Raw genomic sequence first — 72,089 nt, 5'->3', positions numbered from 1 at the left:
CACGTACGGTCCCCGTTGCACGGGAAATTGGCTATGATGGATGTAGCGAACGTGATCAGAATGAGTAACTAAACGAGCCGAGCTTCAGTGTAGGGCATTCGAGCTGAGGGACGGCATGCGCTGTGCAATGTCTGTAGGCGGCGACTTAACAGGAGGAAACGGAATGCACAGACACGAGAAAAATTCTCCTTCGATTTGCAGGGATTTGCAAGGAAATGTAATAAGGCCTAGCACGTTTGCAGCAAGACTTCATGAGCGAGATAGCGTTAGTTTTGTTACCGGGCTACGTCCGCGGGACAATGCCGGAAGTAACATGTACAAATGAGGACTGCGTGCCAGCGGAAATTGGGAATATATCTGCACGCATTCTGCTTGTGTGTGAGTAGGCTTGACACTTACTGCAAGTGATAGAACTACTTTTCCAAAATGAAATAATAATAAAAAAACATGATTAGGCGTTACGCTATCCTTGTTCCATACTAGATATTCTTGAGCCCGTATATATTATCTTACGCCATATAGTAGTATTTGAATGGCTCTTTTTCTCTGCAGTTCTAACCAGGATAATAAAAACTTTTTAAAGGATTCACGCTTATCATTTTCATACTCGTTGCACAAGCGCGTTTAGGTATAGTACCACGCACTCCAAAAGCAATAGTGCGTGAAATACTGCAGAAAGCTGGAGTGTCGTTTAGTAATGCCCGACATTCCCTGTGAAATCGATATGCTTCTTTCTCACAGGTAAAAAAGAACTTGCGACACGAAGATGCAAAAAAAATAATTGAAGCAAATTTATTCAATATGCAACTTAGCTCACGCTCAGGAATAAATTACCAGAAAATGAGAGCAAAACGTGTTAAATACAAAAAAAAACCGTGAGAAAAAAAAGCAGAGGTACATGAACGATGTATCTGATATTTCCACAGCACACTTTCTGTAGAGCAACGCTGCTTTGTTTCAAACTCTGCGACTCTGCTTTACTCAGAAACCCGGTGAGTGAGGCTAATGTAATTAACGTGTGGTGATGAAAAGGTCCTGTGCTGGGAACAGTCGCGCCCCTGCGTGCGGTGCGCGTTTAATTTTAATGGGATCAAGCAGCACCGCGTAGAGAGGCGTGGCCCGTGTCAGGGTTCCCGGACAGAGAAGCGCGAGAGAGCGTGGAAAGCGAAAGAAGAGAATGCCACGAACACACAATCCAGCCACCGCCGTTGCAAACAGAAGGCTGTAAGAAACAGGAATATTGAGGTGCCGTGGGAAGAGCAGGATTCGGAATCTGTGGCGAGGTGACGTACGTACGCTATTAACATTAACTAGAGCACTAAATACACAGCTTGTGGTTATAAATAATAAACCTAGATGTGTGTTTAGTGAAAAGTATAAAAACAACGCAGTCAGTATAAACTGAAATTTATCGAGCAGTAAACTTCTCATTGCAGTGATTGCGTTGGTCAGTATAATTATCTATGTTCGTTCAAGCACACACACACATTTGCCGTCACCGTCCTACGTTATCTTTTGATTTTACGCCGTCAGTAACAAACAAGACGTGCGAATAACTATCGTGCCAAATGTGTACACAAACATCTTCCAAACTACAAAGCAGGCACTGTGGCCTAATTTTATGATTCACAAGACACGTAATTTTAGTTCAAAAAATATCTGTCGCAGAATGAATTTGCCACGTGAAACGATTGAAACAACTGGAAAATTTTGGGCAAGCTTGTAATTCCCAACTTGAATAATCACTGGGCGTGTGTTCTTCTTTCTTGTCCATGTCTTTTTATTGCGCAGTCGTATGCTGAAGTAATGCAAACAAGACTTAGATCGCATGAAACTCGCCATTCCGCGAGCTTCACTTTTTAACTGTCATTTCCTACTACTAACCAGTCGAAGAAGGTTTTAGTCAAGCCATTGTTGTTAGCAATATAATACCGTAGCAAAAAATTGATTCGGCGAGCATTGGGCAAGATGAAATGAGACAGTGAGAGATGGTTTCGTATGAGTGATAAGAAAACATGGTTGATCTCTCCATCATAAGAATCCGCATAATTCGAAAGTAAGAGGCGTACCCACAGAAGTAGCGTATTGTTTACTGTAGGTTGATATGATACCGGTGTGACATGGGTATTTTCAATCGCGATCAGGGCCGGTCCAGATTAATCACGATCTGGAATAGGTGCTGATACATGGTCACACCTAATAGCAAGAATTGATATTCACGATGAGGCCTGATTGGGATCAAGACTATCGCGATCTGTGAATCGCTATCTGGCTGAGAGATCACGATATCGTGTCGTCTGCACCCTATGGCCGAGCTTATTGAAAGAAAAAAAAAACCAAAAATATCAAGCATAGTTCTGTAAAAACAGATTTACAAAGCTAGATATTTATTTATAGAAGCAATTTCAAAATTTTTTGTTGGGAAAATATCTGGAATATTGCATAGTTTAAGATTCGTATTGACCACATGTAGTTATGCGAGAAGCAGACGATAAGCAGACGACACGTTCAACTCTCGCACCGTCGCAGTTGTTGGAGCACCTTGAAGCAAATTGATTAAGGGTGTCGCTAGCTTGTCGACTACGTCAGAGCGCACTCGCACTTCGTGGTTGAATAAAGGCACCTTTACAGTAATTGACCACTGGCAAGAGCAACTGGGAGACCTGAGGCGCCATAAGTGAAACTCTGGCGTATACAACAAGATTGCCATTTCGCTGTGACTGAATGTCTACGAGCAGGGACCATCAGAAATAAAAGTGAAGATTAAAATTCTCGCACAGAAATACAGCTAAGTGCAGAGAAAACTCTACAGAATTATGGATTTATGAAAAACTTTTATAGTGGCACGTAAAGTTTTCGACGTTCGAGCGGTTCTTGCAAGAGTAACATATTGCTGATAAAAGACTCTATTGAAATATCGTACGCTGAGTTTTTTCTATGACATGTTTTACGGCCCGCATTTTATCTGACCCAAGCTCGAATAAGATTAGCTTGGGCCGTGTAGCAGTGGCCATAAAGTTTATCGCGATCAATGCTGTGTTCCAATACTCACCGTAGACGGCTAAATAGACAGCTAAATGGACGGCGGCCATCTTAAGTCCTATTTCAATTCTCCCGTAGCCGGCAAAATAGACAGCTCCGAGAAGACCGCATCGTAGACAAATACGATGCAGGGTACTTTGCTGTCTAAACAAGATGGCGGCTCATTGACTCGCTCAGATAGACCGAATCTCGCCGGAATGGTCGTCTGCACACAAGCAGACGCTTCTCCAGAAGCTCAATGTCAGTAAAGTTTATTTGTTTTTGATTTCAACACGAAATAGGCCAGAAAATACAACTGTTACGTTTGCTTTTTTTGCTTTTTCTCTTTGACGCGAGGTGGCGCATTATTGCGTAAAAGCAGTATAAATGTGGTCCATTTCTCGGACAGCATGGGCTCGATGCTGTCTTCTAAGCAGTCTTCGTAGACTGTCTACGTACTGTCTAAGAATTGGAATACAGCCTAAGAAAACCGATCTGGATCAGACTGATCGTGAGTGAAAGTGACCGTGTGAAGCCGGTACAAGAGAGCTTACAGAAGCACTGACACCAAATTTACTCATGTAAAGATTTTGGTGTCAACGAGTAGCTGTGGACCCCCTAGTAGCGATTCGCGACCTATAACGCATCTGAGAGACGAATTAGTATCTGTAACATTTAATAATATAGTCGCTATTAAACGCGGTTCAAAATGTGTGGAAAGCCTACCAAATAATAGTGCTGGCAGCGGTACCTCAAAGTCACGTCAAGGCCGCTGCACAGCTGATGCCACTTCCACAAAAATGGTGATGTCACACTGGCGTTTCGTCTGCTAGGAGTGCAAGTATACAGTCAGTCCAGCTGCGTCTCTGAAGGTGTAGACATGCCTCTGTCGCCAACATCGTCGCCCTCGCCGTTCCTGGGTCAACACCGGCAAGTGATGATGACGGTGACCTGGAATTGGGTATCGCCGCGATTCGCGACGATCCTTGCTTGACAAGCTCCGCGGTAATTGCAATGAATTGATCAGTCCTCACCGTGCTGTCGGAGCTCAGGAACACCAACTACGCACCTCACGTCGCGGACGTTTGGCGAGTAAATCGCTTCTTTTAGCTGCAGCAGGGCACACTGTAGGAATAGCCCCGGCCTCAAGAAGAGGCCTTGTACTGCCAGTGAAACTCAACTGGTTCGCCAACACAGAATTTACCCTGTAGCAGCTCGTTGCAAAGTGAAGGGAGCAAATGCAGCTTTTCTTCACAGGCGTCCAGTCCCTCTGTCCTACGGCGCGTACGAAGTCAACCCATTGGCTGCGTTGAGGTTCGTGGCTTAGAAAGGCATGAAACACCACGCACTTTCCGCTTTTTCCGCGCCTCGACGTGCAGGTTCCTCACTACGCAGCGGTTCCCCGACATTCAGGCGCGTATTGTCGCTCTGAATGATCGTACTCACACGCAGTGGAGCACAACGCAAATAGGTGGATGCAACATGATGAATCGCACGCACGCTTCAACTCAGGAAGGATAGCCGCTAGTGTGAGCATGGCTGGGAGTCAGCTCCAAACACACTCAGAGATCGTCGAATGTCATTGTTACTAGCGTGTCGTCACTCAGGATGGTATTTGTGGAATCTGTCACTCCGAACACGTATAGAACTAGTGTCGATATCACAGGGAAGTCTTTTTCTCGTTTTTTCCTTAGCTTTTCCACGCTGTTTGACGTTGAAATGAAATAAATTCGATGTGACGGACGCCATTCAAGTTCGGCCAAGACCTATGCATACCAAGTGATCAAATGATGGGCACATCTTGATCTTAAAATTTGATGTTAGAGCTCCTTTAAACACTAACTTTTGGTATTTGACAGATAGAACATCGTTAAACGTGAATTCACCCAGGTTGACGCTTAGTGGAACTTCTCCCTCCCGACGACTAACGTGCCTGATCAATGATTACAATGATTAAACAGCTCTGGTGGTAGCAGTGGTAGTCACAAGCGCGTGGCTGATCGGACGCAGAGCTTGGGATAAGGTCGCCATCCTTCGGTATGTTCAAGAGTTGTTGACCACCATGGCCGGACTAGCGAGAAACCCGACGCGCGTCGTGTCACCCCAGTAGCCCGGTCGCGATTTTTCTCGATGTGAGCGTGAGCGGGGAACGTGGTGTTACGGCCAGGTCACAGACGTCACAGAGTTTAATATAAGTGCACCAGAGGGGACTCTGATCTGACATTTGGTAGGCGCCGGGGTCTATGGAAGCTGCAACGCACAGCGCTTCAGCCAGAATGGGAATGACGTATTTGTATAAAATCTCGAATTCTTTCGGCAACCTTTGAGGGAGGGCGCGCTGGTCGCCGAAGAGAGCGGACGCGCATCACATCGGCTCCGTCTTCCGAGAACTATTTGCCAGTGATTTTCGGTCATTCAGCCATAAATTTTACAACAACGCGTGCGGAAAGCGACCAGGATTCCACTGACACCAAAATTCAAGGTGGGAAAGGACTTTTTGCCGGATTTGAGAGGTTTTCAACCCACGCCCCTTTGGCCCGACGTTCACGAAAGCCGGCCACCCGACGAGACGCGCTGAGCGTCTCTTCTGACACGGGCGCTTTCTTCGCCCAACAACGATGGAAGTCCAAGTGAACGGGGAGGATATCTCCCCCGAAGAGTTTCTGGAGGGCACGGATTGGTGCAGCATCGGATCTAAGACCCAAGTTAACCGCGAAAACGCGCAGAGCAACACCCAGAACGGAGCCCCCTCCTGCACCGGCGAGGGAGTGGACTTCAACCGACAGCGTTCGTGTCGACAACCGCGTAACATCAAGCAGCAAGTCACTAGAAAGAGCAAAATGCCACTACTCCCACGGAGCGATTTCAGGATCGTGATACGACCACGAGGAGGCCTCGACGTGGCCACCACTGGAACCGTGCGCCTCGCATCGGCGATTTACCGCGCGGCCAACGTACCGGCTCATGAAGCAGGGGAGGACACGGTGTGTTGCAAGAACCATCAAAACATCATCGTCGTGAGCACACCCCATGCCTTACACGCCGATAAGTACAGACAGCTTCAAGCCATCACCATTGGCGACCACCACCACGAGGTTAGTGCAGGGCCAACAAGGACGCAGGGCCAACAAGGAGGCAGAGGCCACTGCCACCAACTATTCCAGCAGCAAGCCCCGCTCAAGATCCAGGACACCCAGTCGAAGCCACTCCCGATCTCGTAGCCGCACACCGGGACCCCGAAAGCAGCAGCAACGCCGAGCTCGCAGCCGAACACCTGGATGGACCCCAACGGGGGACAGAAAGGCAACTGATTCGGTGAGCTTTGCAGATGCGGTCAAAGGGAAACGCACAACAAACGCGGGGGCTGGCGGCTAAACACACACTAAGATAGAGGCGGAGATAGCTCAGTTAACACAGACGATACAAACTATGCAAAAACGAATTGAATGCATGCAGGTACAGATTCACGCAAAGGACGAATTCATGCAAAAGCTCCAGTCTGCCGCTCACAGCGAGACTGATCAACAGGCAATGCAGGAAACACAAGAAGAACTTGTAGAAGACGGTGAGGTCGAAGGCCCTGATACTAAACGCGGGCCGGCTGTCTCCCTTCAAAAGTCAGTACGTTCCAAGCGTACGCGCGCAGCAACAGGCGACACCCGAGTGAAGGCACTCGAGGCTCGCGTGAGCAGTCTCGAGGAAACTATCACCGCGACTATCACGCGTACGATTTAACAGAGCTTGGAGAGCATTTATCTCAGATTGTCCAGATTAGAAGCTGCCAACAGCGCGCTGGTGACGTCGCATAGCGAAGCGGCGCCACACATGTAGTACCACACAACCATGGCAAGACACCCTTCGAAACAAAAACATACAATATGGCAGTGGAACTGCAGAAGTTACAAAAACAAACGAGCGCACCTACAACAATACCTGAAAACGATCTCCGAACGCCCAGACGTCATCATACTGCAGGAAACAAACGGCCCCGCCAAACTTTCAGGGTACCAGTCTATAACAGGCAAGGAGGAAATTCCAAACGTCACCACACTGGTCAAGCGAGAGCTCACGGTCATCGAACATGACACTCATGTCAAGGATATTGAAAACGTCCTCGTAGAGCTAATTCCACTGCGTAAGACGCCCGACAGCATCTTCGTACTCAACGTCTATAGCAGTCCGAGATGCCGCAAACACCGCTTTCACGTCCTCTTCAAATGAGCACTCGACATCGCCCAGGGGCAACAACTCTTCATTGGAGGCGACTTCAACGCGGTGCATACGGCGTGGGGTTACAAACACGATCAGCCGAAAGGCAGGCATTTGTGGGAAACGGCGCAACTCGCCGGCCTCGAGCTGGTCACTGACTTAGCGGCGCCAACTAGGCAGGGCAACAGCGTCAGCACTGACACCACGCCTGACCTTACCTTTACGTGCAATACACGAAAGGTGACTTGGAGAAACACCATGCAAGACTTGGGCAGTGACCATTACATTATCTCTATAGAAGCAGAAGGCGGCCCACAGGAACACAATGCCGGTCGCCAAATGAAGATCACCAATTGGGAACTACTACGAAAAAATCGAGACAAGCAACAGATTGAAGACATCAAAGACATTGAGCGATGGACCGAGCAACTTCGGCGCGACATCGAGAGGGCGACGCAAATGATGCTGTCAACAGCTGGGCTTGATAGAATAGACACCCGGTTACTGCACATGTGGCAAGCCAAGACCCAACTGCATCGCCGTTGGAAACGACAACGACATAATAGGAGACTGCGAAAACGAATAGCACAGCTCAACAAAGAAATAGAAAAGCACGCACTTAACCTGCAACAACAGCAATGGGAAGAGAAATGCGCGCAGACGGATGGTCAGCTCACTTCGAGTCGCACATGGCAGATACTGCGGTACCTCATAGATCCCGCGAACACCAAGACCTCACAGAGGCAAGGCATATGCAAAATCATACACGCTTACGGAGGAACGGAGCAAGATTTCCTACAGGAAGCAGAACTCCATTACATATCCCAAACGCCCTCGCAAGTATATCCCGACTACTGGGGAGAAGGCAACGCCATCCTAGACGCAGAATTCTCAATTTCCGAAATCGAGGCGGCCCTCGCCAAACTCAATACCAAGTAAGCCCCAGGCCTAGATCGAATATCGAACAGGACACTGCGCAACCTCGATTACAGATCGCTAGAGAAACTGAAAGATTATATTAACGAGTGTTGGGTGCGTGGAAAGTTACCCCAGCCATGGAAAGAAGCGCAGATCATACTTATACCGAAACCCGGCAAGAAATTGCAGCTGCAGAACCTGCGCCCTATCTCCCTAACATCATGTGTAGGTAAACTGATGGAACATACGTTCCTCAATAGACTAACAGATTACCTCGAGGACAACAACCTATTACCACACACAATGATTGGGTTCAGAAGACATCTCTCCACACAGGATGCTCTTCTGCAACTAAAACATCAAATCATAGAAAATACTGGGTGCTCAATGAGAGCCATTCTTGGCCTGGACCTGAAGAAGGCCTTCGATAACGTTCGTCACGACGCCATATGGCGACAAATAGACAGATTGAACCTCGGAATGCGAGTGTACAACTACGTCCGAGACTTCCTCATGGGAAGAACCGCACGCATGCGAGTGGGACAGCTAGAATCAAATCAAATAAACATTGGAAGCTCGGGTACACCGCAGGGCTCGGTGATCTCGCCGATGCTCTTCAACCTCGTCCTGCTGGGGTTACCCGAGCGATTACATCAAATTGATGGACTGCAGCACACGCTATACGCGGATGATATTACGATCTGGACGACAACTGGCAGTGACGGAGAGATCGAGGATCGCTTACAGGCGGCCATAGAATGCGTGGAACATTACCTCGTAGGCACGGGACTCACCTGCTCAGCCGAAAAATCTGAATTACTGCTATATAGACCAGTGAAAAAGGGACGCCCGCCCAAAAACTACGTAGCTTCAGAAAAACAAGAAATCAAACTAACATCATCAAATGGCTCACCAATACCTATGGTAAAGAAGATTCGGGTACTGGGGATGATGATTGAGCAGAACGGCGGCAATGGTGAAGCACTGCGCAAGATAATGGCAAAGGCCACCAGTACGATGCAGCTCATCCGACGCATCACGAACAAACATGCGGGCAGGCGTCAAGGCAGCGTCAGACGACTCATACAAGCCTTTGTTATTTCACAACTAATGTACATGGCCCCGTTTCACAAATGGGCAGTTGCGGAAAAGGCAAGCTTAACTCCTTGATACGCAAGACGTACAAGTTCGCGTTGGGACTGGCGCCCGGAGTTAGCACCAGCAAACTCCTAGAGCTAGGGTTGCATAACACCCTCGAGGAACTCGTGGAGGCGCAACAAGTTTCCCAGCTCGAGCGCCTATCCAAGACTCGCCCAGGCCGACACCTACTCGAAAAACTTGGCATCACGTACCAAACGCAGCACGGCATCAAAGTCGAAATTCCAAGATCGGTACGCGAGCAAGTATACGTACCCCCATTGCCTCGAAACATGCACCCCCAACACCATACGGGACGGCGTAAAGCCAGGGCACAACGCATTACTCAAAGCTACTCCAACGACACTGAAGCGGTTTTCACTGATGCTGTGCGTTATACCAATAAAAAGAGTTTCGTGGCGGTAGTTACCGGCCATCGTGGCAAGTACATTACAAGCCTCACTGTGAACACGGCACACGCTGAAGTGGCAGATGAAGCGGCTATAGCACTGGCCCTCAAACAGACCAATGCCACATACGTGATTAGTGATTCGCAAACAGCAATTCGCAATTTCGCCAACGGACGCATCTCGCAAGAGACGTTTAACATACTCCAACGACATCCCATACATCCAGGAGAGGTCGACTTCGATAACCGGAGGCACCTGTTATGGATCTCGGCACATACCGAACTGAGCACCCCCAACGAAGCGGCTCACCGCGTTGCTCGAGGCCTCACTCACCGAGCATCGCCGGAGGACGACGAGCCCCCGCGGGGAACTGCAGACATCTGGGCATGGGAGGATCGTATGACCAGGTTTCACGACATCACCACACATTACCAGTTACAAAGACGCATATACCCATCTCCTCACGAAAGGCTAAACAGAACGCAAGCGGTACACTTCAGACAATTACAAACAGATTCATACAGAAACCCTAGACTCATGCACGCCATGTATCCAGACATATACACTACAAACAGATGCACGTCATGTGGCGAGGTTGCCACCCTTAGTCACATGCTGTGGGAGTGTCAGGGCCTAATAAACAATTCGAACAGTGCCGATTCATCTCACTCTTCCACCGCCAGCCTCCGCTCGCGTTGGAAGGCCGCACTGCTCAGCTCGAACCTGACAGCACAACTCTGGGCCGTCCAGCGTGCCGAGGAAGCCGCTTCGAGACAAGGTCTCGGAACCGCATCCGCGGTGGGTGCCCAGGCCCACTAAAAAACGCCGGACTCGAATCGTGTGGATTCGACAAATAAAGTTTATGTTCTTCTTCTTCGGCTCCCTTTGGTTTCATGAGGCTTGAATCTTTTTTTTTTTTTGCGCAGGACGAAGTTCAGGTAAGGCCACGCTTAACTGAAAAAATGCGAGAACAATGCTGCAGTACTGTTGCCCTTTTCGCACCTCGATGTGATGAAAATCTACATATCGTTCTTAGAGTAAGGCATTACGACAAATGCTGACGAACATGGGAATGCGATACCATTTTCTGGTAGTTCCCAATTGGGATCCTAATTGTGTGTACCCTTGTTTTTGTAATATGGCGCAGACAGTTGATTCTACAGTACTTGCACTCTTTTTATCTGTGTGACTTTTCTTGATTCTAGATATTCCCCTTCCTCAGTGTATGCAACCTTACAAATAAAAGCGTTGAGACCTTGGGCTCTCGCTTCAGTGACGCTATCTGTAAATGGTAGGCGTTTCAGCGTAATGCTATACTATGGCACAAAGAGGTGTATTACGGACTGAAGGCTCGTCCCACACCGCCAGGGCCGAAAGGTTTAAGAAGATTTCACCCTCACGTAGCGCAATAAATGCATTCTCCCCCATCTTTTTTTGTGTGCAGTGACCGTAGCCTGCGCACCTGCAAGTTCATAAGCATTTACAAGAACAAGAGATATTGCGGAAGCAAAAAAAAAAAAAATCTCGATCACCTTCAATGAGAGTGACTACAAGCCCTTGGCGACAAAATTTTAAAGCAAAACACCTGCAACAGAGAAAAATAATGCTATAACTACAGCAACTATCACCAAATCTCGCGAGCAAACGCAGAGATTATGCCCCGCTCCTGTGCATAAGTCACGGAGTCAGAACACGCTGATGATAAGTGTGCGCTGCTCTTCAAAAGAGAAAAAAAAATGTTATCAGGATGTCAGCAAGGTATGTTTTAGCTTCTCATTGTTTCTTAGTCTGCGCTTTGATACGGTAAAGATGAAAATAGCATTATGAGCTACGATGCAAAGCGAACCATATGCGCGCAAGCTTCACGTTGTGGCAACTCGAAAAAAGTGCACCTGGACAAGTGGATTCTAAGGAACACTTTGGTCGGTCTTGTAATTTGTATACCTACGGAGTCATCATCCAAGAAAGTCTACTTTTGTGCATTGTGAAACTATATGTGATGCATCAAATGAGTACAGTACTGAAGAAATAAAACTCTACATCTAAATTTCAGTACAACGGCTGATAAGCCAAAATTTTCAAAATAACCATGTCATGTCGCAATGAATCTAGCATTTAAATATACCACTGGCATTGTAGATCCACGCCAACTGTATATTTAGAGCGTTCAAAATAGAATTACGCTAATGTGACCTGAACTGAAGATGGCGGAAACAAATGTATGAGTATTATTTAGCCTTAAATGTTAACCTTTATATCTTTGAGTAGCGTACAAGTGTATCATTGAGAAGACATTACTTCAGAAATCTTATTTTAAAGCTGTTTTCACTGCAGCATGGGCTATGTGTTTATTCTAGATCATGTAATGTGTAGTTCGTAGCTTTCTATTGGAAAGCGATATTGTGAGTACTAACTTTCCGTAAAGCGAAAACACAACCTCGTTATACTGAATGAGCGAAGCGAAAAAACTATGCAGAAAACGAAGAAAAAGAAACAAAAAAGAAAGCAGCAAAGCTCATTGCCTGAGTGGTGTAAACTCCAAGTTGGATGCCTTTGCTCAGCAGTCCAGATAGTGCGACATGTTTCAAGTGGCAACGTGCTGTGATGATTCAATGTCTTGTTGGCCGCGTTGGGCAAATGGACATTTTCCTTACTCTAGCAGAACCTGCCATAAGGTTGAAGTCCCTAATTTCTCTTAACAATGATTTAATATGTAAACTAGCCTCCCATAAATTCGAGAGTGCATTATGTCTTGTGCTAATAATTTCATGCCTTTGCCTACTGCTCTAAAGCAAACAAATTCACACCGCTTTGCGCGTTAGATTGTGAAATAGACTGCCCAGATTGCGCAGGGCCCGAACATTCTTTGTATCCAGCAGCAAATTTATGCATGCTGCTGTACACCTGTTCACGTGTGCTCGTCTTGAAAATAATGCAAACAAGATATAAGCCGTTCTTTCAACTTATAAAGCATCAAACACCTCACATTAGAGTAGAGTAAATGCAGTGATTTTGAAGTGAAGCAGAGCATGCCATTTTCTTATGTCGGTGCTTAATAAACCCCTGCTGAAGCTGAGAAACGATGAAGGTAAGATGACCTAATTTGGCTGACAATCAAAAAAGCATGTTGCGCTGTGATCATACGTGAAAGCTACAGGTAATTTCGGTGCTTGGCATATTATTTATTCCTTCTTGCTGGTCATAGTAATCATTAACGCCTGAATGTTCATCAGATGTAAAGTGTCCAGTAAGACTTGTCAATAGCATCAAATCCAGCATTACCGGTATCTACAGATCAATATAGGATTCAATGTTTGACGATGCAAAACCAGATGAGTGAGGCTACCTCATATACAAAATAGTTCAATTAAAATAGTATCAGTCTGCTCTCATGTGTGCGTATTTGCACGTCTACCTTCCTTTAAAGAGATTGGACCGACATTCTGTACATGTAGTGTAGGGAACAACGTGCTGTACACCAAGTTGTTCAACCAATCTCCGAATGAGTGAAAATACCACGACCTTGTCATATACGCCCAGTCTTTCCTTAGAAGTCTCCTCTCGTATACCAGCTAATGTTTCTGCCCCGCTTATGTGAAACGGGGGTGCGCCTGCTTCAACAGGTATAGGTCTTTTTCTTTTTTTCATTGCTTTCATCTAGGTGGCACCTCACGGCCACATATTCAGCAAATAAAGTAAACATTTTCCTACCTAATTTAAGGCTCGCCGAAAATGGGCGCTTCCCTAAAGACGTCTCCTCTCGGCCACATTCTCGCGGTTAAATTGCTTCCAATCTTCGCGTACTGAAGAGTGTCGCCAAATTTCACTCTATCTCTTCGTATTATTTTTAGTCTTTCAAACTGTGGTATGTGCTAGAATTCGGTCATGGGGACTATCTGCGCCTTCAGCGCCACGCTGCTTTTTGCGCGCAGTTGCTGATGATCGTCTGTAAAGGCGGCTTAATTGCGTCAATGGACGAGCGGACGTCGTTCCGAGGGCCAATAAGCGCTCCACGAGTGGAGAAAGCCAAAGGGCACAGCATTTCTTATCGCCGCCGTCTTTGGGCGCTCCCCGGTAACTGCCAAGGATTTCGGTCACCCCCGCTCGCACCACGCACGAGGGTGGCGACATTTGTTCGTAACGAGCCGGCCATTACGCGGTCGCGTGCGTTTCCACTAAACGTGCCGCCACTGCGAGTTCTATAGCACAGTGCGCCGAGGATTCGCTTTAGGCGCCCCAAATAGGTGCAGAAATGAAGGCGATTTTCGGCAGAAAGTAAGAAACCCGCATAGTGTCAAAACTTTTGAGCGTGTCTGCACCACCAAAAGAAGAGACTGTGAGAATAGGCGAGCGATGTTTTTATGGAAGCCGTGTTCATGAAAATCATTGCCGGGAGAAAGCAGCAGCCGCCAATAATGAGTGCTATATCGCTATGCTGGCCTCATTTACGCAATGAATTCGTTAATGAAAAGGAGCAGAATGAGGAGCTGCATTTCCATTCATGGCGCCAGTAACCAGGTGTGCCCGATGCCTTTAGACTCCAATAAGGGCTCATTACTGCAGCATGCACGGCTGGGCACATATAGGTGCCCATGCTCAGCGCTTCGCTTTCTCTACGGGAGATCTCGACTACATCGAGCCACGCTGTACGATATCGCCGAACGTTGAATTACGAAGTAATAATTGCACGTTAGCCCATGTTCCAAAGGTGGAAGGCGCAGTGCCTTATACTCTTACTATAGATTAGGCTGGAATGGGATGGTTGCCATGGTTTGCTTTTTTTTTACTTTTGCTAGCAAATGTTGCAGTGAGGCAGAATGTCGGAGTGGTCATATATCTGTGCAATAGACTGAGCTTTAGGTGTACAAGGTTTTTTCTCAACCTCACCCGGTTACCTTTGAATAAATCTTAGATTAAGGACTGATTCATTTGATACGCGCTTTTAAGTTGCCGTAAAACCGAAAATGTACATAAATTGAGAAGACACGTAGCGTTACAAGCAAGTTCTACTAAGCCTAAGACGACGTTGTTAAGTGAAGAACACCATTTCAGCGGCCACCGGAGGCAGTCGCCGAAGCATCTCCAAAAATGATCGTTGTCACAACAAGTAAAGTTAAAATTGTCTCACAAGTAAAGTGCCAACGAACATATCACTGAAAACGTTGTTCACGCCCTGTTCCAGCACATCATTGGAAGCACTGCTCACGCTTCGCCCGCTTACAGAATCTAGTTCATAAATGGGTGCCTTCTGTACTCGATGGCCAGTGCTCAAAGTGAGTTCGCGATCATAATGGCTTGTGGACGCGTCACGCACGACTAATATTCGTTTCGCATTCGAACTGTGCGTGTTCAAGCACCCTCCAAGGCGCTTCATCGGTGCTCGATCAGAGCTATGGGGCGCAACGTTTTGATTGACTCCCGTATAGACAACGGTGCTGACTTGAAGGCGCCGGCCTTCACCGCGGCTGACTCTGATGTGCACTCTTAATGACGCGCATTAGACTAGCAGTCTGCATGACTGCGTCGTTCTGGCTTAGAGATGCATTATGGGAACGAGCCAAGCGTTTGGCTGTCTACATTTATCAGTATGAACGATTCACAGAAAGGAAGAAACGTTATGGCTGCCTGAGTGCGAGTTTCTCTTTCGTTCTGGTTCCCGTGGAAGAAATATACGCACTACCTTCTGTGTAAGTGGGCTGTCACTCACTCACTCACTCACTCAACTAGATCAATCAATCAATCAATCAATCAATCAATCAATCAATCAATCAATCAATCAATCAATTAATTAATCAATCAATCAATCAATCAAATGCAAAATTTACAGTGCGCCTTCTCCTACATCAGTCGTGATGCATTTTTTGTAGACTTCTCAGCCTGGCAGAGGTTGAAAGGCACTGCACGCTCCATGTATACGTTCTTTCTTCAGCACTAAACATGGACGTCATCAAGAGTAGACTCCTGCGAGAGAGCCTACGTGGGCGTCTCTCTAAGATGGTGGCTGCAATGAGGAGCCTCGGAGTAGGCGCCGGCCGGTGGCATCGAGCGGAGGCGCGCAGCTGTCATCGATCCTGCACACTCGCTGTCAGCGTGCGTCGTACTTGCCCGGCTGGCAACCCGCCAGTCAGTCGGGCCGCTTGATCGAATAACCCCCCGCTTGACCTGCTACAGTGCGTGCGGCGAGACGACATTGCGGCCAGAAACGCGTATGGACCGCAGGGACCGGTCCAAGCACTCAAACTGTATTGAGTCACGCGCAGTAGCTGGAGGAATCGAGTACTGGTTTGCGTAAGGGCTTGTCTGAGCTGCGGGAGCCATCGGCAGTGATTGCAAAATTATTAGCCTCAGTGGTTAACGAGATAGGTGGCATTCCGCTTAACCTGAAACACTGTATTTGGGCATATATCATATAGCTGTGACCATATATACTTGTTTATGCCGAGCTTCACCGACACACATATGCCGGTTACATACACCTAATTATTAAGACACCTTCGTTTACATGATAGTGTTCTGCATAAATTGTAGCAATATTGAGAAAGTTTTTTTTTGGGGGGGGGGGGGGGGGGGAGTGGTGATGGTGGAAAAGAGGGAAGAATGAAAGCAGAGAGTGTTTAGTGCTCCCTGTGATTCAGAAAAAGATGCCAAACGTCTTCCTAAAAAAATTTGGCAGATGCGACGTACCTTGGGAATTGACGTCATGCGAGGCATACAGAGCGAAGGTGACCAGGTTGGAATTTTTCAATTGAGTAACACGTCATAAAATGACGCTAAAGATATATATATATATATATATATATATATATATATATATTGCATGCACACACATATGTTGAAGATTTGTAGTTCTTATTATAACTAATTATTTGCACTTGCGAAACAATGCCAACAGAAATATGTAAATTAGACCACCAAAAGAATAAGCTGATATAAAGCGCCGGTGCTCGCGAGGATGGCAGCCCTGGACACTGCTACATAAATCCACTTCAGAGCACGGTACCCAAATATAATTAGCGTTAACCCGACAAGACGGCTGTATCATCGTAGGAGTACTTAACTAACGTTTTTGAAATTGGATGGTCAGAACTTCAACCACAATTGATGTTTCACGAATATTAGGGTCTACTTGAAAAGTACTTCCAAGAGCTGACGTGGAACTGTGGTAAAATGCCTAATTGCCACGCACAATGCTTGGGTTCGATTCCTGCTGGTACTCCGATATTCATTCTTTGCATTCGTTGGGTCAACGCTGGAAATGTCAGTTTTTTCTTAACGCTCAGGCGTTAAAATTGATCATGCGCCTTTTCGTCATTACTGGGTACATACTAAGTGTCAATCACCTGTGGCACATACCCGTATACCAGTGCCTCATACCCACCCGAAGGTTTGTGCTACTGTCTGATGTAAGCGGCTAGATAGCCGCTTACGTCAGTTTTTGTTTCTCGAGTTTAGACATTCTTGTCGCCTCTATAACTGTCTGTGATTCAAATTGAACATCTCTGCGCTGAGAATCAACGTAATAGCACCGTAGTATTACTTCACCGAAGCATCACAACACCCTAGAAAGAACCTGAATCACCTATAGCTATGGCTAAAAACTCTCCAGAAGTAGTAATCATCAGAATAATTCAGTTTTGCTATTTCATGACTTGTGTGCTTTATTGCAAGCTTCACTATGTTTAGTTAATGTTTATCAGGTGTACTTACATGTTCGCTGCTCTGGCATATCTCGTGTGTTTCCGAAAATAGGCCATTCGCTGGTGGATACCACTGTACGTGTAGGTCTGTCGAGTCCAAATTTCTGAGGAATAGAAATGCATTATGCTTTTACTACTACTACTACTACTACTACTACTACTACTACTACTACTACTACTACTAGTACTACTAGTAATTATATAACAATAACGTTAATAAAATTGGCAGATTTCGCGTACTGTGGGAACCGATAATTTGCGAAGCACGAATGAGGAAGGCTGATATGTCACTTTAAAAAAAGCACAACGTTACGAGGTGGACGTAAATTATGCCGTACATGACTTCCATGCCATGATTATCATGTTTGGGTGCGTCATTTACATTCGTCGTCTATTAACGTCACCTAATACCAAATTTCGTATGTGTGGAGCTAGCGAAACGGCCGCGAGCAAGCTATGAGCGTAACATGTAGTCATGTTTTACATGACCGCATCTACTGATTATCATGTTTGGACGTGTCGTTTACCTTCGTCATCTATTTAAGTCACCTGATACCACATTCGGTATATGTTTAGGTAACGAAACAGCCGTGAGCACGCTATGAGCGTAGCATGTAATCATATTTCACTTGACATACATATCATGATTATGATGTTTAGACGTGTCATCTACCTTCGTCGTCTATTGACGTTAGGTGATATCAAATTTGGTATAAGTGGAGCTACAGGAACGGCTGCGAGCGTGCCATGAGCGTAGCATGTAGTCATGTTTTACATGGCACGCATGTTATGATTATCATGTTTGGACGTGTCATTTACATTCGGTGCCCACTCACGCCACGTAATACCAAATTTTGCATATGTGAAGCTAGCGAAATGACCGCAAGCGCACCATGAGCATGGCGTGTAGTCATGACTAGTCGTAACATGAAAATCATGACATGCATGTCGTGATTCTCACATAAGGGTCTGCCACTTATGTTCTCTGTGCAGTCATGCCATACCGTACAAGTTTTGCAAAATGTCATGTGAACAAAACCACCGCAACAGCAGCAAGACTATGAAATGTAAATTATAACATTATGACACACATGCCACGCTGTTCATGTTATGACTAGTCAGTTATGCTTGTCATACAGTCATATTATGCCGTACCATTTTTGGTGTTGATATTATTATCGAGACGGCCAGGAGAGCTAAAGGTCGTAGGCGGATAGATAGATAGATAGATAGATAGATAGATAGATAGATAGATAGATAGATAGATACGCTCAAAGTCGCTAAAGTTCGCTAAGAAATGCTTCGCATTTAATAATAGAGAGGTTTAGTACTGCGTACGCTGCGTACGTGGTGGCGTTGCGTACGTAAGGACGCCACGTTCTGCGTAGTGCGCATGCGCAGACCGCAACGCGCACGTATCGCATTACGTACGCGGCCGCTACTTACGCACGCATGAGATGCGTGCATGCGTACGTATGAGGTGATTGCGCCGCTCTCGAAGAAGTTCGCGACAGCGCGAGACTTCGTTTTGCAAAATGGCGGCATCGAAGGCAAGCACCGATCGGCTCTGTGGCTTAAAATATGGTCATAATCAGGCTATAACTCTTGGATTGGCTCACATTGGCTGTCAACAACACGTGCTTCTATTTTGATCTACCAGATGACGCAAACACGCTTCAGGCTCGTTACGTACGTGGGTACTACGGCGTACTAAAAGCCGATTAGTGGCAAACGACGCCACGTAATGCAAGGCACTTGCGTGGTGCGTACGTAGCACCATTCCACAATGCTAAAACTCTCTAATCATAACATAAACTTGGAGCATCTCCTCGAAGAGAACCCTGATGGGATTCAAAGCAGCAGCGCTGTGCACGGCGTTGATCTGGTTGAAACGGGCGTCGACGCGGATGCTGGAAGAACGCTTTGAAGCGAAACTCGGTGTAGCGCTTACTCGAGTAAGCGACGCCGCCATTCGCGAACGCGCTCGGCTTCACTTACCCTCGCAAGGCCGACGACGGTCGGGTTAGGCGTAATTGCATCGGTGGAAGTTTCAGCGGGTGAAGGAGCGTCGTCTTCAGGTGTCCTCTCCATCGCAGGTACAAACGAGCCGAAGTAGTGTTACCATAGGATAAAGAACCAATCTTGAGAAGGGAAACTGCAGCATTGACAACAGAACGCAAGAAAAGCAGCGGTAGCGCACGGAACTGCTGAGAGCTCCCAAGAGATGGCGCTGCGTAAACAGAGATAGGAAAACGAGATTTGTTGTTTTCGTTGTTCTTTCGGTAGCAATAAGTCAAGCAAACAAATAACCACCCTTTTTATTCCGTGCCTGGTGCGTATGCGCCTCCACGGTTGCCTTGGCTGATTCTTTCTCTCTATGGCTATCCTTTTTAAACAGAAGTGTATGAAAGAGACCGGGATTCATGCAGGGCTACGGGTGTCTCGTATCTTTCGCCCTCTTAATTTAAGCGCGTTGATTCGCCCAGCAGCCCACAAAAGCGCCCTTTGGAGTGCAGTACCTGAGCGTACAAAGGTTACAAGATCCGAAAGGCATTCATTGGCAGCTGGCATCAGTAAAAACAATTCACGAGAGAGTACGGAAACCATATTATTTGTTTACAGCAAACCAGCAATCGTGTTTTAACGCGAAAAATAAACCTGTGATGTTGAAATCACTATCGAGAGTTCGCAAATGGCACGTCTTCGTTTTGAGAGGCAAAACGAACAAAAAAAAAACGTGTCTGGTTTGCAGGAACTATCATTACAAAACAGCCGTAAAAATGAGCATGAAGTGCTTCAGTGAGAGCTTCGAATTACAGCTTCTGCTTTCGTCGAGCACGGCTTAACACCCCAACTTTTTATTGAATTACGACAAATAGTGCGGTCAAGGTGAGGACACAAAGAGGCGGGGGTTTTTTGCAAGGAAATCGTGGTGATGCAAAAGTCGAGAGGAGTGCTAGCATTCGAAAACATACAAGATCAGTGCAAACGTTCGTAGCACACAAACACACAACCCTGACAGTGGCAACAATGTCTCAGAGTCAAATTACCGACAAAAAATAACAAATATGCCCGCAACGGCATAAAGAATCTACTTGTCATCGCCGTGTAACTTGCACAAGTTTACGCCTTCGCCATTAAGACAGTTCCTGCGCCACCATGCAGCACATGCAGCAGTTAGTTCAGCGACTATACGGACAGCAACTGCAGTGACTTACCGAAGTGAATAAAAAAAAATGCTAGAAAGAAAACGGAACGCCGAGGACCAGGCCAACCATCAGATGAAAACTTACTGTGCATATGCGCATCGGCTGCCCCCGTCGAACAGCGGCAGCGCATGCTTTCCGCTTTGCCACTCTCACCGATAAAAAAAATCCACAGTATAACTCACATGCTACCGCGATCGCTAAACAAATTTAGTGCTCAGAACTACTACACACAGTGCGGAATTGAAGTGTTACCCTTCATTTCTGTAGTAAATGGCACTCTTCTTTTGCGAAAATTGTGGCTCTCCTCGCTTTAAATTTTGAGCTTAGTATGGTGCCTCTAGCGGATTTTTTGGCGTTCCCGAGGGCAGATTTGGAAGGAGGCACTATGGTTCGTCTTTAGCAGTAGATTTCTTCACCCTCGCTTGGCGATGAGTGGAAATTAAAACTTTCAGAGGCCTGGTGTTACCACTCTATGTTCGATCAAGCGTTGCGACCGGCGGAGAGGGTGAAGCGAAAAAGAGGTGACACGTACAGACATGTTTCAACGCGTACCTTAGGCACGCATCAAGTTTATTGCACTCAAACCGACGAGTCGGTAGTGTAGCGAGCGGCGCTCTTCGCGGTTAGCGGAGCGAGCACGTGGCAGGCGAGGGACAGAGCAACGTCAGCGCGCACTACGAGTGTAGCGTGACGTCACTCGTTCGGAGGGACGGCGTCACACAGGCTAGTCAAAGAGCTGCTTCGAATCTAATAGTAATAATGATATAACAGCAGCTTCTATCTCGCTAGGACATCTGAACTGCCGTACATCTTTTAGATTTGTCATGTTCTAAAGCCTTGCATCAATTTCTTTTTGGTCGAAACCGTTTGTTTTATGGCAATTCTCAATGTTAATTTAAGGTGAAATGATGGTCTTAGGAAGCGCGACACATTCACTAGCAAGGTAATAAAAAATAGCGTAGCATATAAGTCTCAGAAGAAGTTTTTTATTTATTTGAACATACTAGCTGCAGGCTTTTCATAGCCCATGCAAGAATGGAAACAAGAAAATACATACTAAACGTTGAAAGAAAATACATAACAGAATAACAAGAAAAAATACAGCGTCAACAGCTCATGATTCAAATGGGACACACTGTAGTATGTTCATAAATGATTTATTGGTGTTACAGCACACAATATTGTTATCTAGTCTATTCCAATGGTGGATACCAGACGGGAGAAGGGAATATTTAGAGCCCCACACAGTAGGGCTCGAAACCCGGGTCAGCTGGGTGCCAGCCCAGTATTCCACCACTGAGCTACGCCGATGCTTGTGACTTCTTGGCAAACCTAGCACCAAAGACACAGTAGGGCTTGAACCTGGGTCCGCTGGGGCCACGCCCTGTATTCTACCACTGAGCTCGAAATCATTATATTTTATGAGGGCGAAGCTTGTTATGGTCTAGGACTATCTCGCGTCTTTCCGCCAACGTAGCCAGCCCAACATATCCACAGACAGACAGACAGACAGACAGACAGACAGACAGACAGACAGACAGACAGACAGACAGACAGACAGACAGACAGACAGACAGACAGACAGACAGACAGACAGACAGACAGACAGACAGACAGACAGACAGAGACAGACAGACAGACAGACAGACAGACAGACAGACAGACAGACAGACAGACAGACAGACAGACAGACGGCCGCTTCGCCCCACCCATCATCGCTCACTCTGTGAATATGCTGTGATTTTTTTTTCAAGACTTTCATTGCTTTTCATAGCAGACCTTGTTTATAGTTCTAGATACTGATATGTAACGTTTGACTATTCTGAGTGCACCAACACATCAAAAGCTTGTGCAAAAACGTCGCGGATAAAAGCCCAGTAACCATGCATACTTGAACAACGTTTCCAGCAGTAAAACAAATATAAATTAAAGAGGGAACAACGCAAAAAGAAACGTGAACCATTGCAGAAAACACACATAAATATAAAAGAAACCATTATATAAACTTGAGTCCCACTTTCAACAAACCTATAAGCAACCAAAGAAGAAAACATAGAGAGGTGAAGAGCGTTTTTCGGTTTGTGTCCCGTCTTGGAGCGCTGTTTCATGCTCAACCCTTGCTCCTCTCGGTCGATGGAAGAGTGAAAACATCATTTGAAATCCTTCAGTGCACCGCCCTTCGTATTGGATCAGACAGAAAAGTGGGTCGTCTTTAAGGTTGCACATTTCACGACTTCCAATATGTATGTAAAGCAAGAGGGCGGACTTCTTGCTTCAGCCGGAGTTGATGCACTAGTCGCAAGGGCATGTTTACTTTGAAGGCTTTCCGTTCAGTGATCGCAGCATATCTGACTGGTTTATGGGACAGCAAAATATTTTGATTGAACTCATTGAAACTCTGCGCTCAGTCTATACGCCAGCTAGTTTAATTATTATGTATGACACTGCCTATATGCCTGTCCATCAGTCTATCAGTTGATATGCACGAATAGAATACTAGTTATACAGCGCAAAGTTATGAAAGCATTCTTTTCCAACTGAGAGTGACCTGCGTTCCATGAAAAATTGTCATCGCTTCCTTAATGTATTTAGGAACGCTGCTAACGAGCACACGAACAGACTTCGCACGTGTGGCCAATACACAATCATTATTCAGAAAAAGCCTGTCGACTTTTTTTTTAATCGCTGTGTTGTGTGTTCTCTACGAAGACGCATCTAATCACGCTTTCTTTCTTTTAGATATCAATGCCACCATTCTGATTTAGAGTACTAGCAAGCGTCGACGCATGCGACGGACGCGAGTGAAGTTATCGAAGCAGCGAGAGGCGAGCACCGGAAACTCGGCGCTAGTTTCGGTATCAGGGAAGATGTGCGCTCGTAGCCGTTGCCAGACACACTAAAAATTGTCTGAACGAAGTGAGGCCAACATGAATGTTCGCATTTATTGCCTTTCACCACTTTTTATAAAAAATAAATTTGATTGAATTGTAAAGAAATTATCTTTTGTTTATTCGTTTTTTACTTCTTATTTTGTGAATTTCGAATTGGACCAAGCGTGGCAAGACTTGTGCTTAGCGCTTGCCTGCACTCCCCCTTGCCGCTTACTGAGCGATATCACATGTTGGATCACACTCGGTTGTCTCGCTAGGTTAGCATGGAAGGTATGAACACGGCAAAGATTAGGCACATGATGTGACTTGTAGCGAAAGGAAGCCGCATGTAGTATAGGCATGCTGAACCATGTCAACCATGCATTAGAAGAAGATGGCGGAATCGAGGCATCACATGTTTTGCGTCGCTCTGCAGTGTGTTAACATAGAAGATTCCACTACTGCGAAGGTCTTCGAGGTTTCCGAGCAACAACGGGTGAGCTAAAGTGTTTAGGTCCGTTATTTGAGCAAGCATTCAATTGCATGAGTGCATGAGAAAACCCCGTTCTCTGTAAGCCTGACTGAACTCGCATGAGCGCAGAGATACTTGACTAATTTGTGATTACGAGAGCCTACCTTGTGCCCAAAAAATGTTTCATGAAAGGCTAGAAGGCTTGTTGACACGGCTACAGAGTTGTTTATCCTCCCCTCTTGACACGTAGCCGAAAGTATGTGAAGAAATTATAACCTTCTTCTTGTTCAAAGAAATGTACATGGGCAATCGGGAATTTCTTGGGTATTTCCTTTTGATACTGCCAATGAAATATGCGTGATAGACTCAATGATATTTTGAGAAACGTTTAACAAGGAATCTCACAAAGGTCAACGTTTTAAAAAGTCGACAGTTTTTTCTCAAGCCAATGCCTTGACGAAAACATGTAAACTAGCCGAAACATTTCCTCCAGCAGCATTCGCTGTTCTACACTTTTTTACCACGCCTCCATCTTCCCCTGAACTTTGATCTTGTTTGGTACTCAAGATCTGAAAGAAGATATGTTAGCTGTCGTAAAAGACGTGATTGAGTCAAGTATGACGTGACCTACCCGTGACGCTAACTTTTCTCACATAGTTTCGAATATTAGTGAATTATTGTTTTCTCATTATGTACTTATTTCAGTTGGAAAATAAAGCTGCTTTTACAAATCGACTCTTCGCACTACGAGCATGCATCTGTTTTTAGCATGACACGTTTGATTAGAAAAAGAACAATTTCACTTGTGCTCATCGAGTTTTGCCTCATTGAGAAATCGGCCAGCTTTGGCTTGTCCACGTCACAACACTTAAAAAAATGTTAACGAATGACAGCATTGCCTGAGCGGCGAACGTGCAAGAGAGCACCAACACATTCGACTTGCAAGTGAACCGATAATAGAGAGCGGTTCACACACTTTCCCTCCGTTTACTGCCCTCACCAGTTACATCATGAAAGAAATGTGTTTTTTTTGTGAAATAATTCTAGAAGGATACCCCATAGGGCCGCGAGTGGTGAGGGCGGCGCTGCCACGGCGTATCGAGAGAGTGTACCATGAAATGTATAGCAAGTTCTCGCCCCCTGGTAGCGACGCGACGTTGTTTCGTGGAAAAGAGCAGGACAACAGGCATAATCAATCTTACCCTGTTAGAGCGTCGGTTCTGTATTACACAGAAAGCTGTTGAGAGGTCACAACTCGGGTCACGCGCAGTTGTCCGCCGCCGACGGCGTCCATAACTACATCGCGCGAAATTAGAACAAAAATAGCACCAAAGACACAGTGGGGCTCGAAACCCGGGTCTTCTGGGTGCCAGCCCAGTTTTCTACTACTGAGGTACGCTGGTGCTTGTGACTTGTTGGCAAACTTGCCTTAGGCATGCTTGATTTCGGAAAAGCAATCTCGTTCATACGACTTATGAAGCGTTTTAAAACAGCGAAAGAGCAACCAGTCGTCGCACAATGGGAATAGCGTAACGAGTGCGACGTCCAATGCTCCAACTAGAGTGTACTAGAACAGGGGAGTGCTCTGAATGGCCGTAGCATCAATCATTAAAAGAGAAGCCCAAACAGGGCCAATCTGCTCGTGGTGCTGCGATCGGTGGTCTGAAATGTGTCATATCTTAAAGAGCTGCGCACGGCTCCGTAGAAGTGGTCGAGGTGTAGAATTCTCGCTTCCCACTGAAAGACCCAGGTTCGAATCGCAGACGTGGACGGTAAACTTTCTTTATTCTTAATTTCAATTGAACAGCTGTATTTATAGGCTTTATCTTTTAATGCAGCTTCAGTTTCTACATGCGGTTACAAAAAGTCACGCGAAATATAAAGTAAAGAAAAAGAAATTTGACAGCGCGCGCACTTGGGAGCCACCTGTCAAGTCACAGTACGCTCGCTGTCAAGCTTCTTCTTCATACTTTGCGTCGCTTTTCGTAACAGCATGTAGCAACTGAAGCTACAATAAAAAATGAAGCTTAGCAATACAGCTTTGCAAGCGATATTAAAAATAAAAGAAGTTTATCGTCCAGATCTGTGATTGGAACCTGGGTCTTTTGAGTAGGAAGCGAGCATTCTACTCTTCGACCACTTCTACGGAGCACGGCGCAGCTCTTGAAAAGACGACACATTGCAGACTACCGATCGCAGCGCCACAAGCGGATTGACCTTGCTTGGACTTCACTTTTCAGAGTTCGGTTCGGGCACTCCTTTGTTCTAGTACCCTCTAGCTCCAACCTGTTAAAAAAGCTTGTTCTTGTTCCCCTATTACCTGTGGCGCATGCCCACTTCTGCCATGATTTCTCATCGTCATCAGCACTGCATCAACAATTGGCACGATATTCCTTGCAAGTGTTTAGCGGATATCACGTTTCTCAGAAGAATGAGAAATATAGCATAGAGTATGACGGCCTACTACCTAAAAGTTCATTATTAATGCCTTAGTGGGTATTCCGCAAGTTTGCTTGCAGCAGTTTTTCAATGAGTGTTTAGAAAAGGCTCTGAATACTCAGCACGATACTCAGCTCTGGCGTTTTCCTGCTGAGCTGCTTGACAACATTAGCTTTCATAAGCAAGGTGCACGAAAGCTTGTCGAACAGCGCCCAGTCAGCAACGTTGCAACAACCACACAGAAACGGTTTTGATTTCAAACGTTCCTGCACACTGCGGCAATATTTTCAAAGAGATAACCCTAGAGTTTATTCCTGGTTTCTTCTGTTACTGCTGGTCTTTTTTTTTTAATTCGGGACAACCCTTTGCAAAATACTAACAGGAAAACATTATAATGAGGTAGCCCTTTGTATCCCCGGACGTCGGTGAAGTTAATAGAAGCCATCACGGTAGTACAGCCTTTACGATGCTCGGCTACTGAAACGAAGAACGCGGGTTCCATCCCACCGTGGTGCTTTAAGGTAGACCTTGAAGGATTAGAGGTCCCGGTATATTGTGCCATGTCAGTGAACATTGGAGAACCTCCTCCGTCAAGTTTTAAGAAACCCTCCAATACAGCATGCTCCATAAAGATGTGCAGCGAAAGGAAGCCGCATGCAGTAGGCATGCTGAACTAGGTCAACCATGCATTAAACGAAGATGGCGACATCGAGGCATCACATGTTTCGCGTGGCTCTGCAGTGTGTTAACACAGAGGTTTCCAGTTCCGCGAAGGTCTCTGAGGTTTCTTAGCGACAACGGGCAAGCAAACTGTAGATTTTAGTATTATTAAGGACCTTACGTTACTTCAACAGCGTTGCGATTCCTTAGCAAACTAGACACATAGAATGTGTACGTTAACTTAGAAATAGAACATATAGTGAGTTCAACACGAAGGAGAGAATATGCATATTTGGACTTGAACATGTTCACATTCAATTCAAACATTCATAGCGTATGGCATTGCAAAGCGCAGAATATGGGTCAACAGACGAAAAAGTATGCACAGAGACTCCCCAATTAGAACATGCTCTATCATTTACGTAGCTTCCTCTCAGCAACTACATTCGTCTTCGTTACTTGTTTGTCTTTGTAACTACGCGTTCTCAGGGAAATGGACCTCGCTTCGAACAGGAAATCTGTTTCATTTATATTATCATAAGATGTATTCTGCTTTATTTCATCTCACCCGCCTTGGTAGTTACTCAGAGCAGTTTTTTCTATCGCTTATACATCCAACAAATCTTCTCCGACTCTCTTACTTTTCCCTTGACGCTCTTTTTTTTTGCTGTCTTACTTACACTGCTATTATATGTGCTTGCTGGTTAGCCTTCTAGTTTTTGAGCAGAGCCGCCAGGGCCTCTGCGGACCTCGCATATCGGTGATGAATCCGTTAGATGAGACCGACGCAAGCAGTAAGCGTTGCGAAAACCCACAAAAATTCCAACAAACGATTTAAGGCTAGCGCTCAAAGAATTGAAGTGTTGTTACACAGTCCAAATATTAAAGCAGGAAACTAATTATATTTTATATGGTGCGTTTCTGAAGTGAACATCTCGATCTATTCTTCATTTTTTACATTTTGTTGCCATTTTAGCTGCTTTTGCTCAGTAACAACGACAGGTGACACTCCACTCTCCTGTTGCTTCTTACACCTGTAAGTCACCTATGCACCGGGGTGTACGTTAAGTATTGCAATCTGTGCAAGACTCCTGTTATCATTACATAAAAAGGTCGTGGTTATGTGAAATACGTCACACTGTATACGGCGAGCACAACCCCTAGAAAGACGGTCACCGAGACGAGGCAGTGTTAAGGCACAGGCAGATAAGACGATCGCGCTAGAAACACCTCGAAGGTAATAATTTGTACGATTTTTTTTGTTACGTATTTAAACACTGCATTTCTGTGGAGGTTCTCCAACGTTTAAAAATTCTGTTAGATAGTGAAAATAACACGCACTTAAGCGTATGATTTTTTAGGGGCGAAGCTCCTTGTGGCGTGTCTTGTGCATTCCCCGTTGTTGTAATACGTAAACTGTGGCGAATACCCGCACACCCGTGGCACATACCCGTCATCGGACAGACATCCAGATGTATACATGTTACAAAAAAAAAAACGTAGTACGGCGTCGTTAACACGCTCTCGGTATTTACAGAGCGTTGACAGCAGAAATGTGGTACATACTCTCGTTTAGTTCTTCGATTGCCCGCTGGATGGCGGTACTAGTATATGACGAATATGTGATAAAAAAGAAGCGAGATGGTGGTACTTGAATTGTTCACTAAATGGACGGACGGATAGACAGACAAGCAGACAGACAGACTAACAGACACACGAATGGACGGACACCCGAACGAACGCACGAACGGCCGCACGTATGGACGGACTGACGCACGTACGCATGGACGGACGGATTGACGGACACTTGGCCCCCCTCATCATTATTCATTCCGCCAATATGCTGTGATTTTTTCTCAGTGAGACCCCTATAAAAATTTTCAAGAAATGCTGCGACTCTTGCTGAAACCAGTCCAATACTTTAGGAGTTCCACATTGAAAAATAAATATAGGGAAAAAATCAAAAGAAATCGGACAGCAAAAAAGAGAGAGAAACTGAACAAACAATACGTTTATAGCGTAAAAGACTCGGATAGAATTCAGAGGTTCTTGACATGGGCTCTGGAGTTTTCACATGCTCGAAGTTGGTCACGTGTTTTAGGCGACTGGGCTAGACTCAATAACGAAACACGCAGAAAATTTCATTAGAGTAAAGGAGGATGGATTGCATTACAAAAAAACCACTGACACCAGCAAGCTGTTCGCCCAGCCTGAGCGGTGAAAAAAAATAAACATGTTATTTGAAAAATACTTGGTTAGAAGGAAAGGAATATTTTTTTTACGCTTACAGAAAACCAACAGGAACAATGAACAAAACACCAGAAAAAAAAACAATATCACAAAAACGAGAAACTAAAAGTAACTGCGTCATTTTTTAGGTTTTGTTATACGCATGAGCATTTTGTACAGAAGTGGGTTTCTACATTATTGTTGGTGGGTCAGCAGTGATACGAGCTTGGTTGAAAAATTAACAACCCTGAATACTTGAAAGAAACTGAAAGAAAGAAAATGAAATATTTATAATCTGCAAATAAATTATTTTGACAAAGTTTGAAGCACTTTCGTTTTAAACCTCTTTTTTGACATGTAATGCAGTTAATAGCTTTGATTTAAGACTATTATACGGGGTCCTGAGGTAATAAGACCATGACGTGGACGAAGGGAACGCACTCAACGTCCAGATGAAATTGTTTATTCAGCCGAATACGTGGCCAGGAAACTGAAGGTCCATTTACAGCAACACACGGGCACTGATAGCGGTGAACAGTGCGTTGGCCAGCAATATACTACGGCCATGAAAATTCTCGAACACTGTAGGCGTGGTTAGCGCTGAGAACTACTGACACTGTATCAAGGTGGTAACAAAACTGGGAAAGGAGTGTGGCATTATTATCGTCGCCTGTCGTGGTAATCCTCACTCACATGCGACGGAACCATAGCTGACTTCTAATAGATAGAATATCAAAAATATCAGTCCCATAAAAATTCATTTTGTAATTATTTCAAGCGAACTACGTAAGTTTCATATTTGGTTTTTGTGTAGAATTCAAATAATAGTTGCCCACATTCTTTTATCATCATAGCAAGATGCCATTCAACAAATCAATAACAGGAATACTAACAAGGGAATTAAGAACGCGTACTTCAAGTTTGACTTTACTTGGTGCACATTAAAAGTAGAACGATATAAATGGTTGATACAAAGAGCAATAAAGTATTCATTTTCGTGCCATATCCATATTGAAGGCACGTAGGCCAAGTGGCGTTTACGCTTACGCAAATTAGAGTGAGATTTTGCTGATCCTTCGTAAATAGTGTGTTTTTCGCTCAATTAGATATTTAATAATTAAAAAAGAAAATATATGAACAATCTCCCTTAAGGGAACCATGATAGGACGCGAAGCAGCAGCGTTGCGCACGCCAATGAACTGACTGAAACGGGCGTCGACATGGGTGCCGGAAAAACGGTTTGAAGCGAAAGTGCGTGCAGCCTTTACTCGAGTGAACGTTTCTCTGAAACTCCCGGACACGGGAGGTGGGTTGTGCTTCGTGCAAATTTCCTCGCAGATAAACGAGCTGAAAATTGTTTCCACTCGACGTGACAGATATAATCGCGTTGAGTGGAAATAATCACGCCGAAGTCAAGAGATAGAAATATATAAAAAGAACAAACGAATAGAAACAAAAAAGAAGAAGAAAGAAAACACGGAAATGAAAAAAAAAGAAAATAGAGAGGAGGAAATAAAAATAAAACCGAAGAGAAAGGGGTGCCAGTCACTGTGCGAAAAGGCAAGGGTTTTTGCGTCCCACCAACGAATGCACAAGACTTATAATCGGAGCTGCAACAATCGCTCGAGGCAGCTGCATCAGCAAACCGTCCACAGCTTTGTCTGAAAAAAGAATTGGCGTATTTAAATTCGGCACGTGAGCTTCCGGAGTGAGCACGTGGTTTCTTTGAGTCTGTTTCGACTTCTTGGGTTTTTTTTTTGCTTAAGCAAGTGATCTTATCTTCTTTTTTTTAACATATATATGTGGGTCTTAGTAAATAAATCAGTTGAAAGTCTGCGCTCGTCCTCGTCTCGTGTGTTCGTTGTCTGAAATTTCCGCGCTGGGAAGTTTAGTATTAGATTACCAACTAGCCCTATCCTACACTTTGCTTTAGAAATAAAAGAAGGCTTCCAAGTTTCACACTTGCTTCAGGCTTGACAGCCATAATGAAAAGCTGCCTTTTTTTTTTACCACCTACGTTAGCAGACACCTAAAGGTTGCGATGGTTACTGCCTCTTGGGTACCATTACTAGCTTTCCGCCATCTTGCTGTTGAAACGCCTTGCTTAACAAACATTAGAAGTTATTATTACAATGTTTTTGCAACCCTTTTTCTATCACGAGGATACATTGAAATTCGCTGAGGTGATATTAGTAAGGTTAGTAAACCGGCTAAGGTTTTGTATATTAGGTCATGTTGAGGAGGAGTTTCACAGAGTAGACACAACATACTGTTTGTCTTAATACGCTTGATTCAAAGTTCTACGTTATGTTACCTTGTGTACCTAGTAAAATTGTACACTGTATTATATAGGCTTTTAATTTAAACTACTCATCCTAAAGCCTAGCAGCTAACTGGCACCAGGCGCGTTCCCTCGATGTAAGGTTCTAAATACTCCTTAACCACTTATGAATTATGCAATATTTATACTTGTCGCGTTGCCTTTGTTGTGTATGTTTTCTGTTCCCGTTCCCAATATCCCTAGAGTAATTGCCCAATGATATATCACAACGTTGATGCCCGTATTTGACAGTAATAAAAATGGGCGATTCTTGAGCTACAATGACGACGGTTAGTGCCTTTTTTAAGTAGTGACCGTCACTATTTATATTTTGCTAGTTAGCAAAGAGAAGAGTAATAACCACTATTAATTGTGTTTGTAAGGGCGAGGGTAGTAATGGTTAGTAACGTCCGCGTTACTAACTGCATTTACTAACAGGCAAATAGTATATGAGAGTAATATTTAGTAAAGAACAGTTAATAAACACCGAAACTTTTTTTTTCTAATGAGTGCAATGAAGACCTCACAAGCAAAAGAGATTAGATCTCTTAGAGGAGGAGAAGCATGGCAGGAGAGGAGCCTCGGGTTCGTCCGCCCGTGGGCGCGTACACACGCCGTCGCAAATCGCCTCTTCAAACATAAGAGCTCTGATTTATTGGAGGGATTTACGGGCACGCCTTTCGTGCCCACGCTTTTTGAGCGCTCATCAGGGGTGGCGGTGCTGCGCGAAGGTCGTAAACGACGCCGGCTCAACCTGGTAACTTCGATTCGTTGGGCGTTGGACCGAAAATGCAGCAGAAGAAGACCTTTGGTGGCACCATAAACTTGTCCCGACCATAGCAGCAGCGTCCCCTTAGAGTCTCCGTCCTCGCTTCTTTTTTTTCGGCAGAGACTTCTAGACGTCGAAAACCATGATGCAAAGAGGACAACGCAGGAAAGAGGTTGCATGGCCAGGCGCACGTGAAAATAGCGGCCCGGGACAGGGCCTCCGCTTAGTCCTAACCTGGCCACACAAAGAGCCTTCACTTTGGACGAGAAAGAAAAAAGGGGAGCTGTAGAGGCTAAGCAGCTAAGAAGCGAAATCGAGGGATGAGAGATTGCTCGAGGCAGCGTAGTACGTATAGGCCGTCTGTAACGATAACGACTGTTGACACTCTTCCTTCTTCGTCTGAGAAAGCCGTTTCCGAGACCCCGGAATTGTGTGCCAAAGATAGCTCTGGGCAGCTGAGCGACCGAGCTCGCGTATTTCTTTCTTTGATCGGATATCCTTTTTTTTTCTCATTACCGAGAGCGAAGGAAAAGAGGTTACGTTATTTACATGTTTACTTTTGCATATGCAACATAAATGTCACACCACGATTGCGATCTAAGGGGTCAGAAAAAAAGCGAAGTGCCCAGATGATAGGGCGGTAATTTTTTAGTGGAAAACACAGTTGTTAGATGTTGCTAAGCTCATAAGCGAATAATCATTTCAAATAGAACTTGAAAATGAGAAGACTTTATTAATGTTCCCATTCTTGACAAATAGTTTTTATTTATAATAGGGATGTCCATCAAATACGAAGGGAAGTGAAAAATATTTAATTATATTGTACAGTGAAAATATGCGCTACGGTCAACGAAAACACATATTTGGATTTTAACATTGTCTCCAGGAGGTTGGTCTTCATTCTTTTAAATGCACGTTTCTCAGTGCATCATTAACGTTACTAGTTAATTGCCCCAACGCATGCTTGACTTCACTGAACTACGCAAAATCCGTCAACGTGTTTTAGGCTAGCTTGTTATATTAATAAAAATGTTGCTTAGCGCTAACACATGAACGTGTGTGTTACGCAATGTTACACAATGTATGAACATGTACATGCAGTACGCGTCCATACACTATAGAGCTTTAGGACTATAGATCAGCCAATCACGGGGCTTCTTCGGGATCTATGCATATAAGAACTGACACAAAGCATAATTGCTGAAGCTAGTAGAACAAAACCCGCCACAACATCAGCCTGACTGAAGAAACCCAATAAAATTTCCTACTGTCAAGCGTGAACGCTCAGCTGAACTCTCTCACGGGAAAAGCGAAAACTCGGACAAGAGTAAAAAAAAAAATTCTAATGGAAAACAAAACATTGAAAGAAAGGTATTACCTAACGAAACTAAAGAACGGAAAAAAGGAAACAGACATTGGCAAACGTAGAATTTTTTTTAGGGGCGAAGATCCTTAAGGCGTGGGTCTGTACACCCCATGGGGTTTGTTGTTAGTGATGTACGTAGCCACCAGTAGCATATACCCGCATTAGAGGGGGTATGTGCCGCAGGGGATGCGAAATTGGAAATGGTGGTACTTGGAGTGGTCATTAGATGGACGCACGAATGGATGGGGAGACTGACTAGCAGACTGATAGACGGATGGACGAACGCGCGGACGTACAGATGAATGGACGCACGAACGAACAGACAGACGGATGGATGGACTAACGGACAGACTCATGGACAGACGGACGGACGCATGGACGGGCGCATTGTGGACGCATGGATGTATGTCGTATGACAATATGAAACCAACCATGATCCGAGGAACATGGATTGACCTAGTATTTGCACATTTTCCACTGCAACCCATACAGGAACCGCTCACCCTTCATTTCCCGGACCACAAAGCCGTCATAATGAAGGGACATGGCAAACCATACATCGTCTCTAAGAACAAATCAAACTTGTTTTCTGTATATACACATACAGTGTTTCTCACGATGTCTTTACACGATGATTGTGTGGCCAAATTACACATAGAAAATTCACGGTTTTACCGATGATTCTCTCTGGAGCTTCACCAACTCGTCATCATTCACACCGTGGATATGCTGTAATTTTTTAATATTTTAATAGCCCCTAAATGAAAGAAGTATGCGCTGCCAGTAAGTATACCAAGTAACCGAGGCGCATAAAGCAAACACTATGAGAGTCGAGGCAACCCCGCACTCAGAGATGTGTGACACGGCATGGGGACTTCGAGGGATGCTGTCACGGTGGGGGAGGAGAGTTAGGTGGGGCCCGGTCGAGTCGACAGGCACGCTCGACAGATCAATCAACGTCAGCTTTTCTGGTGGGTAGAGCAATAACCGTAGAAGGAAAGAAATGGTAAAGAGAGGTGGGCACTTCTGGTGTGCTCTCTTTGTCTCCGTTACGAACCCACCCAGTCTTAATTAGGCGCTCGTCTGTTTTCTTGCTACTCATGAGCGAGAGTGTCACTTCGCCTACGGGACGTCACGTTCAGAAAGGCATTGCACTTGAGCGAAAATTGCACCCTGAAGGTCAGAAAAGTTCAGATGACCATGTCTGAGAAGAACAGTGGATAAGGCAATATGTTTCAAAAGCCTGTATTCCAGTCTTGTATAACAGAGCTGATTTATATATTTCGTAGGCGCCCATGCTAAAAGATTGGACGTGCAATCACGATCGCAAGAAAGAAGGCACCAAAAGTGGACGCCACAAGAGATGGTGTCAGTGGTGTCTTGAATTCTGTCATGTGTGTCTGCTTGAGCGACCAGTCAGTTAATTTGTACTCCAAATGTTTCTGACAGATGAAAGACACAAGTTTCGAGCGGAGCGCTCTTTCTATGACTATACTTCTACTGGGCAATAGCGCAAGCCAGTTTATAAAAAAAATTGTGCAGTTCTTACCGCTGCTGAGGTCATACAAGGATGCTACAGCAAATGCTTGAGGCGAAAAAAGAGAACACGGTGCTATGTGTAGTCCAGTGAAAAAACACATAGACACACGATTGTTTAAGGATTCCGTAGATTTTAGGAATTAAACTGACAAGAAAAAAAGATACCCGGAGGAGAGGCTGAAGCTTCGCGAGGTTGTAAACAAAACAACTGAAGTGGAATTTACACTTTCTGACAATGTACCACTGCTATCACCGTTCTCTTACAAAGGAGGAAGATATGAATCAGAAATTCATAAACTTGCCTATTCTTCATTTATTCCCGAGCTCTCTTCACGTTCCCTGCTGCCTGGGAGGCCCACTGTCGCATTCCTCCTGGGCTGAGAGGAACATCATTTGTGCATTGGTGGAAAGAGCGTCACGCAATTCAGGAATGTGGAGTGACAATTGCCCACTTGACAGAGACTTCGCGCGCAGGCTTACACAAGCCGAATACACCATCGACAGAACAGATAATTGCGTGGGTTAGCATGGATTGAATGGTTGCTACAGAGCGACTTCACGTGAGTTTTGCTTTTGTTTTGTATATGCTCTTACGTCTTTTTTCCCCTTTTTTTCGCGCTTTGCTAATGGCACGCTTTGCTAATGGAGAGGTACATCAGTGTTTTGGTGTCCTCACTTAATATTCAATCTTGATGGAAATAATTTTAAACTCAAAGCATGCGGGTAATATTGTGCGCAGTAGTTGATTGAGAAGATACACGACACTATAATGGGCGCGCGCGAGAGCGGAGCCACGACAAAAAACGTAGCGAAAATTGACCAGCCAAGTGAATGTATTCGACCCACCAGTCAGGCAGAAGTGAAACAGAAATTTACTAGTGAAATGGAGACGTGCTCCATCTATAGTCAGTTGCGAGAAACATACCGCGTCTAGCGTTTGGCAGTGCTGACGTCAGTTGAAGCGAGGAGGGGCCACGCCCAAGTGACACGCTTTGCTAATGGAGAGGCACATCAGTGTATTGTTGTCCTCACTTAATATTCAATCGCTCCGGCTTGTCTTGACCACCGACCAATGTCAGCAGACCATCTTTGAATAACATTATAAAAAAAATCATTGATATCTAAAGCAACGGAGGCCTTGCTAAAATTTCTGAAGACAAGATACATAACGAGCAGCAATACAGAAAGTTTATACCGCAAAACACTGCCGGACTGCAAATTTTTGTGTCTGCGCGCTCTCTTTCTTTAGTCTTTTTTCAGTGTCCGCCACCCCTTCCCCCAGTACAGGGCAGCGTAAGGTTATGCCAAACAGGTTAACATGCCTGTCTTTCCTCCTGTTTTCTTTTCTTCCGACATTCATTCAGTCTTCCTTATTTTTTTTCTTTTTGTGGAATATAATATACGTTCGTGTGCGCTCACCAAACTTTAGTAATGGTTCCTCAGAATGTCGGTCAAAGCTTGAAGTTCATGTACACTAAGCCTTCGAGCAGAATTTGGTGAGAAAACGAAAGAAAAAGAAATATAGAGAAGAGACTTTATTCTTATTACTTGGAAAGGTAGCCCTAATAGACACGGACGAAAGGACGGCACATTAACACATATGCCAAAGAAATAGCAATATTATTATTATAATATAGTTAAGTTGGTTAAATGTTGGCTGGTGCTAACCGTAAATCCCCAACGAACTCCACAGCTCACTGAACCGGGTCTATGGAGTCACCACTTGGTTTCCTGATTCAAGCTCAAATATTCATGCTTCAGAAGGTCACGCTTCATGTAATTTGTGGTGATGTCACTGAGGTAAGCAGTGCAGGACGAAAACAAATTGCCCTGCTTGCCATCCCAACTATCATAAACACCTTTCGTAATGATGTCAGTAGGGTTTCCACAAATATCTGTTGCTGCTCGCTCACCATAAAATAAAACACGCCAACACGTTTATATTTTTTTACCCACATTGTTGCATTCAGGAGAACATGAAATCTTGAACTTGCCGTTTACCCAAAACGTCATTAAAAGTAAACACACACTTCGTAAACATTATTCTGTTATCTCTCTGAGAATTGACGATGTCACATTAACCAATAACAGAAGGAATACACCTCTATTTCTTGTGTAGCAACACCCCGCCAAAGTGACGCTCTGTGCTCGTAAGGAAACTTCACTCAGAATTGCACTAAACCTGACAGTGCGACCGATCTATTGCGCACATAAATGGCAGAGCGGTAACCAGAATTATTTGTTTTCCGAATCTGAAGGAAGTTCAACTGATGAGTGTGTTTAGAGTATTTATTTTGTGAACAGGCATGTCCTATTTAGGAAATGAGACATTCGTCTTATGTTTCTAGGCCTCTTTTTGCCAAGTTTACTTCCTCACACACAAGAAAAAATTCTAAGAAACGTGCGAGAATAACGATATCTTATGTTGAATGATCCCGTGTCTTTCAAAGAAGAGAAAAGCTGAAAAGCTGAGAGAAAGCAAGACCAGCGTGCTCATGCAGGTTCGCAGGAAAGCCCAGAAACAGTGAAGTGGTCGAGACAAAATTATAGGAAGACTAATAAATATCGATCGATAAGTAAGCATGAGCCGACACTTGCACAGCAAGAAGCGTTTAAAGACAAAAAAGTGAACGCTCATTACGCAAGATAGGTAAGTCAAGAAAAAAAAAAAAAACGTGCACCTGCATGCATTGGCGCTTCGCCGGCACGTTAATCAAGAGCCTTGATCCCTCCGCTGGCACTGTCCCTCCCTTCAGTATGCCCCCACAGCAAGCGTCGAAGATAGGGGAGATTGAACAAACCAGCTGCGTCATCGGGTGAGCATCGCAGTGCTTTGTGTTTTGCTATACGAAGCTTCCAGGAAGATTGGCGTCTGCGCTTGTGCTTTTGTAGGGCTTTTTGTATTGTTTTGACATCGTATTACTGCTTGGTACTAATATAATGAAGCCAGACACGCGCACGCTAGCCAAACAAGAACTAGGATCTCTGCTGTCACCCCCCTGATAGATTGCAACCGTCTGTTGAAAGAGTGATTGGACGATGAAAAGGCAAGAGGAGTGTTGGAATGAAAAGGCAAGAGGAGTGTTGGAGTGTTTTGAAGGGGGGGGGGAAGGGGCAAGCAGATTGAGGGCAATGAGAGAGTCCCTTCCACGGCCTCAACATGAAAAAGGTATATATATATATATATATATATATATATATATATATATATATATATATATATATATATATATATATATATATATATTTATATATTGTCCATGTGTAGTTGTCAGTTTCAAGGAGGACACTTGAGCAGTGAGGCAAAAGAAAATCAGCTCTGGAAGCCCTTCATAACCTCGGAGTCACGTGTTTGCGAAAGGGAACAGTATAGCTTAGTGACGCGTGCGCAAATAAGCTTCTTTTGTCTTGCAGTTGTTCAAGGTTCCGAACAATTTATTGTGTGTTTTTACTGATACGTATCGGTTCTCCAAACAGGGAACTTCAGTCAGTCGATATTACCACAGGGACACAGCGAAGAGCGTGAGAATTGGTAGCAGGCTGGATAAGAAAATACGCGCACACTAATGTGTCGTGACGTCAACACCCCCTTGGTTTGTTATTGCGATAGCCATTATATAGGCACTGTCGGCGGGTTTCTGCGGTTGCCGTTACCGTCGTCGTCATGTTATAAGGCATAAGGTACAAATCGATAACACCACCTCGCACAGCGTGTGTTCTACGCGCTATGAAGGGTGCATGGGTGTTGGCGACGAGTGTGGGTGAAGCATAAATGAAATGAGTAGGCCGTTTCCATCACACGAAGGGTGCATGCGATAAGATCAGATCATGTGCGAGAGCCTCCATCGACGAGTCATCAAGCAGAAAGGTAACGGCATGCCCACCTTCCGTACCGGGAAAAAAGCATGAAGCTTGTTGTGAGTCACTCGACAGCAACATTAATCGTAAGGCGCAGTCCCGAGGACTAAAGCACGCGCTATGCTGACAGCCATTAGTAGAAGGCTGGTACATAAACAAGAATTTTCCTCGCTAGTAAAGGTGCTGCCATATATTCTGGGGGCTGATGATTACATTGAATAGACGACTACGCAAGCATCCAGCCTTTTGTTATCACGTGATGGTCGCCAGCGTTCGCTCACCATCAAATGTGCCAAATAATGCCGCAGTCCCTACGGTGGCCTCACCAATAGATTACACGTGGGTTCAACATTATGTACGAACAAGATTCAACAATATGAGTGAACATGAGAGATAAATGTATTCTGCAGTGCTAATGAAAGCTGCATCAACCTAGGTATTTTCGATTTTACGATACCGCATTATAAACGACAACGCTGATAGATTCATGACCTTATGTTTCACAGAGATATGGCGGAATTTCCGCCGGCAAACGGTAACCGATAATTAACCGATGAAAAAAGAGGTAACTTTCGGCCCTTAGAAATTCCGTGCCGAAAAATCTAGGACTTCCAAAATTTAATTAGTCAGTGATTGCAGTTACCCATCTTTTGTCATCGGTAAGCCCCGCCACGGTGGTCTAGTGGCTAAGGTACTCGGCTGCTGACCCGGAAATTGAGGGATCGAATCCCGGTTATGCCAGCTGCATTTACGATGGAGGCGGAAATGGTGTAGGCCCGTGCGCTCAGATTTGGATCAACGTTAAAGAACCCCAGGTGGTCGGAATTTCCGGAGCCCTTCACTACGGCATCTCTCACAATCATATGGTGGTTTTGGGACGTTAAACCCCACATATCAACGAATCTGTCATTGGTAATAGACGCATTCGTAATGCTGCGCAGGTCTTTCCCTGCGTAATGCACAATGTGATACTGACCAGCTCGTAGATGGCAAGGGTTGTCGTAGACACATTCAATAAACTATGTCGTCCTAAATAATCTTTCTTTGCGCACCACAATACAACTAGACTGAAAGGTGAAGAACGAACACAACAGTGCTTCTTGTGTACCTCGCCCTTCTGTCTGGTTATTTTCTTGTAATACACTGCGACAGTGAAGTTTGTGAAGCTAATCATCTTGCAGAATAAAATATAGAGCTCTCTTCATTTCTTATATGGACACCCCACTAGAGTACAGAGTAAATATGCGTGAACCAAGAAAAACTTATTATTTAGGCTCAGTCGGTTCATGGCCGATAGCACTTGCATCACATGAAAGTGCCTACAATAAAGGAGAGTGCACGCCTTGACACAGAGGACAGGGTCGTATTCATAAAATGCTCTAACTTAACATATTTCAGTAAATTCTTATGCTAAACATATCGTTAACAAAAGCCAGCTTGCCAATGGGCATAACACTCATAAGTGACACAGTAAACAGGCGTTGGGTTTTACGACACCAAATGATTCTATTTATGAGACGCCGTTTAAGCACACGGCATTGCAGCATTATGCCGCAATAGAAAATGTGTCTGCTGACGCCGGGATTCAATTCCTCGACATTCGGGTAAGCAGTTAAGCACCATAACTACACCATCCTTGTAGCGAGTTAAAAACAAATAGGCTCATAATGAAAAAAAAAGTGGGCGGCCCTTAAGCTTCGCCTTTCAGAGCTGAACGCTATAGCAAAATCTGGCCCCTAGTGCGGCTTTCAACCGCGGAGTGCATAATTATTAATATATTTTGTTACACACACACACACACACACACACACACACACACACACACACACACACACACATATACACACACACACACACACACACACACACACACACACACACACACACACACACACACACACACACACACACACTCACACACACACACACACACACACCGCGCGCGCGCAAGCGCGACGTAGCTATAGTAATGCAGTGACTGTGCAGTGTGGCCACTTCCCCCTGTTAGAACAGCACTTTGCTGTAGTCGAGACACGTTCTTCACAATGTCTCACAGATGACACACAAACACACACACGTGTGCGCGTGCGATGGTACATACATGATTTTGATCTAAAGCAAGAGTCGCATGTCCTCCAAGATACACGCCACGCGCTTGCCATCGTGGAAATCATAGTCTCAGAATGCCTGACAGATGATAGCAAATTATCTAGCGTTTGCTGTTTGCTTGAGCAATGCCTCTGAAAATGCATATGTTTTCCGCTAGATGGACATATCTGTCCAGTTTCAAAGCTCTTTGAAAGTTCTTGTATGTTTTTAGCAGTGATGGCTGCACTATCCAGGCAGACGCAGTTTGATGGCCTCGCAAATTCGCCTACAGATCGCCGAATGGGCTCGTTTTCGTCGTGACACCTGTCGATCAAAATGCGTTAAGGTGACTTCTTCCACTACATGGCACTTATGTAGTGTTTTTTCCCAGAACACCTGTAGTTAAAGTAGTGGCTGTGTGGTGACACACGCTTGCCACGCAGACGGCCCAGGTTCAATCCTCAGTGGGACCAAAAAAATATAATTCTTGAGATTATTTGTTTCTTTCTCAACTTTTCGCTCGCAGACGGTTTTTCACTCGCAACAAATGGTGCTGATGCTGATGGCGGAATTTCTGCGACACAAGCTCTTTAACGCTTTCGCGTAAAAAAAATCAATTTGAAAACTCAGGTACTGGTCACAGTACATTTTACCTTCATAGAGTTCAGTATTTCATAGGGCACGAACGAGGCATATCTTTGTGCCCAAATTTATCTCATCGTTTTCAGTGCGCACTCACGTAGATGCCACTTGTGGCTTTTTATCATTTTTACGGCAGTCTTTTATGACTTTTTCTTTATACGCTCATGTTTAAGGCAGGCAACATGCCCAGAGCAGCACCGATGCGGCACGGCCGGGAGGGCTCGTTCGCTTCGGGCAGCGCTGCCGGCTCGCAAAGGTAACGTCAGTGCTCCATCTGCATCCTCTTGGCGAACAAAGGGGAACGTCAATAGAGGGTTGCACGCCAGGCGCTTGATGTCTTGGCCACCGATGCATGCGCTTACTGCTTCCTAACAAAGTCGACCCGCTGGCTAATTTCGAATTATTCAAATCAGGCTGTAGGACGAGTGTTCCTTCGCGTTTCTCAGGTTGCTGGCGCAGCTTTCCTCATTCGCACGCGATGCCTTAACGAAGGCCCGCTTCACGGCTGAGCGTAAACTCTCGGGAGGAACGACGCCTGCGGCAAAGAAATGGGACGTGTTTGCTATTTCCTTTTATCTTTTTGCTCAGAAACAGGTGATGCTGCATAACAAAACTGGTGCTGTGCATACTGGTACGTCCCTTAAGAAATCGTAACACACGCACACCAAGTGCGTGCATGTGTGTGCGCTTGCGCGTGCGTGTGTGGGTGCGTTTACGTATATTCGCTTAGGTGTGTGATTGCGTCTGCTTGACGGGAAAGCTACGAAAATAAGTGAGAACTAATATTACGCCTAACAAAGAAAAATGAGGAACATGAATACACTTTCCTTCCAAACAAAGTGAACACAGTCGTAGTCCTAAGTTGTATGGATATCATGGCATGGCATACACCAATGCACCCCCAATTTGCGCGGAGACTGGGGAATTGGCAGAGCTCATGCCAACAGAGGTGGAAGAGGGAGAAAGTCACGCTGGAATAACTGTGCATGAGATTGCGGCACACAAAATAAAACAGCTGTCGTTGACCTAACAAAAGCATAGAGCCCTTACTTTCGACACTGAAGTGTGATTCGTGTCCCTCTCACGCAGTTCCTAATGGAAATGCCGTACTATTGTGACGCCCGCATCGTGATGCACCTGTTACTTGTGATAACAGTAGTATACCCACTGCGAGCAGGGCTTATCTCCTACAATACATCGGGCCACGCTGCTCACCTCCTCGTATTGCCTAAATACTTGCGAGAAAAGCGACCACATCATTGAAATGTTTCTTTAAATTCAAGGTTTCGTCTTTCAGCGATGTGGTTAGTTTAATTCACATGAGTATTACTAACTGTTTGAGCAGCCAAATGGGTCGATTTCTTCATAAATCACACTAGTCACTGCAATGAATACCTCGGTTTAACGTATTACTTTTAAGGGGCGAAGCTCCTCTTAGTCTATCTAGCCTTCATGCGTTAAGCGTAACCGAGAGAAAAAGAGACGAGAAAAAAAAGCAGTATCCCCCAAACAGTATAATAGACGGCGCTCTTTCATAGAAGTACATAGAAAGTGCAGTTGAGTGAGGATATGCTAAATGGCACTATACCGACACTCTCTAATTGGCTTCTGCGCAGGAGGTGCCTGGGTACACGTAGAACGTGTGCCTCTCTCAGTCTCCTGGATAGTCGCCGCACGTGGCGGATCATTGGTGGGGCATGAACGAAGCAGGGCGGCGGGCGCGTTGAAGACACTTGCGCTCGGCTTTCTTGGCTCGCGTCTCGTCGGTGTTACCCGCACGCCGTCCACATTCTCGAACGCGATCGGACGCACAGACGCATGCACGGACGGACGGACACATGAACGGATGGATGGACCAATACTTCGCCCCCCTCATCATCATTCACTCCGTGGATATGCTGTAATTTTTTTTTGCTATTGAAGACGTGATGCAGTAGCGGCCGCCGACAAAAATGGCGGCATCGCCTGCTGCAATTACTTCTGCCCGAAGAAAAAAAAATTCACTCGCAGAGCATCAAAGCTTGTAACTTTAGTTTATTCTTATTGAAATAGAAATAAACGAAGAACCTGTTGCCGGCGTTTGCACGACAAGAGCCACCCGTTTCACTTTGTAATAGTGCAGCGCTGAAACAAAGAGTTCTGCGAGGCTAACAGCGAAAGGTACGTACAAAAATATGGTTCTAAAGAGCAAATCGCGGCTGCAAGCTTATGACAGTGCCCACAAGACGGATGTGCACCTCGTACATAGCGCAGTGAAAAGAAGCCGAGAGTGAGGGTTTGAAGGATGACGTTCCCACATCGCCACCGAAGTTTCGCTGCGCGTGCGGCGCTGCGCAGCAGATGTCTTGTACTTTTGTCGGCCGTGCCTTCCAGTGTATGCAAATGCAGTCACCCCGAATTAGGCTGAGCGAGGCATTTATGACTCCCTCATCTCGAGTAGAAGCAGCTCGTTTGCATGGGTGTGGTGGCGTAGGGACGTGCTCATGCATGTAAGCTGGATAACTCTCTCTCTCCCTTTCTCTCCGCTTTGGTCGAACGCTTCTCAACTCGGGCTGATGTGCACCGAAGGCGTGATATGTACATGCAAGAAATGCATTCGTTCCACGCTGCGTCATTGAGATTATTTGACGCATCTTTGGACAGGCGGAAACATCGAGAAAGTGGCTGGCTGTCCGTCTGGGGAAAAATAAAAAAAGCAAACTTTGTCCCTGCTAGCTATAGTGACTCACTCGACCGACTTAACGAATAGCCGCAGTACGAGTTATCTTTCGCACTTGATTGTGTCTATAAGGTTATCTTCCACCTGCCGAATGTATCTTCCCTCATTTGTGCTGGTTGATTTGTCGTTTGATTACGATACACCAAAGAAAGTTTCACTGTTTCTCTAGGTTATTAGAAACGCTTGGTGCAAGAAATGTGGCTTTCAATGAATGCCTTTTTCTGTGGTTGAAGTATCAGTCATGCGCTCAAAAAATTAGAGAAATAAAAAACTGCTATAAAAAGGCAGAAGCAAGAAATGAGATCCGGTCCCAGTGTTACGTGCTCCTGCCTAATATATAAAGAATGTTTGCCCTATACATTTATACTAATATTTTTTACTGTAATCTGCACATTATTTTGTCCATTTTATCGAACAATATTCTGATTCTTGTTTGCTTGCGCGTAAAATCATTCATTCTCAAGTCATGAATGATAATATGCCACTAACCCTTTAGAGAAGGGCATATAACAGCTGCATCCGGCCAGTACTTACTCAGGGAGCAGAAACCTGGAGGCTTAAAAAGAAGGTTCAGCTTAAATTGAGGACGACACAGTGAGTGATGGGAAAGAAAATGATGGGTGTAACTTTAAGAGACAGGAAGAGAGCGGAGTGGGTCCGGAAACAAACCGGGAATATCATTGTTGAAATCAAGAAAAAAAAATAAACATGGGCCTGACATGTAGCATCTAGGTATGGTAACCACTGGCCTTTAAGGGTAACTGAATGGGTTCCCAGAAAAGGCAAATGCGCGAAGGGGAGACAGAAAATTAGGTGGGCCAATGAGATTAAAATTTTGCGGGTGCAACGTGGCAACGGAAAGCACAAGAAAGGGTTGATTGACGGTACATGGGAGAGGCCTTTGCCCTGCAGTGGGCGTAGTCAGGCTTATGATGATAATTATGATGATGACGATGACATTCATTTCATTTCATGGCTAAAGAGGGTCCATTGAAGAAACCATACTACCAAATTAGCAAAATGTGGCATCGCTTCACTGGAGTGTGCTGCCCCGCCATGGTTGTCTAGTGGCTAAGGCACTCGGCTGCTGACCCGCAGGTCGCGGGATCAAATCCCGGCTGTGGCGGCTGCATTTCCGATGGAGGCGGAAATGTTGAAGGCTCGTGTACTAAGATTTGGGTACACGTTCAAGAACCCCAGGTGGTCAAAATTTCCAGAGCCCTCCACTACGGCGTCTCTCATAATCATATGGTGGTATTGGGACGTTAAACCCCACAAATCAATCAATCATCACTGCAGTGAGCTGTATGCCACTTCTTTTAGGGGCGAAGCTCCTTATAATCTTTACCCCATTCGGCGTCAGTCAAGCTACAGAAAACCTGAATCAAAACTGGATACTTGCACAATGACAGTTGAAAACATCTGTAAAGAGCTGAATTATTCAAATATATGACAGCACAATACCTGATAATCTGAACTCGGTCCTTCCACCCATACGTCCTTCCTTTATAATAGTTGGTGGCTTAAACGTAAACATTGTAGACCTCAGGACCTAGCTTCGTGATCAATCGTTTCGTGGGGATGCCGGGATGTTTCTCGCGCACGCTGAAGGTTCGAATCGCGAAGAAATACTTTTACCGTCGCTTGTATTGCAATAACTCTATTTATTTCACAATGACTCGGCAACCATTGAAATACAATATCGTGTACTTCCTCGAGTGCTTGGTAGTAGTCAAATGTATGTATGTATGTATGTATGTATGTATGTATGTATGTATGTATGTATGTATGTATGTATGTATGTATGTATGTATGTATGTATGTATGTATGTATGTATGTATGTATGTATGTATGTATGTATGTATGTATGTATGTATGTATGTATGTATGTATGTATGTATGTATGTATGTATGTATGTATGTATGTATGTATGTATGTATGTATGTATGTATGTATGTATGTATGTATGTATGTATGTATGTATGTATGTATGTATGTATGTATGTATGTATGCATGCATGCATGCATGCATGCATGTATGTATGTATGTATGTATGTATGTATGTATGTATGTATGTATGTATGTATGTATGTATGTATGTATGTATGTATGTATGTATGTATGTATGTATGTATGTATGTATGTATGTATGTATGTATGTATGTATGTATGTATGTATGTATGTATGTATGTATGTATGTGCAAAGCCGTTCAATATGTCTACGCATCAACAAAGACGACCGTCTCTTACCGAAGGATGCGGTCTCCATCGAGACCTGGGTGGCTTCTTTACTTGCGTCCGAAAATAACCTCAGATTGATCGGAAGCTTCACCGGCGCTGGCGCCAGGCCATCGGTCGCGACACCGACACAAAAGGCTAAAATTTCTTTGCCTTCTCGTTCAACGCCTTGAAAATTAAAAAAAAAACGTTCGACTTTTATTTTTTTAGTACTTTCTAGACCAAGCGCACCCCCAAGGGCCGGCTCTGCAGCACCGTCCGTCGTCTTCGAGCATCGTCGACAGCGCTTACCGTTTTCATCCCTGTTCACACAAAAGCTCTTGGAAGACAGATCATTCGTATACCGTGAACGCCACCAATCTTCAAAATTTTTTTCTTTGTGGAATTGGTTCCACACGATGGAGACCTGTTTATTGAAGCAATGACGAAGAAACAATGGAAAGATTTTATGAAGCCAGGTCTCACTTCAGGGGTTTGAGAGGTCGCTGCTTTTGTCTCCTAAGAGAACGCGTGGATGCTTGGAGAAAACTGGCCTAATAAAGCCCACCCTGTTTTTTACGCACTTTCAAGATCTAGCTTCTTAATATTTCAAAGTAACATTGGTTGTAAAAACACCGGGCACAAAAACTAAGCCATGTAGTTTCAACACTTGGACACTATAAGCTAACTATAAGTGGCACCGGTTAAATTCATTTTCCTCTTAGAAGGTCAAACACATTTCGAGGCAAACTCGCTTTGATATTCCCCGTATATTTGAAAAACTGCCCCTTTTCCTTTTTATGCCTTTGTCGAATAATACGTAGTAGCTTCGGGCATCGTTGGCATGTCTTCCACTCCCTTCTGAAGGAAATAATCAAATCACGCACTGCTATAATGTCCTTGTCGTAAAGTGCACTCGTGACCTAAACGAACCACATCAATGTGCAATTCCCATTTCAAAATATGGCACCTTTGGTTTTCCCCTCACCTAAATGGTTATTCGGGTTACTAACAAAAGGGTGTGCAATCAGCTCACCAGTTAAAATTGACAGGGTGCATTAAAAAACGGGCGCCATGAGCCATCGATAAGAGTTGACATTTATTTGACAAAGCGCTGGATGTGAGCGACGCAAATTCATCGTAGGCCAGCGTTATTCGATAGCCCAGACAAGTGAACGTCCATGATAAAGAACGTGCGCTCAGTGTCTGCGGTACACTCTGCATTGGAGTTTCATCAGCTTTACACAAGACGTGAAAAACAGGGGTCCTCGGTCAAGAGAAAGGGGATGTATCGATAAACGCCATTTGTTGAGCCGACGAAGGTCTCTTTCGCAAACGATATCGCGTAAAAAAATTTGAAAAAAAGAAAGTAATATAAATAGACACATGCAGGTCTGTATGACGCAGTTGTTCAATATTAAGTGTGAAAATTCATTTCCCACTAATAATAGAGTAAAATGCTCTAACTTCAGAGCATGTATTACCGTGTGCGATGTGAATGGACAAGGACAAGCCAAGAAAAAACGACGCATGCGCATAGCTGTCTATGATGTATCGTGTCATTGTGTATGCTGCATATGGGACGTTCCATAATTCACCGTATGTGTGACATGTCAGAGTTTTTTATCGCGTGCCTACTTTTTTCTTCTCTTCCCATTTTTCTTCCCTTTCGCCCTGTATACTCTATCGCAATAACCAGACTTTAAGGAAATAATAAAAAATTCTGATGTCTGATTTTTATCCGTAGTGCAGGGTAGCAAACCAGATGACATAGTTTTGGTTGACCTCCCGGCCTTTCCCTCAATTTTTTTTCTCTCTCTCTCACACACACAATAGGCCACAGGCTGTTAGTTCCACATGCGCAGTCACACAAAACGAAGTGAGATCACTTGATCGCACGTGATAGTCCGGCGAGACAAGGTAAAGCAGCGTGCGACTGATTGCAAAGCAGGGTTGGAGGCATTGCGTAGCTTATATCCTCCACATACAAAACAATGGGGAGCCTACTTCTCGATGACATCACGTGAACGAAGTGCTGGCGTCACGAATTGTACCCCGAAAAAATAGGAAATACGAGGAGATAATAACGTGATTATTTTCAGCATTTCCGGACGTCCAACACTGTCGAAATTTGGGCTTGTTGGTGCATTGTGACGACTGATAATAGCGCTAAAAAACGAGGACACAAGAAGAGGACACACAGCACAGGCGCTAACTTCCAACATAATGTTTATTACCACCGCACGCTCGCTGGTTGGCCATACATTGTAAATCCTGCGGCTGCGCGCCGATATTCAATGCATGCACAGTTATCAAGAGAATGTTCGATAAGCTTACTAGAGAGATTATTGAGGCTGAGGCTATCGCTTCACTGGGGTCTAAGTGCGTCAGCACTCCCTCTCTTACGCTTAGTGATAAAGAATTGTATTTTCTAAGAAATTAATTTTTTGTGCGCATCTTTCATGTCATGTGATATTTTTTGTGATATAGGCGAGCGTGCGGTGGTAATAAACATTATGTTGGAAGTTAGCGCCTGTGCTGTGTGTCCTCTTCTTGTGTCCTCGTTTTTTAGCGCTATTTTCAGTCATTCCGGACGTCGTTTTGGTATGCAATAGGCTCCTTTTGCGAAAGCATTTGAGTTCCCGCGAAACAAAATGGGTCGACGAAGCTGGGGGAATGCATTGCATTTCTTGCAGGCACTGACATGTGGTACTTTTTCATTGAACAGCCTAAGCTATAAATTTTTTTACAGATACGACGCACTACCTTATCACAAACGCGCAAACATATAAAAATGTATAAAAAGTTGATGGGCATTAGACAAAAAAAGAAACATAAAGACATAAAAAACCAACTGATGTGCACACGGTTTTACGAAAAGAAAGTGATGTCAGCAGTATTCTTAAACACTATTATATTCGCATAACACAGAGATAAATTTCAAGGCTACCTTGTTTGCATCTGATTTAGAGATACTTGAATTGTGTGAAGTCGGCAGTTTTGCAATAATATCAATATTGCGGTCGTGCACGCTTTACAGGCAAAACGTTGTTGCGTGGAAGCTCTGATGGCAGCTCCCGTAGTGGAAGGAAAATTACATTCGCCTGATTATAGGGTATACTATGAGCCAGGCGTCTAGAACACGCTTAATCCAGCAGGCCATAGTCAAGAAATTGTGTCGCTAGTAGTATAGGATGCAGGCCATAAGGTTGAAGCATGGGAAGGAGGCCGGCGTTGGACAAGATGTCAGCTGACGTTCCTATTAGAAATAATGATTTCCCAATATATCATAAATAGTTCAGTTCTGAAGGTGACCTAACATCAGGTATCGCGAAAGCTATCGATACTAATCCTCAGATGAATTTCAATCCAGGACTGTTGCTGAAAGCATTTTTTAGAGGCGAAGCCCTTTACGCCGTGGGTCGTATGTCTCGTGTCGTCGTAGTAGCCAGTTGCATTGCATAGCATGTGAATAAAAACGGTGTCACAGCATATCCACGGAGTGAATGATGATGAGTGGGGCAAAGCGTTCATCAGTTCATCCGTGCTTCCATGCGTCCGTTCATCCATCCGTCCTTACACTTCGCCTCACCCGTCATCATTCGCCTCGTGGACATGCTTTGACTTTGTCTTCCAAGCTTATGTTTTACATGAGCTGCCAACATGTGGCCACTAGTAGTGAAAATGGTTGAGACTGGTCTTGCCCATGTTGCTCAGTATTTGAGTGCACGTTGAAAACCCTAGGTGGTCGAAATTTCCGGAGCCCTCCACATATCTCATTTTGTTGTTCGATAACATAGTTATGAAAGAAATAAAAAGAATCGTACATTTTACACTAAGTTATCGAAGGCTAGTGTCATGAGTAAAGCGGTATACGAGGCAGTCGCACAATGATGACATGCTTAGGTGGTGAGCGGAGCTACGAAACAGTACCTGATGTACACCAATGTCACGTCCACGCTCTTGCGCGCGTGGTTCGTCGGCGAAGGGCATGTGGCACGCGACCCGAGCCTTAATAAAGAAAGCCCGAAAATAGAAAGGGCATTGTCTGTGGGTCACTGCTCGCAGGAGCTCGAAAAAGCCAGCTTATCACGGGGGAAAAAAGCAACGGGTGCGGGGTCTGGAGGTGCAGCACTAATAGTCTGGTCGACCTCGGCGATGACCGGGAAAGGCTACAGCGGACTTGCCGTAGGTCCCGAAGAATTTGCAATGCTAAACCTTCGCTGGCATAGCGGCTTGGGCCCACAGGATGTGTCCCCGGAGAGTCACGCTGTGAAATGGGCTATAGAGGCACTTTGAACAACGGACCGAGAGGGCAGCTAGGCCTAGACCGTCCGCTTCCGTGCGGGCCATGACGACGACCGGAAAACTAGCAAGAAGTGGATCGTGAAGTTGCTGGTGAGCAACGGCTGCCACATGAAATGAGAGAACATCGACGGCGAGTGCGATGCAGCATTTATGACGAGACATGAACTAAGGCGCCTCGCCAACCATCGTAAAAATAGGGATGTTCCATTTCGGACGCAGCCGAAAGACCCGTGTGTCCGCTCTTTTACAAATGGTAGTTAAGATATTATTTTAGCCAAAACACTGTAGCATTTAACTTAAGATCTCTTTGTATGAATTTGATTTTTGAGTATTGTTGTAATTATTTCAGCTACATGGGATTTTTATAGCGTGTGAGTTTTGTATGAGGTTCAGTAATTTTTTAGATAAAGTTGTATTTTCTGTGACCCCTTTTTCTCCCATCTATCTCTCTCAATCTCATCCACTGCGAGGTCTCCTGAGATAACATGACATCTGTATCGCCGCAAAGCAAGTGTACAACTAGATGGGCCACGTTTGGCTAGGTTTTTACCCTCTCACCTGTCTCTTCCCTCCACCTTGCTATGCTATTTTATAGAATACATGGATATATGCTTACATGCTTTCTACCGTTTTTTTTTCAGGTTCACATGGTCTGATCATGGTGATGTAATATTCACAAAAAATATTTCCGATACAAGACAAAGCGTGCATCAATGTAAGCTAACACACACATACACACAAGCTCATGTTTGTATCCTTGATAGAGAGGGAGAGAGAGGCAAGTGCAGTTATTATGCAAGTAGAACATCCATCCATTGCGTGCAGAGCTGGCTTGTTGCGGAATGGTAACGGAAGCATGCACGTTGTACTCTGTTATTTTATATCACTTCAGTCCTGTAAGAGATAACCTGAGTTATAGCAAGGTTTCATGAAGAAGTGAAGAGAAGAATCATGTGAGAGAATAGAATTTTCCCCATAAAAGAGACCAACTGTTCTGTGAACTCAATCTTGCGTTCCCGATAAGGTTGGACGCATTGGCGTTTCCGAAAACCTTCTTCCCCTCACATACAATGTAAAACGCTGGCATTCTTGATCGAGCAAGCGCTCGGTCCTCTATTTGTCTGTGTCTTGGTGTTTCGCGCTGTTTCGCGGCCATGAAGTCACACTAAGAAGCTCAGAGAAGATTAGTCTAAAGAAAGTCCAGGATATCAGCAACGTTCATGTTCTGGAGAGTGACTAAAACGATGGTTGAAAGCACTCACATGGTAGTCGTATTTATCGTCTCCCGTGTGGTATAAATGAAAGCAAATGCAGTGCAGTCCCATCTGTGAAGACAGATCTGGGATTCTGAAGCAAATTAAATAATAGAGACACATACAACGTCCTTGCCTAATCTACATTCCATCGAGGCCCGTGTGCTCAGATTTGGGTGCACGTTAAAGAACCCCAGGTGGTCAAAATTTCCGGAGCCCTCCACTACGGCGTCTCTCATAATCATATGGTGGTTTTGGGACGTTAAACCCCACAAATCAATCAATAATCTACATTCGAACTGCTTATGGAAAAAGGCCGTCCTTGCTCGTGATCGCAGTATTTATTATGCATTCAGTGAGTGATAAACAATGGCTGCTTGCCCTTCGTAATATTGCTTTCTTTCTCTCGTCTGTCATAGAGAGCAACAATAACATAAACTGCGCAAGGAAAACAATAACAAGGCCTGGCATGCGGTGCTGGGTGGTATACTGAAGCAATAACGCCACTGCGGACGCAATATTAGCCGCGCACGTGAAGGCGATGTATAAACACTACGTTGGCTTCCACTGATCTGATAGTGCTGCGACTAATCGCCGCCTATTGTTGAACTTATGGAGGTGTAGAAAATAAGAAATAAAAATAAAGAAAATAAAAATTAAGAAAGAAACGATTTCACACAAGCGAAAGCTACAAGTGTTGCCCTTCACGGCGCACATTTATTTCGCGATCGAAGCCTGAACTTAATGCGCTTAGCCGAAGAGCAACATGGGCGAAACCTTATTTAGCATTGCCTAAAAAAGTGGCACCGGCTTCGAGAAAAGCCGTGTTTGCCGACCATGTCTTCACAGTTAAAATCAACGGGATCGCTCTCGTTTGACTGCAGAACACCCAAAAGCGACAAAGCCGCTGCGCGGAATGCCAACCTCCTCTACTTATTGTACCCCCACACGCCACGTGTCATACATATCAAGACGCTTGCTTTTCTAGCTGCAGCTATTGTTACCATCTGCGCTTGGTGGCATGAGAGACTTAAGTTTACTCGAGTCATGCACAAATATTACGGCACGCGTTCAGCCCTTTAATTCATCGCTTGCCCGCTAGACAATTTTGCTATGCCTGAACAGGAGTCGTGCTGTTCTGTCTGTGTAGAAGAGTGCCTGAAGAATGGTTTGCAAGCCACGATTACGACAATATTGCCTTCATTCCTCTGGTTATTTTTAAAATTAAAAGTTGGAGCTACGTGTTAACACATATTAACCTTTTAAACGCACGTATTTTACCCGCAGTCGTGGCGTCACTGACTGAGGTCTCCTGTACTAAGCTCGAGATCGGGTGTTTGATTCCCCATCACAGCAACTGCATTTTAATGGGAACGAAATGCGATAACATCCGTAAACTTCCTTCTAGTGACACGTTAGTATAAGCGTCTCGAACTTGGCTCAGCCATAGCGGGCCACAGTCTAAGAACTTAATCCTGCAAGGGCCGAGACACCGTGGAAGGTTAGAGCCAGAAAAAAGTGGTCGGGGGGTATTACTGAACACAACTGTTTAGAAGAGCTAAGACTTACCTATAGTACCGCGTATATTGGTCATTTAAAAAGGGTATTTGGCGTCACATGATTCGAACATGATGTTGATATCAATCTGCACAATGAGTGAAATCTAGATTCTGATAATGTAAGATATTTGTTGTTCCACGACGTGATATGCCACAGAAAACAAAACAAAAACAAAACACTTGAGACGAGTAACGCAAGCACATCATACCCACACACAGCGTTGGGAATGCTACCTTGGTGTTCAATCTTCTTAAGCAAATAATTGAAAGAATATTGCACGAAGACAGTAATGTACGGGCAGGGCCCGCAACCAAAAAGTCCGCGGACCACGTCTTTGAGACCCCTGCATTTGTGATTGAGTTAGAATTATATCGTAGTTCAAAAGTTACACGTCGAAGAACCCAAGTAATCGAAGATTGAGCTGGCGTCTTAGTATACAGCAGCGTACTTATTTATAATAACCAAAATCGCATATATATATATATATATATATATATATATATATATATATATATATATATATATATATATATATATATATATATATATATATATATATATATATATATATATATATATGGCAGGCATGGTGGTTGAGTGGCCGTAGCGTTGCATATAGTCTAGTAGATCCTCCGTGAGCGGTCACAACGTGACCGCTCACGGAGGATCTACAAGACTATATATATATATATATATATATATATATATATATATATATATATATATATATATATATATGTATATATATATATATATATATATATATATATATATATATATGCGCGTGCTCGCATGGAGTTTTGACACAACAGAGACGATGAGGAAACCTGCATGATATTTTCAAGGTTAGTTCTTCAGTGGTCATGACTCTAAAGGGTGCTAAGTTAGGCTTTTTTTTGTCATTCTCATCTTTGCATCCATTCTGTTACGCTGACTGCGCACACAATCTTCGTTCACCTTCTTTATATACCATACATTGCAGTGCAACAAAATGCTGGGATAAAATTTACTGCACCATTGTACGCTTCGCATATGATCTCCAATCACGCACAATATTTAGGCTGCATGCTTTTATAAAATTCCCGCTAACAGCATTGGGCATCATGCCCTGTTGTTAAAACATACTGGAATGACAGCACCTCTACTCTCTGTCTCTGTTATCGTTACACCTCTTCCGGTTTCTCAATGTAAGCGAACGTAAGCATTTGATAGAAGAGAGAGTATTAACGTAATAATTGGCCCTATTTGTGAAAGACTGCTCCTGTTGTATTAACAATAAATAAATGCCTGAGGAATAGCCTACATTTGCCCTTTAATGCAGGCGGAATTTTCATTTAATAATTTTGAAACGCTATCCTGATATAAACTGGAGCCCCACGTTGTGTCAACAATACACGATAGACATTTACACCAAAGTTTTCGTGTTTTTTTCCGTATTAATAAATATATTTGTTCATGCTGTATGGTCCAAAACTAATGCAACTTGACTGACTTTGAACAACTTTATATTCAAGGAAAATTCAAAATTAAGCTATATTTCAAGCAGTAGACACAGAAAATGCAAAGACAAAAAAAACTTCTAAGCGGTACCAAAAGCAATACCGCCCAAAAATACAACGACCCTTTCGCCTAGCTAGAGGATTTATCTTGTTCTTGCAGGATGAAATTTGTCACAGCGCCAGCTGTTTTTCTGCGCTGTGTAAATGAATGGTGAGGTTTCTGTGTAGGCTGCAAACAGCAGTGGTACGCACTTTCTATGTTTATTAATATAACTTTAGGCCTACGTTTTTATTATGTTAGGTTTCTGTGCACAACTAAACAAAAAAAGGGCGTCCTTTTCGTGGTAGAAGAGTAGCGGTGGCTAATGACTTCATTTGTGAAGAAAAATGTAGCGTAGTAAAACTGGAATTTGAAACGAACATGAAAAAACTATCTGTTCAAAAGCTACAACGTCAATCTCAGGACGATACTCGCACACTGGTTACACACAGTAGCCACTTTGTAATTTTTGCCTTCATTGTTCCGGGGCAGCTATTTCTTTCCCGCTTTCGGTCCAGCTGTAGTGTTCGCTATAGCTTCCATCGACGCTATACATGGGAGTGACTGTAAGTAAAGTGCAGGGGTATTGAAGTCAGGCGCGTAGCCAGAAATTTTTTTACGGGTGGAGGTTGGGGTAGGGGGGAGGGGGGCACGACCTGGATGTCGGAAGGGCATCTCCTTCAAATGGTGATTTCTTGCTCTCTAAGTTATGATGAAAAAGAAAACATTCCGGGGGGAAGGGGAAGGGTACGTGACCAGTGTGCCATTATCTGTACGCCCCTGCTTGAAGTTTACGTAATTTCTTACCGTGCATATGAGCATTAAATAATTTCCTGACTCAAGTAAAACATAAAAAGATAGCGTTAAAACAAAACATGAAACGTTTTTGCGTCGAAGGTCCCTAAGAGCGACTATGGTCTTTATTAAAACTCTCACTATACAGGCACCGACATCAGCAGTGGCCGATAGAGTATTGATGATCATAGCAGCCTACAAATGTAGCACATAGTGGACGGTGTAATAGGTGTACAAAGCTGCCGTAAAGCTCTTCGTGGTGGTTTATGCCATTAGCCCCAATAAATTGAAGTGGCGCCGCCTGGTGGGAGGCTTGAATGACGTCACGGCACGGACTCTCCGAATGTTGCTGTGGCACGCGTATACATAACAGGCACTCGCTTCGAACGCCGTGGCGCCGCCAGCATTCACCTTTTGCTTGTCTCACACTTGAAGTAAATGACTAAAGCAGCATCGGTGATGTTCCTGGTAAAACAATGAAAAACTAAGCATTTTTTTTACTACAATGCCCAACGATGCCTGCGCTGCAGCGTACACGCTTTGATGAGGTTTGTTATGGTGTCACGCTGCTTACTTCGAAGATCGGTTCGATTCTCGGCCACAATAGCCGCACTCCGACAGGGGTGAACACCAAAACAGTTCATGTGCGTCAGGTTAAAAAATGGGAGGTGACCACAACAACACTGCAGTGGGCCTGTCAATCATGCCGTGCTTTGAAACGTACAGTGCAACAGCGTACTTGCATTTCAGGTTTGCGCTTTTCACGGGCGATTCCTCTAAAAAGATGTGATTGTTTCGCTTCCACAATTGGTATCCCCATCGAAGGCATCGGGGTAACTGCTGGCAGCGTTTTTTTGTTTTGTTATGTTGGTGCGTTTTAAGTTAGTATTGAGTGTCGCAAAATATCTCGAATGCGCTCACCCGAGAATATCACCGCTGCTGTTGCGTCAGATTTTCTTGTGTGTAGTTACTCATATTTCATCACGTTATTTAGCTTCATGTTTTCGGGAAGAATAATTTTGGCACTCCGTTTCACTATGGCACTCCTTTTCACTAGAAAAACAAGTTGAGGTTATAGTTACAGAAACTGCTACCGATTTCAGTTGGTGTCTACGTGCGACATCCCAGCAATTGTGCTGTCACGCTTGTATACGTACCAGTTCAGAGAGCCACCTGGGGAATAAACTTTTTGCACGGTTGATTACTCTAGCAACAGCATCAATCTGTAAATGAATATGGCGTGCGAGACCAATCATTGCTTAACAGAGGCAAAGGGCGTTTCATTATCCCGTGGATTACGAAGCGTCGTGCGCCATCGAAACAGTTTATTTATATCTTCTGGCGTTTGTTTTGCCAACGATTGTTATCAGCAGTGCTCCTACGTAAAGTGGACATTACCATTTATGACGTCATGGTAGATGACGTCAGCTGTTCGCGTAAATAGAAGTACGTGACTACGTAATCCTGGTGACTGTTGAGAAGGAGTCTGTACGAGAGATCCGAGTATACCGACTTCTTAGAATATCGGAAACCATTCTGTGGTTTGCAGCGTTACTTTTCGTCTCACCATTGTAATAATTTTGTATGAAGGACAGATCTGTCTAAAGTCTCCCGCATCCCATAGCGGTATTCTGCCTAATAGGGAACACTATTTGTAGAGGCAGACGTAAGGTGCACCGTAAATATCAATGCTATCAGTAAACTGAAAACGTCCTAATTTCATTTACATTACTTCAACACAAATTTTCAATCGCGTAGTCTCTGCTATGTTGTAATAAAGTCCAACCCATTTAGCTAGCCCGAATATTTTCTGAGCATTGGTTTCGTCGAGTACGTGCATGGTGTAAACAACTCTCGCTGTCCTGCACCTTCATTATCAAAGTGGATCCATACTTTCTGCAGCTTAGTTAACATTTAACAGGAATGAATACCTTTATTTTGTACCTTTAGTAATCTTCTACTTGGAATTACTTGGAATTGAGAAGAAATCATCACCATGCCGCTGAAGAGCGGGTGGACGGCGGCCTCGGAAAGAAGCGACCGTCGGCATGCGTCGGTGGCGGAGCAGGTGAGTCCGTGCCGTGACGTCACTTCACCGCGACTGCAGCGACGCCAGTGTTCGTTCTCGCGGCTAATAACGCCCGAACAAACATTTACAGGTTATTAAAGGAGAAAAACATGGCCTCGCCAAGTTAGTCCGCCTACGAATTTGTTTTCTTAAGCTTGCAGAAGATGAGTACCGCTCGCATGTTCAATACCAGAAACAAATGCACGAATATTATTTTATCTGCGATTAACTTCTTTAACTTGTGTAAAGATAACTTGTATCTCTACCTTATGCAAATATATATTGTTCAAATTGCAGTACTTATGAGCACGTGTTTTCGCTGGAGCCAACGTCCTCACGCGTCAAGATTGCCTTTCTAGAAAAAAAGAATTACGCACAGAGGGCGCCACTGCCAATAAGCAGAAAAGAATAAAAACTTGGAGGATGCTTGAGCGTCCTCTTCAAGAGTCGAACGCGATAGCGTAGTCAGGCCCCCTGTGCATCGCCTTCACAAATGCTTGCCTGGCTTCGGTTTTCGGTGTATGTATGTTTAAGATTTGCCATAAAAAAAAAAAAGAGAAAATTAGCTATGAGATAAGGTCCACGACGTGGGTCTTGTCAACCTCCTCATTCTTCTTTTGGTTGTTCGTTGAATTCTGTTTTGCTTTGGTGACTGAGTTCACATACCCGGGGATGTTATTTTTTTATTCCCCAATAACATCGCACAAAATGGAGACGTTGCTGATGAGAAACAGAAGGATGTCGAGCAAAAACAAAAACAAAAACAAGAAAAACGTAGGGTTTAGGAAGCAGAAAAGAGAGGAACCCTGACAGTGATATATGCGTAGAGTCGCAAGCCAGAGCTTACTAACTCAAGCCGACCTCCCTGTCTTCTAATAAATTATCTCTCTTCCCCGACAGTGATATAAGTTTGCCAATGCACAGACTTTGAAAGAAAATATTTTGGACGTAGCTATACAAAACTTTGTGTTCCTGTTTTTTTCAAATATTTAGCGAGTCACAAGTGAACAATAACAGAGTGAGCAACAACAACTAGTAAGCATGCGACTGAGGAGATAAAGAAGTAAAAAAAATCCAGGAAGAAACCCAGAGTAAAGTCTCATGGAAGAAAGTGTCCTTCAGAAAGAACCAGACGATTAATTAGCCTCGTGTTTTAATGAAGACCCACATGCGACAAACTGGTGGCCTCAGGATGTATTCCAAAGGAAGCAATGAAAAAGTGGTGCGGCATGTAGAATAACACAGGACGTCTTTGTAGGCAGCCCGGCACTGTTTTATTTTGAGCTGCGTTTTCATCAGTAAATGAAAATCCTGCATATGACAGCCTTTGTCGTATTTTAGAAGGCTGATTTGTACAAAACTCCACACTATGAAGCCTACAAAAGAAATATTATGTTAGAAAAAGGTAATATTTCTGACAGAAAAATATTGCGACGCTTTCATTTTTTTTTCAGTATAAGCACGAAATGATTGCGCTGATTTGTATCGCAATTCGCTGCTTGTTCTGTTTCCCTTCAGCGGGGTGAGAAAGAAGCGTTCACTCTGTGAGACAAACTAATGGGCTTATTTTTGCGTTTAGTTGCGCGATGAATATGGTGTGGTGACTCAATGTGGATTTTTCAGAATTGAATTCGAATCTTTATTTTTGTCCCGCAGGACGCGCTTAGCACGTAGCGGGCGTCTCCAACGTAGAGACCTACAGGAAATACATGACGGCCACTTCATGGGCCTGCTGCTCGGCGAGAATTGAGCTTCTGAGGAACCTCTCCCACTTGTTCGAGGTAGATTTGGGATGAGCGTTTCTACACTTCAAGAGCATGTGAGCGAGTGTCACCGTGCGTACGCACGAGGAGCATATGCCACTGCGGAATGTATCGGGATAGAAAACGTGAAGCTTAATGAAGTTTGAGTACATGTGCGCTTGTAATGAGCGTAACGTTAGCGCCTGCGGTCTGCTAATTGGTTTGAATAGTGGCGGTGAAAAAATGCGGCGTTCAAGGTAGAAGTGTTTTGTGATGGCGTGGAACGTAATGGGTGCATCCAAATCTGATGGCGAATTCTACTCGTCGAGCGGGAGTAATTTTTCTTGCTCCGCGACTGGTAATCGGCATACTGCTGGTAGATTCGGAGGGAATTCGCGTGTTCCACTGGCAGGAGTAACTTACTTTGTGACTGAGCGTCTCGCGTGCTCTGTCTTGTAGAGACGGATTTCACCGGAACTCCGAAAATGCGTTGCCGTTATTTCCATTACTGTCGGGCAGCGATGTTGCCGTCACCTGCCTTAAGCGTTTTTTGTTTCTTTTTCAAGGTAGTGCTTTGTGCACTGCTTTACATTCCTAGGATGGCACTGACGCTGCTGGCTGGGCTGCTGCTCGTTTGATTCTTGCTTTGAGTGATGGGGATGGTACTATAGTTTAGCTAGCTGGCTGGGCTGCTGCTCGTTTGATTCTTGCTTTGAGTGATGGGGATGGTACTATAGTTTAGCTAGCACTAGCAGCAGCGAGGATGACGAGCCGTACGTGCTTCCCCACCGTGTGCGTGGCCGAAGTCTTGGCACTATAACCAAAGATAATCGGCTATGCCAAGAAAGTTCTCGTTCGCAGGTCGCGGGATCAAATCCCGGCTGCGGCGGCTGCATTTCTGACGGAGGTGGAAATGCTGTAGGCTCGTGTGCTCAGATTTGGGTGCCCGTTAAAGAACCCCAGGTGGTCTAAATTTCTGGAGCCTTCCACTATGGCATCTCTTATACTCATATGGTGTTCTTGGGACGTTAAACCCCACACATCAATCAATCAAGTTCTCGGTACAGGCTGTGAGGCGCATGTGCAATTCAACTTCCGGTGTGGCCTCCGGCGGGGCATTCACGTGTTCCACTCGCAGATGTGGCTTGGCGCGATATGAGTGCTCACTCCAGGATTTCGGTGGCCGCTCCAGATCAACCAGTGGAATTTGCTAACTCAGTGCGATGGGGTTGCCCTGTGACGAAGTGGTGGGTAAGTGCGCGCCTTGCGTAATGGGCGATCTCGTTGAGGTTAAATGGGCCCATCGGCACCTGACTGAAATGGGTGGCGAACCAGATGACAGTGTGGTGCTTCAGGATATTCGTGCGTGTGCTGCGGATTATGTATAACGCCTTGTCGGAGACGACGCCACGTTTAACGGCTTTGATGGCTGGCCTTGAGTCACTGTAGGCGACTTCCTGTTTGCCGTCAAACACAACTATGACTGTTAATAGTATTCTTTTTAAATTAGAAACAGTAACCTTAGCAAAAAAAAAAAAGATTAGTATCTCTTCCACTCTGAGTAACAGATGATTATTGAACACTATTGTACCTAAAAATCACTCCTTCCCTGACGAAGAAAAGTCTCCTTGTCGCGTTGCTTGACATCTGTCAATCGCAGTAGGTGCTACAGTGCGCGGTGCTTTGAAAAGATTTTGATTTTATTGCTGCTTGAATACAGGCTTCCCTTTACTTATTAAGTGCAACTTTTAAAATGTACGTCCGTCCGTCCGTCTGTCTGTCTGTCTGTCTGTCTGTCTGTCTGTCTGTCTGTCTGTCTGTCTGTCTGTCTGTCTGTCTGTCTGTCTGTCTATCTATCTATCTATCTATCTATCTATCTATCTATCTATCTATCTATCTATCTATCTATCTATCTATCTATCTATCTATCTATCTATCCATCTATCCATCTATCCATCTATCCATCTATCCATCTATCTATCTATCTATCTATCTATCTATCTATCTATCTATCTATCTATCTATCTATCTATCTACCTATCTATCTATCTATCTATCTATCTATCTATCTATCTATCTATCTATCTATCTATCTATCTATCTATCTATCTATCTATCTATCTATCTATCTATCTATCTATCTATCTATCTATCTATCTATCTATCTATCTATCTATCTATCTATCTATCTATCTAGCGTCCTACAACTTTTAGATCTCCTGACCGTTTCAATAATGATATCAATACCAAAAGTGGTATGGCATAAGATAACTACGACGATCATAAGTGACTATCCATAACAATAAATTTATGAGATGTATGTCATAAATGTGATGATTTGCATTTTATTGTCTGATGAAATGTGATATACGTGACCGTAATTTCGATGCATGCGCAGCTTCAATGAGGCTGCTGTTCGAAAAAAAAAAAACACTTGCGTACATTCTGAAAGCTGGCTTCTAGGTGCGGAGCACTTCAGGGTGCCGGGTTATTGAATGCTTCGTTATGATATCATTGTTGCTTGGTGTAACTCACCATGTGTAGTATGTTGAATGTGTGCTCGTGCCAAGGTGAAGTATTCTTTCCTTCGTTCTTCAAGCACCTCGATGATGATCAGTTTTCATCAGCGGTGTGAAATTTGGAAGTTTTCAAGGGTGAACTCCAAAATGATACCCCTCATTTCAATTGCACCCTTGTAGTCTTCTGATAACCCCCGAGCTTTTTGGGCTGATATATCACGACTGAGGCTTGGTATTTCACGTGTCATTGATTTCCCAGCAACATTTTGATTTTTATGTTGTTTTTAATTTTTGTTTTCTATTTATTTCTGGTTAGCTCAAGCGCACTACATTGGTCGGCTGCTATGTTATCTACACACTGTCTTTAATGCAGAATTACTTATTTCAAATTACGCAGTTTTTTCTACGCTGTTTGTACTACGTGGCAAAAAGCTACGTAAGCTTGAGTGAACTTCAGGTTAACGAGAGCGACCAAAGGGTAGTCGGAGAGCCGCACCGGGAAAAAATACAAATAATAGGGGGTGGCTGCGGATGAGCATTCGAAACCGAACGAGGAACCATTAGGGCGCACCTTCACGTTCTCCTAGAGTGCGGGAAAGAAGGCGAAATAGGAACTCGCATGCCTTAACGCGGCCGCAGAACATCAGCGGAAATTCCAAAGAGGTAATTTGAAGATGGAAGTCGGTGCGCCCGCCTAGGCGGCGCCGTGACTTCACCGTTTGGCCCCATTTTCGGGCTTCATGGCGCCAACCAAACTTCTTGGCGCGCACTCCGCGAATTCTCTCTCCGCGCCACCGTCATCCATTCTGCCTCCGCTGCACGTTCAGTTTTTTCTTAGGTCACTTTTGTCTGACCTCGACAGCGTTGTTCTTCACACACATCACCATATTACACGCGCTTGCTAAAATTGCAAATGTGTTTAAAGTGGCACGAGATGCGTACGGTTTATTTCTTGTCGGACTTTCACTCTTATGTTGCTTATGACTGAGCAGCCATGTCTTTGTGGTATCGAATCACGCTGGTGTCTCAAACATTTATTTTTTTTACTTGATTGTACCAAGGGTCTGAAGGGCATTACATATCAGGTTTCATAAAGGAGTAAATTGATCAAATCTCAAAGAAAATAAAATACAGCAATCCAACGAAGACAAAAATACAATATCAACTGCCAAATGAGCGAATGTGGGCTGTGGGTTAGATTATGTCAGATATCTAAATAGTGGCACCCTTGGTTTTGATGGCGCCATTTAGGTTCTTCAGATAGCTTCACGGTAATATTGTATGGTGGAGCCAACTTCCAATCTGGCAGAAATTTATTGAGAGGGAAGCAGCGACGTCGATCGCACTTGACTTTAAGTTGTTTTTACTTTATTTCTCAGAATGAAGTGATCACCTGGCAACTACCGAGGTTTCCTTCCTCTCGAATGAGCAGGCGCTGCTATTGGTGGTAACGAGTGGGTCATTACGCTTTGTCCCCATCTCCTGGTTTTTAGCGAAGGATCCCGCGTGCTGCTTCAGTTATCAAATGTATTTTTAACTATGTTAAAAACTATTAAAATCTACAGGTGAGGAAGAGGAGGGAGGACTGAAAAATATGCGAAACATCAACGAAGACATCATGCGTTGCACTGAGTTCTTATGCTGAGGCGTTTGTGTAATCCAAGAGTGCACACCGTGCGCTTCACTTGGTTAAAGGACTCATAGTCCTCTCACCAATGCAATCGTAGAGGTCGGTGAGTATAAAATTGCAAGAAACCCAAACCACCTTGAAGTTCCACAGGACTGCTTCGATCCAGAATGCATGATGCTTTATAAAAATTGCTATGCCGCTTGCAACTATCATTCCTGCAGAAGGACGTCAGACGCATAAGGATATCCTATCTTAAAATACACAAGAGAGGAATTTTTTATTGGCTTTCCAAAGGAATAAATGTCACCGCATGTACAGCAGTTGTTAGGGACGTTTAGAAGTGCAATTAAATGCTCAACAGCTGCTTTTAATGATTCCAAAACAAGAGAATAGGTTAGTGATTTTAATAATTGAGGAATTGGTTGGTACTAAGAACAAAGAGCAAAAAACTTGCTTGGTTTAGAATCACAGTAAAAACTAGCTTTAGTGGTGCTAAATTATTAAAAAAAAGCAAACAAGTGAATGTGATTGCGCAAGGGACCTTCCCACAATTTCTGAAGATACATTGAACTATACGTATACGGAGAGATCTTAATTCGCGTCACGAGCTGAATTAAAAACAAAAGAACGTGTTATCTCAAGTCCAGAAGGGTGTCTCGCTGGCTGAGTTGGTAATAATATATTATTCAGTGTAGCGCAAAAGACACAGGAAAGGACACAGCTGTGTTTGTGTTATTTCAAGTCATTTGCATTTTCTGGCTATCTACCGTTCGCTTGAATTTCAGGCTTACATTACAATTTGACTGAGTATAACTAAGCAGTAAATCTTGAGGTCTTATACCCGGTCACCATTTGCTACCCTCACTGGGAAGCAGCTCAACCCATCACTAAGCTGCGGGTTTTTGTATTGATGACACGATACTTTCACGTTATGTGGTCCAGGGTAACTTTAGATGAGCACAATGGGCAATGAGTACAGTACGCTGAAGGATGCATCTTACTGAGGGTTAGCTTATATGGAAACATGGTGATTTGTATTTGCCTTCAGATGACAAAATCCTCTTTTAATTGTGAGTAAGCGGGAACAGACTTCGCGGGCATTGCGCATGCGTTTGTAGTTTCCTGAAAAACATTAAAAATTCTCACAGATAAAGCTCCAAGCTATGTAGTTGGACGTTTTGGTAACTGATGAACAACTTTCTGATTGAAATTGGTGGCCCATTTTTATTGCTTGACAAGTTATTAAATAAATGTGGCCTAGTTAATCAATTGATCAGAACACAAAAATAGCCCGACTCACTCCAGGCAACAGTGATTGACATGCGTTTGATCGCGTCGTCGTTGCGTGCGTCGGCATATTTTTAAACTGTGGCTAAAGGTAGCTGCGCCACCCAGTATATGCAGTTGTCATGCCAACTAATTCAGAACAGTCTCGAGAAGTCTATATCTCTGAAAAGTATAATATTTGTTTGAAGTGAGTATTTAAAGGCCTTGATAAAATGAACACCATAAACATAAATACTCATGTAAAACAAGTATAGAAATATTGAAAAAAAGTTTGAGTCAGAGACGCATAAGGAGAGTCGGCAAATTTCACTCTAAAATGAGACATTACAGTGCAGAGTCCGGAAACATCGAACGCCATGAGTGCGACTTAAGAACAACGCGAGCATTGCGGTGCCATATTAGATGATTTTCCTAGAGGAAAGATCGACGCTTTAAAAATTTCGTAAATACTTCCTCGATGCTGCATTAAAAGGCGAAAATATAAAAGTGATGTCGCTTCTTTTGACCTCTGCAAGATGACTTTTTCGTTAATATCGACAACGCGTTTAAAAGCGGGCTCCTGGAAGCTGGCAGACCATCGCTCGCAAATTAGGAAAGAAACGATGCTTTTGCATTATCGACGTCTCATTCTCAATGTTACGTTTTTTATTCAATGGTGGCTCAGCAGAAGCGTTCGGTCTTTTTTTTTTGTTTTGAGCTGGCTTGCACCTGTCTCGTTTTTGCGCTCCACGATTGACGTCTTCCAATTTCATGTTCCCGATTTGTCGCGCATTTGGCGACACTTATTTTATCATAATAGTTGAATCTGTTTCAGTCACATTAAAAGGCGATTACCATAATCCACAAAGTAGACGCGCGTTCATTTTCTGGAAGAACTTCGCAGAGCCACGCGCCGCCCAACGTTTTGCAGTTGTGGCGACACGTCCTTTGTTATGGCACTGGCACCTCGCAACAAGATTATACTTCTTAAGGATCTCACTGGAATTCAGGACCAGACACCCCAAATTTGAGAGAGGGAGAAAGCCGAGAGGTTAATCAAGATTGGCTTGGTTAACCTCCACTTGGGGAGGGGAAAGGGGGAGTAATAGAATACACTGGGCTGGGGGAAAGGGGAGTAATAGAAAGGAAAGACATAGAGAGAAACGAAGAAGAGTTAGAGAAATATCAATAAATAGCCGGCTCGAGACTACACAACACAATCTGACGCTGTTCTATCACAATCCCTCGTGAAGTCAGGTAATCCTGAGGGGGAGCGTGGGCTTAAATGGTCAAAACGTCAAAACCTGCTCTGACGTTTCAATCACGTGCTGGGCTGACACGGCGGGCTTCACTCGTGAGATCTAATGCTCCCCCGTTTGTTTTTTTTCCTCATGGGGTGAAATGCAAGAACACCTATCACTTTAGGGGCACGTTAAAGAACTCCAGGTGGTCGAAGTAGTCCAGTTCCCACTACGCCGTGGCTCATAATCATATTGTGGTTTTTGTACGTAATAGCAAGAAATTTAAATGAAGTGTTGCATAAGTTGCACATGTTAAGTCATTACAATAACAGTAGAGTGAAGGTAAAAATAGCAAAAATTATTTAAAAGACGTGTACAACTATAAAAAAACGGTTAAAAACAAAACAGTCTTCGTTATGCTGTCTTCCACACTCGCATTGGCAACATTCTTTACACATTTTTGTAGAAGAGGCTTGTGAATATACTTTGCTGCAGCAAATAAGAAAAGTTAACGCTATATGTAGTGAAGAGCCACCAAAATCAGATGAAATATAAATTGTTCAAATTTTAACGTCGTCACACAAGCGTAGTTAGCAAGTACAATATAAGAATAGAATAAAGATACTACAGAGCAGACTAGATGCTATTCCAGATAGAAGGTTCTACCCTTCCTCATGAAACAAACACTAAAATACGCTTAAACTAACACCCAGTGACACGAAAATACCACAGCTGAAGTTATGTCAGAGAAATAGGAGTGTAACAGGGCCAGCAAAAGGCAAAAATTTACATGTTCTTGAGAAAAAAAGCAAAGGTCTCCAGTCTGCGGCTCCATACCCAACTCCACTAAAAAGCATTTGCTGTTAGCGCTCGTAGATGGCATGTAAAGTGTTTTTTTTTGCGAAAAATGAAAGCCTGCTGCATTTTCTGCAATGAGCTTCCCACAATGCAGTAAAGCAGTTTCTCAATGTCTTCACATGAGCCACTGTCCCGAATGCAACTGTCAAGCTCGCTGGTTGAGTGTCCATGGCATCGCGTCACTCCTTGAAGTCGTCAAGGGACGTATGCTTGACTGTAGGTTCATTATCCGTCTCGTTTGTGCTCGTTTATCCTTGTGGCAAACGCAGCTGTTTTAAACATATCGGAGTTGATGACATCCCACCGCTACCACCACTGTTAGGAATTCGCTGTGGCGTGATGATAGCGGTAGTAGAGAGCGGCGAGCAGCCGAACGGACATAGCTGAAGCCGTCGCCCACGGACGAAATAGGGAGGCAGACGTTTTGATAGCAGCAACATTTACTACAGCAGGTTATAGTTTGTACAAAGCCGGCCAGCACGACGACGTCGGCTGGGGCGAAAATTTCCTAACATCGGTTTGGCACGACCTTTATTAACGTATTGGTCTTTTCTTCGAGACCAGTTCCCGGCGCTTGGCGGAGGAGGCGAAGCCTTCCCCGAAACTGCACGAGGCTAGGCAGAGCGAGCGCAGCTTTCCCCGGAACTGCACTGAACTGGGCGCTGTTACGTCGAATGGCAGTGCTGGGCAAATTGCCACCGTAAATAAGAGGTGGTGCCACGGACAAAAGAAAGTGCAATCAGGCATCAGCCATGAAACTATTGATGATGATTTCGTAATGAAGTTTGCCCCCACCTCCCTGCCCGCTTCTTTACCAGCCTCACTTTTTTCTTTCTTTTATCACCTTCTTGACTTGGTCTGAGTGGCGGCAGCTTGCCTCAAATACCAGAGTGGAGTTCCCATCGCGAACGTCATAACAGACGCCCCAAAGGTCGCGCATGGCAGAGCAATAACGAGAGCCCTGCGTTGCAGACCAACGATGCTTGGTTTGTGAGTGACTCGCTCACCGGTTGGCTGATATTAAGAACCGAGAAGAGATAGAGAGTGAGTTTCAGGGAGGCTGACAATCTCGGCGTCATTAATAAGCAAGAAAAGCTGAGACTGGCAAGCGAAAACTTTATTTAGGCCCATGTTCGATCTTCTCGTTGTATTCGTTCTGTCACCGAGTCACCACTTCAACAACGTCCAGAAGTGTTCTCACGTTCTTAGTGAAACAGCGCGCCGAAAAATATACTGAATAAGAAAAATTGAAGATTATTTGATCATGTTAACTTGCCTTCCCTAAACCAATCCTAAAGTAACTGCTTTCTCAAAACTTGCCTAAGAGTAATGCACCATTTGTGAACTCGCTATCCTGGATGATATATGGTAGCGCAGACAAAGAACGCGGACAAGAGAAGGCACTTTCAAGACAACACAGTGCTAACGTTTAACAACAACAACGTTGTTACAAGTTAGAGATGTGTTGTCTTGATTGTGCCTTCTCTTGTCCGCGTCCTTTGTCTGCGCTGCCATATATTATCATGCTAACATACTGTCACGGGGTCATGACGTGGCCGAAGACAGGAGACTTCGTGTTGGGATTTAATTGTTTATTTGGGCGAACCTGTGCCCGGTAAACGGAAAGTCCAATTACAGCAGCAGTCTCACACAGATAGCAGTCTCGGACTGATAGCGGCGAACGGAGCGTCGGCCTTCGATCAACTACCGACAAGCGGCGAAGCGCGTCGGTATTTATACTCTTGCCGTCGAATGTTCTAGCGTTATCGCTGGCGGTGGCGTAGGTTCCAGAACAATCTGTACCGTTCGCACAGTGGGCGTGATCTTATCGACATGATCTACTACAGTCCGGATTCTTCTCGAAAACTGCAGGCGCGGTTTGCGCTGAGAATCGTGTGGTGTTTTGGGACGATAACAAAAACTTGGGAAATGGAACGTGGCATTGCCCCCCTCTGAAAAAAGGCATCGTCCCGATGCTTTAACTAAAGATGAAAGTACAATAATAATGCAAGAAATTACAATGAATAAATTACGATACAACAATACAAAAAACACTGGTTCAGTTTGTTAACGCGCATGAAACGGCTTGAGGCGCGCGACATGGACGACTTCAGGTCGCGATCGGCGTCGTTGAGAGTTCGTGATGCCGTCGGGGACAACCTCGTAATCAAGTGGGCCGAGACGTCGAACCACCCTGTACGGTCCGAAGTACCGTCGCAGAAGCTTTTCACTTAGTCCACGTCGGCGTATCGGCGTCCACACCCAAACACGTTCACCGGGCTGGTATTCAACGAAGCGTCGTCAAGGTTGTAACGGTGGCTGTCGGTCGTCTGTTGATTCTTGATACGGAGACGCGCAAGTTGTCGTGCTTCTTCGGCGCGTTGAAGGTACTCGCTCACATCGAGGCTTTCTTCGTCGGTGACGTTGGGTAACATGGCATCGAGCGTCGTTGCCGGGCTCCTTCCGTAGACCAATTTGTATGGAGATATCTGCGTCGTCTCCTGCACCGCCGTGTTGTATGCGAAGGTCACATACGGAAGAATGGCGTCCCACGTCTTGTGTTCGACATCGACGTACATTGACAGCATGTTGGCGATCGTCTTGCTAAGCCGCTCGGTGAGGCCGTTGGTCTGTGGGTGGTACGCTGTCGTCCGGCGGTGGTTTGTTTGGCTGTATGCCAAGATCGCTTGAGTTAAGTCGGCAGTGAATGCCGTTCCTCTGTCGGTGATAAGGACCTCCGGGGCGCCGTGACGTAGGACGATATTTTCGACGAAGAACTTAGCTACCTCGGATGCAGTGCCTTTTGGCAGGGCTTTTGTCTCGGCGTAGCGGGTGAGGTAGTCGGTAGCTACCACGATCCACTTGTTTCCGAAAGCCGACGTCGGGAACGGCCCCAGTAGGTCCATACCAATCTGCTGGAAAGGTCGGCAAGGTGGATCAATTGGCTGCAGAAGTCCCGCTGGCCTTGTCGGCGGTGTCTTGCGTTGCTGACAGTCCCGGCATGTCCTCACATAACGAGTGACGTCGGTGGTAAGACGTGGCCAGTAGTACTTTTCTTGTATCCTTGCGAGCGTGCGGGAAACACCGAGGTGCCCTGCCGTCGGATCGTCGTGCAGGGCGATCCGACGGCAGGGCACCTCGGTGTTTCCCGCACGCTCGCGAGGATACAAGAAAGGTACTACTGCACGCAATTGTTTATTTGGGCGAACCTGTGCCCGGTAAACGGAAAGTACAATTACAGCAGCAGTCTTGCACAGATAGCAGTCTCGGACTGATAGCGGCGAACGGAGCGTCGGCCTTCGATCAACTACCGACAAGCGGCGAAGCGCGTCGGCATTTATACTCTTGCCGTCGAATGTTCTAGCGTTATCGCTGGCGGTGGCGTAGGTTCCAGAACAATCTGTACCGTTCGCACAGTGGGCGTGATCTTATCGAAATGATCTACTACAGTCCGGATCCTTCTCGAAAACTGCAGGCGCGGTTTGCGCTGAGAATCGTGTGGTGTTTTGGGACGATAACAAAAACTTGGGAAATGGAACGTGGCAATACCAACAAGCCCAAAGCGCCACCCTCATCGCTACACCGTAACCCTCCCTTGCGCTAAAGTCATTTTTGTTTCGCTTACTCTATTTAGCCTTATATTTACGGCTTTTCTAAGTGAAACTTTTGATACAGGCTACTACACGAACAACATTGTATACGTTTTTCTTATTGAGTTATTAATTACACCAGCATGATGTGAAGGTTCGACATATTGCTCACCCTGCTAGGAATAAAGAAACAAATCCAAATTTCATTTGTTTTTACGAAATTACGAAATGTCTTTCGTCTTTTTGTAAATTCATGCAGTTGCCGTTTAAACCAATATTAATGGTGGACGCATTACGAGTTAATGTACTGAAACTAGAGCATAAGTGTCATAGCACGGTAGTGTAAACACTAAAACTTCTACGACCATTATTAAGAAAAACAGTCCCTTTGTCAAAGTAGATATTTTATTCCCGGAAAGATGCCACAAATGAACACATGCAACAATTTTTAAAACATTTCTTCTTCCCTGTTAGCATGAAGACTGTCATCTCGTCTTCGTCTAGCTGCATCTGTTTGCACGATGTTTTGAATTGTATGCGAAAAGAAAATACGTTTACGCACAGCCTGCGTCCCTCTGGCTACTGCTTCGCACAAGACACGCTCGAACGCAAGTTCTTGAAGCGAGTGTGAAGCTTAAGTTCACCGTATCAAGAAAATCTCCCCCTCATCAAAGGAACCATGTCTTGCGCGCATAAACAACCCGTAACATCGTGTTGAGGGTTTGCCCTATAAGAGCTGATTTGCATGTGCTCGTACAGGCAAATTTTTACCGTGATCGCGTTTGCGCACCACTGGTAGAACGATTCCTCGCAAAACTACTGTACAAAAAAAAAATGCCTACGCTCGGCAACACTGGCAGCAGAGCATGAACGTGTCGGCCTATCGCTGGAACTCCCGTGGGCTCTCGCTGCTGCACCGGTGAACTA

Source organism: Rhipicephalus microplus, chromosome 2, assembly GCF_043290135.1.
Source record: "Rhipicephalus microplus isolate Deutch F79 chromosome 2, USDA_Rmic, whole genome shotgun sequence".
Classification (NCBI taxonomy): domain Eukaryota; kingdom Metazoa; phylum Arthropoda; class Arachnida; order Ixodida; family Ixodidae; genus Rhipicephalus; species Rhipicephalus microplus.
Note: the sequence above shows the minus strand (reverse complement) of the source record.